This window comes from Nerophis ophidion, linkage group LG03, assembly GCF_033978795.1.
Source record: "Nerophis ophidion isolate RoL-2023_Sa linkage group LG03, RoL_Noph_v1.0, whole genome shotgun sequence".
NCBI classification, from domain to species: Eukaryota; Metazoa; Chordata; class Actinopteri; order Syngnathiformes; family Syngnathidae; genus Nerophis; species Nerophis ophidion.
Window position 1 is genome coordinate 16,451,320 of NC_084613.1, and position 72,089 is coordinate 16,523,408.

At 37.6% G+C, this 72,089-nt stretch overlaps 1 protein-coding gene and 1 non-coding gene across 2 annotated transcripts; both read right to left on the bottom strand.

Moving 5' to 3' along the window:
• Positions 1-4,152: 4,152 nt before the first annotated feature.
• Positions 4,153-34,077, bottom strand: eif4g2b (eukaryotic translation initiation factor 4, gamma 2b). Its single transcript, XM_061894428.1, has 19 exons — positions 33,964-34,077; positions 23,861-23,986; positions 22,195-22,297; positions 21,989-22,120; positions 17,072-17,138; positions 16,848-16,999; positions 16,642-16,752; positions 14,511-14,693; positions 14,280-14,421; positions 13,100-13,254; positions 12,915-13,031; positions 12,510-12,638; positions 12,334-12,438; positions 9,632-9,847; positions 9,301-9,559; positions 8,258-8,462; positions 7,980-8,188; positions 7,052-7,173; positions 4,153-4,993 (listed from the first exon to the last, which is right to left on the bottom strand). The coding sequence occupies exons 6-19, from the start codon at positions 16,929-16,931 to the stop codon at positions 4,928-4,930; spliced, it is 2,103 nt and encodes a 700-aa protein (XP_061750412.1). The 5' UTR covers positions 16,932-16,999; positions 17,072-17,138; positions 21,989-22,120; positions 22,195-22,297; positions 23,861-23,986; positions 33,964-34,077; the 3' UTR covers positions 4,153-4,927.
• Positions 12,705-12,872, bottom strand: LOC133550260 (small nucleolar RNA SNORD97). Its single transcript, XR_009806274.1, has one exon. It is a non-coding gene; the product is annotated as a small nucleolar RNA SNORD97 (small nucleolar RNA).
• Positions 34,078-72,089: the final 38,012 nt, after the last annotated feature.

Consider the following 72,089-nt stretch of genomic DNA (forward strand, 5'->3'; position numbering starts at 1 on the left):
GCCACACTCTAAGGCAGTGGTTCTCAAATGGGGGTACGCGTCCCCTTGGGTGTACTTGAAGGTATGCTAAGGGGTATGTGAGATTTTTTAGAAATATTCTAAAAATAACAATTCACAAATCCTTTATAAATATGTTTATTGAATAATATTTCAACAAATTAAGAATGTAAGTTCATAAACTGTGAAAAAAATACAACAATGCAATATTCAGTGTTGACAGCTAGATTTTTTGTGGACATGTTCCATCAATATTGATGTAAAAGATTTTTTTTTTTTTGAAGAAATATTTAGAATGAAGTTCATGAATCTAGATGGATCTCTATTACAATCCCCAAAGAGGGCACTTTAAGTTGATGATTACTTCTATGTGTAGAAATCTTTATTTATAATTGAACCACTTGTTTGTTTTTCAACACATTTTTAGTTATTTTTATATCTTTTTTTTCCAAATAGTTCAAGAAAGACCGCTACAAATGAGCAATATTTTGCACTGTTATACAATTTGATAAATCAGAAACTGATGACATAGAGCTGTATTTTACTTTATCTCTTTTTTTCAAACAAAAATGATTTACTCTGATTAGGGGGTACTTGAATTAAAAAGAATGTTCACAGGGGAACCGTCACCGAAAAAAGGTTGAGAACCACTGCTCTAAGGTACATGCCCCGCGCTCTATTTATTGAGGAGTTCCCTCGTTCACATCACTGAGGCTGCCTCTAAAGAGAGTGGTCACACATTATGCAAAGCAGCTCCAGTACGCACGAAATGTGACGGAATGTGCTGGGGGGGATTGTGATTGCCTCGTCTCTGCTTTGTCTGCGAGCTGTCTTATTTTTGTTGAGGTACTTGAAGTCCTTGGCTGTTAGCGGGTTAAAACAAAGAAAATCTCTGCGGCGAGCCCACTCCTAATATGCCGTGGAAGATAAGTAGTGTGCCTTTGCATGAAGCAGAAAGGAGCACAATAGATAGAATAGAATAGAAAGTCCTTCCGGGAGGAAATTCAGCACCACAGTTCGCTCACAATAAACAATAATAGTAAATAATATATAACACATGTATATATGAATAATATAAATATATTCTACATTTAAGTGCAGTCAAGAAGGAAAATAACTATAGCATTGGCCTTTAAGCATAGGACTTGTGTGATAACATATATAATTATTCTACAACTTTGTCCTTTTTGGATGATTTCCCAATTTTCATTTTTAAATATAAAATGAAAAACAAGTTTTTTTTCTCCATCTAGTCATTGCTTTCTACCACTGTAAAAAAGGAACACTTTATTTTTATTTTTCAAAATAAAATTCCTATTTAGCGATTTGTGTTTATTTTCAGTGATAAAATTGAAATTCAAAGACCAACACACAGACGGACCATTTCCCCCCCCACTTTGGATATCAATGTTTTAAAAATTCTAGAACATCCTGATGTTGCCGATCATGTTGTGGCGGTAGCTATGACAACGGTTTTCATGCTGCCTCCACATTTTGTGTTTTGCAATTTGTTTCTACTCAAAGAAATGTCTAGAAAACGCTACGGACTTCTACGTATTCATCTGATTGTAAACAGGAATGCTTTGCTAAAACATGGGAGACGGCAGTAATACAGCATCAATCACAAAAGGAAGCCCTTTGGAGAGTAGCAGTTACTATATAAATTCAGGCTGTCATCTTAAATCAACTCATTTGGTCAAAGTCTCTCGGACGAGTTCAGTGAAGTACGAACCCTGTTTTTGGCCTAAAAATGGCCGACAAAAACTAAGATGGCCGACTTCCTGTTTGTTTTCAAACATGTATTCGAGAGACTTTTCCGAGTGTCCAGTCATGATAAACTTCGTGATCATACATGAATCTGGTAGTGGAGAACACTTTTATTTTCAAGGGGGCGCTAGAGAGTCAATTTTGACCTCGGAAAAATTTCACATTTTTCACGCACTTGCAAAAACTGATTTTCCCTGCATGCTAAAAATGCCTAAAACGCAATTTGTGGGCCCTCGCAGTAGTTAGGGTGCAAGAAGAACCAAGGGCAAGGGGACATGAAAGAGTCGTATCCTGTAGACAGCGAGCAGGCCAATAATGTAGTGGAGAGAAGCAATACAACATCAATCACATGTGTACGGACTCAAATACCAATTCTGTCACAACAGTTCCAGGACCGTGATCCGAGTGAGCGCCCCCCCGCTCTCTGGGAGGGATTCTGGTCCGAGTCACTTTGACGAGCTGTCGCCTTTGGAAGGACCACGCCCAGACTCTGCCGGCCGTGGGAGGAGCAGGAAGGTGGTGGACTACTTCTGGATCCCGACTGATCAGGACTAAGGTTGCGTCTACACCAACATGGATAACTCTACTTATTACTTTTGTTGAGTACATGAAGCCTAAAGGAAGAGCATACTCGCATGGCAGAATTATTTGAATAACCTGTTGTCCCACAACAATTTTAGTAGAAGTAATGGTCATGTGATTGATGTTGTATTGCTTCTCTTTACAGCATTGGCTTGTTCTGTGTCTAAAGGGGAAGACACATTTATAATGTTCAAATGAGGGGATGTTCTGAGTTTGTGAGGCCCTTTGAGGCATTTGTAATGAAGTGCTTTAAAACAGTCATTGGTAATCACTTTAACTTTATAGACCTGTGATAAATTCCAGTTGTCTTCTAGCTATCTGTAGCATTTTTACCCGTAAAGATTCTTCATTCTTGACACAAAGCAACATTTGTAATTTTTACAATATAACTAAAATATTTCTTACGACACCGTCCCACGTGTGATGTCTGTAGGAGTGTTTTCATGCATATTTATGTATGCTACCGTAATGTAATCAAGCTAGCAATAGCTAATATGCCAACACATTTACGAGCGTCTGTGTTAGTATTATTAACTTACAAAAGGAAAAAATTTTGTAATTCAAATTCCTCAGTGAATTCACTAAAACGTCACCGTGGAGTTATTGAGTCTGTTTAGCTGATTGGAGAGCTATCTTAAAGCAGCTAGTGGATCAGTGACAATGACTTATGTTTTGTTTGATCAGCCATTTTACTGCCATGTTACAGACAGCATTTGGAAACAAAAGTATGTAAATCAACATTACCAAAATCTTTGTGTAAATAACTCATTTCACAACGTATAAATCTGATGGGGCTACTTTTGAAAAAAATGTTTTCTAAAATTTTAGTGGGTGCGGCTTTTACCAGTTCGGAAATTTGGTATCTCTGCATATCAGTAAAAAATAAATAAAATGTATGTATATATATACACATGGATATATTTTTTTCTTTATCAGAGGAAACAGGAAATTGCAAAGCAAGGTTGGTTGCATGAACAAAGGCACTCGCTAACTGAGCAAAGCAGGAATTGATCACTGATCAGTGGGAGTGACACGCTAACAACAGCCAATCAGGTAACAGTATCAACTATCTTTTTGGTTGATTTTTTTTGCATGGAGTGAGAAGCAAAAGTCAAAATGAAAAAATTGTGGATAAGAGTAAAAGTCACTTGGACAGTTAGGCACTTTTTTTTGGATGTTTTCAGAGGGACCACAGTCAGACCAACAAGTCTGTAAATGATGCAAGGCAAAACCGCACTACCTTAGCCAAGCTCACCCTTTAGAGCACACCTGTGACTTCCTGCCACTAAACTGCAAAAAATAGTTCTCAGGTTTCTCTATGGTTAAATTTTTACACTTTGCACCATTTTCTTACACTTAAAGCATTTCTTACATGTTTCTTAAAATGCAGGTGCAAAACTAAGAGCTTATCAAGTGTTCAATATGATTTTAGTATCGTGTTATGTGTTTTCCATGCTTGTGTTAAGATTTATTCTGATTATAATCAGAGGAAGTTAAATAAAAAATAAAAAAAATACGTATTTTACTCCTATTAATACAAAATGTTTAATAAAAAACATCACGACACAGTTTTCAGCCATATTTGAAAGTTTTTTACATTTTCCATAATATATTGTGAGAATTGGCTTAAATGAGTTGCAAAGTTGACCTGCTCAACTCGCCTGGCAGATCTTACTGCAAATACGTTTAAAAAACAAAACAAACTCACTATCAACACTAATTGAGTCTTGGTTCCTCGAATTTAGTTCTCGACTGTAAGTGACACACCCACAAGCAGCTGATGTCAAACATAAAAGGGACAGCCGGTGCTCATGTACTGGACTTTATTGACATTAAAGCAGGTGCACAATCATAACGAGGACTTTGAGGAGTACAATTCAGCAGTTAATCAGGGAGGATCCATTAATCATTTCATCAATTTCAGAAGCAAACATTAAAAAAATGGACTTTAATGATGAGCATCACTTGTCCGTTACATGATGGTATTATTCATGGATAGCACTCATTATCCGAGGTCGGGTCGCGGGGGCAGCAGCCTAAGCAGTATGGCTTGGTATGGTTACTAGTAAATCAAATCTTTTTGTGCACAGGCTCGGGTTTCAGGTTGCGACACGACATCATCATCCCGGCTCTGAACCGCACAGTCCAAACTAACTCAGGAGGTACTAACTCGCTCATGATCGGTTCAAGAGGAACGTCTGAAGAGCACTTTTATTCAAAGAAAAAAGCAAGCATAGGGCGACAAAACGCGGATTTCATGGGTGACTAATTGGTCAGCGTATGATTGGTGGCCACTCTCCTCCTCGCCTTTTTACAGGTTTATGATTGAATTAGTCGTTTGTTTTGGGGAAAGTTAATTGGTAAAACACTAAGGACACGGAGAATACAAAAAAAAAAAAAAAAGGGTCACTCCACATGTTAGACTTGATGTCGCTGAAACACTCACCAGGCGACAGGCTGGGAGGGGGCGGGCCCAGGTGAGCGGCGCCGCTCGTTAGTGGTTAACGCAATTGATGATGGAAGCGAACACAAAAGGGAAAAAGGCAAAGGTGGAAATCTTCAGATGACTGCGTGACGCTTCTCAATCGGCTTCGTCCTCAGACTCCTCCTCCTCAGCCGTCTCCAACCAGGTGAGCCACTGATTGACCTGCAGGGGGAGAAACTTGTACGACTCAATGGTCAACTCGCAACTTTTTCACTTCCGATACCAATACCGGGGCCTTGACTGCTGGCCGATATCGATCCGATATTAGCAGGAACCCTGTATACTTTTATTTTGTAGTGTGGAATGTTAGAAAAGGTTTGATCAAGTGAAAAGAATAAATTTATTATTAACCTTAAGACAGACTTATGCGGTCTTAAAATTGAAGTAGAGTGGTAATTCTTTTATGGTGACACTCAGCGGCCACAACCACTTATTGAATGATGCAAACACATTTGTTACTAGATAATTCTAAATCAGTTCTGCCTTGGAGACTTTTTGTTTGTGTCAATATGAAACTATAAATATTCGATACCCGTTTCTATTGACAAATGTGTTTTTTATTGTTCAATGACTATTACGAATGTCTGGTTTCCGTGCTAAGCTGTTGTGTAGCTGACAGTAGCATTTAACCTAGCATGTTTACCTTTTGTAAATGACTTGACTAAAAGAAAAACATATGTTTATAGAAGGACTTTTGGATGTTAACTGGCTGTCCAGCTTTGCACCAGGTATGCTGCAAGACTGCATGTATCGCACCTGATATCACGCACAAACACGCTGCATGACTGCTTGTATCGGACACATCACATGCATGCTGACTTGTTTGATATCAACTGATACATGTTTTTTTGATGATATCGAATCGAGACAAAATTGATTTACCCCCCTTAAACAGTGTTATATTCTGTCACAAGGTGTCAAACTAAAGGCCAGATTTGGACCACCACATTGTATGTGGGCCCAAAAACCTGGGAAAAAAAATGTGTAGATAAAATACTTGACCTTTTTTTACAACATGCATATGTTCTTTCAATTTTTACAGAAAATAATTGCATATCGTTTAAACTTTAATAATATCTCCATCATGCCAAATATTATTTTATATACTGTATTACAAACATGCAGCTGAGATAGGCTCCAGCACCCCCCCGCGACCCCTGAACGGGACAAGCAGTAGAAAATGGATGAATGGATGGATGTATTACAAACATTTTCGTAAAGATAAAAATAAATACCCTAATATCCGGACTATAACCTGCAACATTTATCCTTCACTTTGGATTGTGGTTTATAAAACGGTGCGGATATAATACAAATTTTTCTTCACACACGGCCATAATGCAAATAGTTTTCAGCAAAAAACATGCAAAACATTAAAAAGGTGTATTAGTTTGTGCTATGGCGCCATCTTTTGGACGAGTTCACTCACTGCAGGTGCTACTGGGTGAACGGGTACAGTTTTTTCTTGTGTTGAGTGCTTTCAACCGGAAGTGGAAGTGCCTTTCCGTCTTCCAGACATTTATAGCGTTTCTACTCATATGGATTCGTCATTCATCACTCCAAACATTTCTAAGTTTTACAATATAAATAAAGCAATTCTTGTGTATTAAACCGTCCCATGTGTGATGTCTGTAGGAGTGTTTTCATTCATATTTGTACTTGCTATCGTAATGTAATGAATGTAGCATTGTTAGCATTAGCTAATAGGCTAACACATATACGAGTGACTGTTAGTATTATTACCTTACAATAACATTATTTTTGTATTGTTTCCACTTCAAACTCCTCAGTAAATTCACTGTGGAGTGGTTGAATGTTTAGCTGATTGGAGATATAACTTGCGCCGCTAGTAGGTCCATGACGATGAATTCTGTTTTGTTTGATCGGCCGTTTTACTGCCTTGTCACTGACACCGTTTGGAAACAATAAAGGATCATTTACAGAATATTTGTTTAAATAACTTATTTCACAATGTATATACATAAATCTGTGACTTAGTCCGGTGCGGCTAAAATATGGAAAACTATTTTTTTCTACAATAGGTGCAGCTTATATGCCGGTGCGTTCTATAGTCTGGAAACTACTGTAGTTGAATACCTGCTTGTCACCTTTAATTATGATTTTAAAGCAAGTTAGTCATCAATTTGCAGATAAAAATTCTAAAAAATTAAATGCCAATGCATACTCCTATCATGAGGTGATCATATGTTTAGACCATACCTGAAACAGAGCTTTTCCTTTCCCAGGGAATTCTTGGGTGATGTCTTCTTTCCATGCAAGGAAGGCTTCTTCTTCAATGATCTCCATGTCGTAGAAGTTGACAAAGTAGCGCAACAGCATGCCTGTACGACACAAGGATGTCTATTAGGGGTGTGGGAAAAAATCGATTCGAATTTGAATCGCGATTCTCACGTTGTGCGATTCAGAATCTATTCTCATTTTTTTTTTTAAATTGATTTTTTATTTATTTTTTTAATCAATCCAACAAAACAATACACAGCAATACCATAACAGTGCAATTCAATTCCAAAACCAAACCTGACCCAGCTACACTCAGAACTGCAATAAACAGAGCAATTGAGAGAAGACACAAACACGAAAGAACAAACCAAAAGTAGTGAAACAAAAATGAATATTATCAACAACAGTATCAATATTAGTTATAATTTCAGCATAGCAGTGATTAAAAATCCATCATTGACATTATCAGACATTTATAAAAAAAAAAAAAAAAAAAAAAAAAAAAAAAAAAAAAAAAAAGAATACTGTCACAGTGGCTTACACTTGCATTGCATCTCATAAGCTTGACAACACATTGTGTCCAATATTTTCACAAAGATAAAATAAGTCATATTTTTGGTTCATTTAATAGTTAAAACCCATTACATTATTGCAATCAGTTGCTTGCATGTCAGCAGACTGGGGTAGTAGTTCCTGCTGAAATCCTACGTATTAAATGAACAGAGAATCCTATTAAATTGGGAAAGAAATCATTTTTGAATCGAGAATAGTGTTGAATTGAAAAAAATAAACCGGTTTTGAATCGAATCGTGACCCCAAGAATCGATATTGAATCGAATCGTGGGACACCCAAAGATTCCCATCCCTAATGTCTGTGATTGTGCACCTCATAACGCTGGTGCCATACCTTTAGGGAAGTCGCTGGCGTTGCAGTGCACCTGCAGAGCGTACAGGGCGCTGACCTGCAGCTGGGTGTGGTCGTGCAGGAACTTCTGCATGACTGGCTTGAAGGCCAGCAGCAGTTGTTTCTCCTGCTCCAGCTGCTCCTTGGAGGGGGCAGACAGCTGCTCGTCGCCCTCATCCATGCATAGTTCCTGGGCGATGTACTGCAGGAAGCTGCGGCATGACCCAAAAATGTTACTAGAAGTAAGCGGACACTTGCAAAGAGCATCCTGAGGCACCTACCTGGTCATGAGGATGTTGACAAAGCCTTTGTCTGTGTGGAGCTTGGGGGAGATGTTGTCTTTAATCCACTTGTAGATGGACTGTGGGGATGGGTCTGCCGTGATCTGCTTCAGCAGCTCCTTCTCCAGCTTCAGCAGAGGGAACAAGAAGCTCAGGCCTTTCCCCTCCAGGATCTCCAGCATGCGGTCCCTGTTCTGGTCAATTTCTGCACACACGTTTACAATTACAGCGGAAACTTGATTTACCAACTTAAATCGCTTCCTGGACATGGTTTGTAAACCAAAAAGTTTGTATGGTGAAGCAGAGTTCCCAATAAGAAACCATGTTAACATGAATAATTGGTTCTCGTCTCAACAAAAGTCCATATTTCGGTAAAAGAATGCACACTCTGAAGATGCTAAAATATATATATACACATACATAATACTAACACGCGTGTCTGTTATTATTGACTTACAATGGCATTCATTGTGTATTGTTTCAGTTTTACAAATTCCTCAAATTCACCAAAACGTCACCGTGGAGTTAGACTGTTTAGATTCTGCAGCTAGTGGGTCCAGATTCTGCAGCTAGTGGGTCCATGAAGATGACTTCTGTTTTGTTTGATCAGCCGTTTTACTGCTGTGTTAGACATTTGGAAACAATTAAGGTATGTAAACAAAAATTTGTCAAAATATTTCTGTGTAAATGACTTATTTCACAACGTATGTATCTGCCGTTTAAAATCGGGTGCGGCTAATATATATATTCGTGGTGACTGAGTAATAAACGTGTTTACAGATGTGACGTGGGGGGGCTCGCCTCTTCAAAATGGCTTCCCCCATGTGTGCAGGAAGTGATTTCATCAAAATGGCTGTGCCTAATGGCTTCCAACGGCACAATAAATGAAAGGTTTGTACGTTGAAACATGGTTCGCACACAGGGGCATATTTGGCGTGATGTAAGGGTTTGTAAACCGAAAAGGTCGTAAACAGAGACGTTTGTAAATCAAGGTTCCACAGTACAGTTCTTATTCGATGGGTTCCTAGGTCTGGCACAGATACCTGGCAACATCTTCTGCATGTTGACCCTGCTCTGCTGGAAGACATCAGTCAGCCACTCTTTGTCCTTCAGCTTGGCAGTCTGCTGCAGGCACAGCAGGAAGAGCGGGAAGTGGGTGCCGTTCTCCAAGGGGTGCGCCAGCTCGGTCACGCTTACGAGCTCGGCGATGACGGCCCGCGCGGCGAACTGGGCTAGGTAGGACTTCACTAGGGGCACGTCTACTTCAATCTTGGGGCACTGGTCCAGGACATTGAGGAAAGCCTGCGACGGGGGAAAAAAAAGGGAGTACATGTAACATGGAGAGAAGTCGGACGCCGAGTAAAGCAAAGAGACCTGCATGAAGTTCTCGGCCGTGATGAGGGCTTCAAGGCGAAGCGAGTGGATTAGAGTGCTGGCGTGCTCCTTGTCCTCATCCGGCCGGTCCAAAGAGCACACGATGATTTTACTCAGCATCTCAGGCAGGAAGTGCTTGGGAGCCTTCATGTCCCGCACGCAGTTTACCGCCTCACTCACGTCCTTACTGGTGAAGTACTCGCTGATGGCCGCCTCCTGAACCAGAGAGAAGACATCTGGTCTTTATGTGAATCAGCGCTCTCATCTTTGATACAACTCCTAATTCCGTCCCTCTCCAAGACTTTGACATGCCGACAATTCACACAAATTCAAACATGTTGGAACGGTCCAAATCGGTTGAGAAATGTGGGATATGGAGAGGTTTGTATATTTCCTATTCATTTTCAATGGAGGTAAATTCCTGGTAATTAGGGAATTTGAGACCGGGTAACATGTTGGCTCAAATGTTCAGAGTGAGTGGAGTGTGGATGTTGGAATGGTTCAAATCGGATGAGAAATGTGGGATATGGAGTCAATTGTATAATGCCCATTCATTGTCAGTCGGGAACATTCCGGGAAATTACAGGAAACATGTTTTTGTGTTTGATATATCGGAAGTAGTGTGATTGGGTGGTTGAGGAGGAAATAGAGTTCAAAAATTGCGCATAATTTAGGGCACTGTAGAACTTTGAATATGTCTATTTATTTGAGTGGGAATTTCAGGTCAAACTGGGAATTTGTAACAATATTGATACTAGCACAATTGTCCTAAATTATATGAATGGGATGGTGTTGAATTTGTTTGGAAACGGTTAAAAAATGTTGACATAGTAAGAGTTTGAATTGAGAATGGGCATTTTAAAATTGCTAGAATTACGGGAAAACCCAGAATTTGTACAAAAAAAAGAAGTGCTTGTTGTCCCAACTAAGAAGAATAATTTAAAGGTGGAATGGTCAAAAACGGTTAAAAAATGTGGACTATGAAAACTTTCCAGGAAGAAGTAAAAATAGGGCTTTGGACAAACGGGAATTCTGGAAATTCCTGGAATTTTTTTTAACTTGGAAAATGCTAGTTTGATTGTCAAAGTTAAGTGGTGTGTGTGGATGGTGGAATGGTTCCATCGGATGAGAAATGTTGGAAATTGTTGAAAATTGGCCCATTTATTTTTGGGCAAAAATGTCCTGCAAAACCTGAGATATATTTTTTTAAATCTCTAGGGAGTTCATGATCGAGCCGAACGTTTTGATACTTGAACGGTTCCTATCAGATGAAACTCATGGGCTGTGGAGCGTGCCTATTTTTTGTGGTGGATTAATAATGGATGATTTTTGGATGTAGAATATTGTGTGTCTGAATGCTTGGACATTCACACAATAATAAGTCAACTCTACTGATCAAACGGCACAATTGTTGTAGTCTACTTCCTGTTCCTGTCGACAGCGCTAAGCCTTTTTGGTAATTTAGTATATAGATATTTATTTCCTAGTTGACATATTTATTTAACATTTATTTATGAAGATTAAGACAATTAACATTTTCACTTGCAATGCCGACCAAGGAAATAGGCAGCATTTACATTTTAGAGAAGTGAAAGTGTGATGATAATCTTGCATCAGCTCTCATTTACCAACAAAAATTGGCGGTCAAATTTAACAAATGTTTTTAACATGGGAGGATAAATGTGTCGGAAAATGAACGAATGTTGAAGATGGACAAACACTTGAAGTGCTAAACATACAATGAGAATGTCTTCAATGTGTGGATGACCACAAACTTTTATTATGTAAATAATTACAATATTCATAATAATTTAAAACAGTACAGTAATTTGACAATCAGCTAGGACTGTGCTTTTTTTCTTACTAAATTGTTCCGTGTGCGATGTGTAGGAGTGTTTTCATGCATATTTGTACGTGCTATCGTAATGCAATGAAACTAGCTTTGTTAGCATTAGCTAATATTATTGTTTATGTTAAATGTGGAATGAGTGAGAGGGGTTGGGATATTATAAGCATCTGCTTGATCCAACTCCTTTTCAAGCCTTGCACAAATGTCTCTACCAAGATGTAAAAAAAAAAAAAAAAAAAAAAAAAGGTTGTACTGTGCAGGTTTGAAATAAATAGTTCAATTCAATAATATGCTAACACGTTTACAAGTGTCTGTTAGTATTAAGTTACAATGACATTCATGTTGGATTGTTTCAGGTTCACAAATTCCTCTGTAAATTCACCAAAATGTCACCGTGGAGATATTAAGTCTGTTTAGCTGACTGAGAGCTAGCTTCCGCAGCTAGTGGGTCCATGACGATGACTTCTGTTTTGTTTGATCAGCCGTTTTACTGCCGTGTTACAGACAACATTTGGAAACAATTAAGGAATGTATATTTACAAAATATTTGTTTCAATAACTCATTTCACAACATTCGGTAAAAAAAATATATTTTCTTTTTCTAAAATTTAGTGGCATGCTTTATTGTCTGGATAATATGGTATTTATAATTAATTTCTACTTGTTTTACAATAAATAATAAAATCTTGTTGAGGTTACAAAGAACACTTAAAAGATTGATAACATAGATAAAAATCACAATTTGATTACATTTTATAGAAAAATAGAAGCCTTAAAACACTTTCTAAAAAGCTCCCACAAAAAAGCTTGCACAATGTAATAAAATAGTGTGTACTTAATTTTAATTAAGTACCGTCATCTTCAGCAGCTCCTCCTTGGTAGGTGGAGGTTTCTTGTTGGTCTTTTGAGGTTTTTCTACGATGGGTGGAGGGTTGGTTTTCAAGCCGAGCTGAAGGGGCTGAGGCCAAATGTCATGTGAGTAACACACTGCTCGTACCGTTTATGAAACACCTGCATGCAAGGTGGTACCTGTCCCAGGGGAGGGGTCTGGGTGCGCGGGGGCTGGCTGCTCGGAAGCATCATGGAGGGGATCTGCGGCGTGAGTTTGGGAACCTGGCTCTTGTTGAGGAGGAATGACTGAGCCGGTCTCAGGCTGATCTGCGGGACGAGGAGAGACGGATGACCTTGCGTTTGGACAATACAGTGCAAGCAAGAGCTGTGGTCATGCCCTCAGGTCTCATAATCACAGTCAGTGGACCGCCGCCCAGCGTGAGGAAGACAAGGAGGAAGGAGAGGAAAAAGGAAGGAGAGAGGAGGACAAACAGAGGGAGAAAGAGGCTGGTGGCAGTTTGCCTCCTCAGAATAACGCGTCTTTTTCTAATCACTGAGCATGAAGAGTCCACACTCGCAGGTCCAGAGACGAGGGACCGTTACCTCGTCTGCGTTAAGCTGTCCTTTCTTGCTGAATCGAGGGGGTATGTCCTTGGACTGGGCCTGCTGCTGTGCCGCGTGGTTCTGGCTCTGGTTGAGGAAATGCTGGTTCTGAACCTGCTGCGGAGCACATGTACAGGCAGGATAAGGACCGGAGGGAGGAAGAGGATGAGAGCGCAGGGACTGACCTGGCTGGACTTCACAAAGGACTTGGGCCCGATGTCAAACTGCGACTGCGGCGGTGGAGCGATGTGACCGTTATAGAGCGGGTTGGCGCGATGGCGGCCCATGGTGGGCGAGTACCTGTCCTGAATAACTCCCGGTCCTGTTCCAATCCCACTGCCTGGAGGAGAGCGTCATGTAAAGGCAACATTGAAAATATTGTTAAGGCCATGGTGGCTGAGCGTCTGACACCACATGGCAGCGGCCAGCAGAGGGCACAGGTGGTCAGCAACAACCTCACTCAACTAGCAGGTGAAATAAATCAACCACCAACATAAGCTTCTAGTTTTGTCTTTAAATATATGTAATATCTCTTTTCAGCATTTTTTTTTTTTTTTACAAATATAGAACTATTAAAATGACTGCTGCATACTTTGACTTTTCATTATGTGGTCCTTGAAAGGTTTGGACACCCCTGGTGTAGTTATTCGTATCCACCCGAGAGAACCTAAGCCTACTGCTGAATTTCTAGTGTTTGTTGTCTTCATGGAATAAACATTTATTTTATATATTATTTTTTTACAGCTGATATGGGCCGTAAGGAATCGCCAGACCCTTTTGAATTCATAATTTCCTGAAAGGACAACCTTCTGAATGTTGGACACTAGAAATTGTGTAAAATCCAGTACACTTTGTTTTTAAATTATATTACTTTGTACTTTTATTGCTTTTTATTTACACTTTTGTAAAATGATGACCTAAGTGTCTGAATATTGAGGTGTCAACACAAACCACACTTCTACATGACTTTAAACGTTCCTGGAACTAAAAGCTTACATGACTTTAAACGTTCCGGGTACTAAATAGGTTACGTGAACTTAAACGTACCTGGAACTAAAAGGTTAAATGATCTGAAACGTTCCTGGAACTAAAAAGTTACATGATCTGAAAAGTTCCTTGAACTAAAAGGTTCCTGTAACTAAAATGTTCCATGAACTCAAGGTTCCTGTAACTAAAAAAGGTTACATGAACTCAAAAGTTCCTGGAGCTAAAATGTTACATGAACTTAAAAGTTCCAGGAACTAAAATGTTACATGAACTTAAAAGTTCCAGGAATTTACAGTTCCTGGACTTTTGGTGGAAAAAAGGTTGTTTGCTGTGACGGTCACTGGACTCCATTTACAAAGTCCTAAATAACGGTCTCACCTGGCATCTGTCCAAACATGTCGGCCAACCCCCCAAGCGTCTCTCTGTCCAGTTTCATTCTGTTGGGCAAGAAGGGGCTTTCCAGGAAGAAGTCCACCCTCATGCCATGTGACATGGGTGCGGGGATGAAAACGCCCAAATCCTGCACAGTCAAAAGCATCAGTCAGTGAACACCTGTGGGCCTGCCAGCTGCTATTTTTGCATGTTAAGCGCCCGTGGGAGACGACTGACCTTTACTGCGTCTTGTCGGATCTGGTTTATCGTCTTTGGTCCGTTGTCGAGGAAAGCCTTGCGGGGGATCCAGTTGTTCTCTCGCAGCTCCAGTGTATCTTGCAGTAGGAAGCGGATCCTCGCTGGCAAATCCTTGTTGTTCATTAAGGACAGCATACGGCCAAAGTACTGATCCATTAAAGACTGAGGGAGAGACCGAGGCAAGGATGAGTCAAAGGGAAGAACGATTGCTGGTGTAGCTTCTTAAGCACACCATTAATAAAATGCCCTCATGTGCACCACATCAAAGAGTTTGATCCCTAAAATAGATGTATTACATTTCCATCGTTTACATGGGAATTCGGAACAACTTGATCATTCGGAACAATTTGATCAGAAATGTTCTGATCAGGGGTTTGTGCTGCCGATTACGATCGTCCATTAAGCAGATCAGCCGATACCAATACCGAACACATGTATCAAATCATTTACAATAAGTGCTATTGACAGTTTCAAAATGTAAAACACAATATTTAAACTACTTCCTTATTTTCCTTTAATACAATTGTTTGATCAAAACAAAATCAATAGTACAAAGTACTATCAAAATAAAAATAAAAATAGATTTGAGAAGACAAAAGTATTGATTAAATCCCTCTAGTATCATTTATATACTGATACTACCTATCGTATCAAATATAGGGCTGGACAATTATGGCAAACGTAATCGCGATTATATTGATTGATATTGAATTTACAATGACACGATTATTCATTAATTTGAAAACAAGAGTATTATCGTAGGAAAACACAACTTTAAATATAATTTAAAAGAACAACCAGATATTCATTAGTAACAAAGTAAAACAACAATAGTAGCAACCATAAATTTAAATAATTTGACAAAACAAAACTTAGTTTTTCCCTTTGATATTTTTTATTCCTTTTTTTTTTACTTTTACAAATGATTTTACCACCATAAAGCATGCACTTTTTGTGCCATAAATATAACTGCGTAACATCCATCAAAATGTGTTTGTATAGCCCTTAATCACAATTGCCTCAAAGGGCTTTCCAAACAACACTCCCCTGATCTAAACCCACTAATGAAATTAACATTTTTACCTTTAGATCTTTGGACACTTTTGACCAGCATCTTAAGTCAAAGCATAATTGTGTAAATGTATCAATAAGCGCTTAAAGTACATTATGTTTGAGTAATAAAAATTTTTTAAACCATTTTTTTGTTAGCGCAGTCTAGACCGAAGGTTGCGTACAGCGCTATTATTGTGAAGGGATGGGGGAAAGGGGGCGGGGTGTTCTGGACGAGTAAGGAGATGACTTAAAGAAGCGGTTTGACAAAAAAAAAAGAAAAAAAAAAGGCAGAAAAGTTGCAACTGCTGTATTGTTTGTACTTTGATCTTACATCCGTGATGTTGTTCAGAACACCACAAGTGGATGAGTTGTGTTGGTGTATGGATTGTTCTTGCTAGCTTTAGCTTCGTACTTCAGTCACTGTTTCAAGGGTTTGCTGCTAGCAGGGTGTATAATATAGTCTGGAAAAGTCATGGATGCACAGGATTTTGGGTAATTGCTACGGTTCGTTTATGTGTTACTGTCTGGATGTTCTCCCGAAATGTGTTTGTCATTCTTGTTTGGTGTGGGTTCATAGTGTGGAAGAGTGTTAAAGTTGTTTACATCACAACCGTCAGTGTAACCTGTATCATCCAGTATGCCTTGCAATCTCATACGTGCATATGCGGAAGCCACATACAACATGATACTGGACTGGCAAGCTGTTTGTACATGTTGTAGAAGGTGTCAAAGGCAATGGCTTCATAGCATGCCCTTATAATTGTTATCTGGGTGACCACCAGCAGTTATTTGCGAGAATGGTTGCGGCTTCCATCGTCTTTATTTTGTGAAAGGGGTCAAAGTGGCTCTTTGAGTGGTAAAGGTTGCCAACCCCTGGCTTAGGGGATCGACTCCACGTTGTTTATGTTAGCTGCTAGCCGCACAAATAAATCAGCGTTTGTAATTGGTATTAAAAGGCAATAAACAGCAATAGCAAACAAATACTTTTTCATGATACTGAATGGTGGCTGATCGTTCGGCACATGCCTAAGTTCGATTATTGACTCTCAGACGGTACCTTTGCTTTCTCATGGTCGAGTCTCGGCCCAACAGTTCTCATTATCTGACAGAGGCACTCCAGATCCTCGCCCATATCCTTAAGTTGGACTCTCTTCTTCTTTTCCAGAAGCTTCAGGAGATACAAAAAGAGAAAGCAGGCGGGAAGAAGTCACACCAGGTCTCATAAGAACTGCCATGGCTTTCAATCAAAGAGGGGACACGTACCGTTTTGATGCACTTATGGAGGATAGATTCATGGATGAGGTCGAGTTTGCCAAGTTCCCCGATGAATTTAATGTTGCCAAGCATCTTGATCTTGGCAATGGCTCTCTGCTCCTCCTCCTCAGAAGTAAGAGGGTTGTCATGTTTGTCATAGACTAGAAGGGACAATAGGAGACGTTTAGCAGGGACAAATGAAGAAACAACATGCACACTGTCAGTATGCCTACTTTCAACATTTCTGGCACGGTTTTCAAATTCATCTTGAAGCTTGGAAATCAACAGTCTTCTGAAGGTCTGGAAGAGCAGCACAAACAGTGAAAGATTAAAAAAGTTCTACCAGTACAATAACATGTACTTTATCACAGTGGGGGAAATGTATCTACAAGGGATGGGCACTCAATCTGGTTCCTTTTTTTCCCCTTTCTTAAAAAAAAAAAAAAAAAAAAAAAAAAATACAATAAAAGATGCACGTTCGAATTAAACAGTTGGTGCGTAATAAGTACAATACTTGCAGGATTAACACTTTTAGGGTGCAACACAAGACTGGATTAAGCAAAGGCTGAACTGACTAGCAAACATTTTTGACTTTGTGCAATACTTGCAGATCAGACTGTGTGATAATAAAAACAAGATACAACAACTGGATAGCTTCTATAAATCAGTTTCTTTAAATGTTGCGATAAAAAAATGTATTTATTGATCAACAACAGTATTTATTAACGCACATTGAAGTACAGAAATCTGGTACCTTTGTGTACTAGTATGGATTCCCAGCTACTGGGAATTGGTACTATATTGGTTCAAGTGTGAAGGGTACCCATCCCGGTCTACTACTGTGGTAGCTTGGCTTACGAGTGCCTCACCATACACATTTTTAATGATTAAAAACTGTCTCTCGGCTAATTTTCTGCTTTAGGTTGCAGTAGATTCCGATACCTACTCATTACTAGCTGGCATAGCGAATGCCAACCATGGAAATAAAGAATAAGAGTGCGAAGGACAGTGCTGAAAAGTGCATTTTATTTACTGAATTAAATAAATAGATTCGCTGATTGTAAACATGAACAAAAAACAGACTTTTAGGAAAGACAAATATATCTATCATCACTCTAGTATCATACACTGATACGACTGTTGGTATTGACACCGCGGATTTAACAAAATAGCAATCACGGTTGTTGGGAGCTAATTGAGCACTGTTATCAAGGTATTGTTTAATGTGCTCAAAGTACTTACACACAAATTTTAAACAAGTTATTTACCGTATTTTTCGGACTTTAAGTTGCAGTTTTTTTTTTCATAGTTATGGGTGCGACTTATACTCAGGAGCGACTTATGTAGGAAATTATTAACATTACCGTGAAATATCAAATAATATTATTTGGCTCATTCATGTAAAAGACTTGACGTATAAGATTTCACCGGATTTAGCAATTAGGAGTGACAGATTGTTTGGTAAACGTATAGCATGTTCTATATGTTATAGTAATTTGAATGATTCTTACCATAATATGTTACGTTAACATACCAGGCACCTTCTCAGTTGGTTATTTATGCGTCATATAATGTACACTTATTCAGCCTGTTCACAATTTTTATTTTATTTTAAATTGACTTTCAAATGTCTATTCTTGGTGTTGGGTTTTATCAAATAAATGTCCCCAAAAAATGTGACTAAGTATTTAGTCAGCCACCGATTGTGCATGTTCTACTTATAATGACAGAGGTCAGTAATTTTCATCATAGGTACACTTTAACTGTGAGCGACATAATGTGAAAAAAAAAATAAATCCAGGAATTCACATTGTAGGAATTTTTAAGAATTCGTAAATTATGGTGGAAAATAAGTATTTGGTCAATAACAAAAATTCAACTAAATACTTTGTAATATAACATTTGTTGGCAATAACAGAGGTCAAATGATTACTACAGTCTTTACCAGGTTTGCACACAAAGTAGCTGGTATTTTGGCCCATTCCTCTATGCAGATCTTCTCGAGAGCGGTGATGTTTTGGCGCTGTCGGCGAGCAACTAGGACTTTCAACTCCCTCCACAGAATTTTCTATGGGGTTGAAGTGTGGAGACTGGCTAGGCCACTCCAGGACTTTCAAATGCTTCTTACGGAGCCACTCCTTCGTTGCCCGGGCGGTGTGTTTGGTATCATTGTCATGCTGAAAGACCTAACCACGTTTGATCTTCAAAGCTCTCACTGATGGAAGGAGGTTTTGGCTCAAAATCTCACGATACATGGCCCTATTCTTTCTTTCCTTAACACGGACCAGTCGTCCTGTCCCCTTAGCAGAAAAACAGCCCCAAAGCATGATGTTTCCACCCCCATGCTTCACAGTAGGTATGGTGTTCTTGGATGCAACTCAGTATTATTTTTCCTCCAAACACGACGACTTGAGTTTATACCAAAAAGTTCTATTTTGGTTTCATCTGACCACATGACATTCTCTAAATCCTCTGCTGTATCATCCATGTGCTCTCTGGCAAACTTCAGACGGGCCTGGACATGCACTGGGTTGAGCAGGGGGACACGTCAGGCACTGCAAGATTTATATCCCTGTCAGCGCAGTGTGTTACTGATGGTAACCATTGTTACTTTGGTCCCAGCTCTCTGCAGGTCATTCACCAGGTCCCCCCACACGGGGTTCTGGGATTTTTGCTCACCGTTCTCATGATCATTTTGACCCCACGGGATGAGAGTTTGGAGTCTGACTGTTTGAGGCTGTGGACAGGTGTCTTTTATACAGATAACGAGTTCAAACAGGGTCCATTAATGCAGGTAACAAGTGGAGGACAGAAGAGCTTCTTAAAGAAGAAGTTACAGGTCTGTGAGAGCCCTCAGAGATCTTCCTTGTTTGAAGTGACCAAATACTTATTTTCCACCATAATTTACAAATAAATTCTTAAAAATTCCTACAATGTGAATTCCTGGATCACATTCTGCCTCTCACAGTTGAAGTGTACCTATGAGGAAAATTACAGACCTCTATCATCATTTTAAGTGGGAGAACTTGCACAATCGGGGGCTGACTAAATACTTTTTTGCCCCACTGTATATATGTTTTTCCCTTCTTTATTGTGCATTTTCGGCAGGTGCAACTTATACTCCGGAGCGACTTATACTCTGAAAAATACAGTATGTATTTCCCAAATATAATAGAAGATATACATTCTTGCCAGAAGAAACAATAATTATACTGTCTCCATAAGTTATTTGTGTTTGAAAAAAAAAGGGAGAAGACAATATGAATATCCTAGTCATTTTGATATGTGTTTATCTAAGGTTATTTTGGGGTATTACGTGTAATAGGGAAAGACGTTAATGTCTAGAGTTTTCATGTTAGCATTGAAGCTAGCTAGCAAGCTAACGCTAGCCGGTCCATAAGTTTCTAAAAGTGTGTTTATTAAGCACGTTCTTTCATTTATTTTAATTTGATACGGTAATACCAGGTGTCGGAGTTTTACCAATTATTATCGTTACCGTTTATCGTTTTATCCCTCGACACTACGATCATATGGATCAATCTGCCCTCTCCTTACATGTATGCCTGATTGCAGCACAGCATAGGGTTGGGCGATATATCGATATATCGCGGGTTTTTCTCCGTGCGATATAGAAAATGACTATATCGTGATATTTGAGTATACGTTCTCATGCAGTTGCTTTTAGCTGCAGGCATTACACTGCATGCGTTTCCCACTCTCTTGTCTCTCCTTCTCACAGAGACTTAAAACAAGCGGACTTTCTTACATACGTCACGTGTGCAACGTCACACGCTCCCGCGGAGCAGAGGGGTAACGACATGGTAACATTAGCTGTGATGCTAATGGTGCGGTGTGGGTGGTAATGAGAGTTAAGATGTGAATCTGGTAAGAAATGAAGGAAACAATTCCCAAGAAAAACACCGTCTGGCGGTGGTTTGGCTTCAAGCGGGAAGATGTTGAACAATTATGCGGCAAAAGCGTTGCTATAAAAAAGTAGCACCACTGCTAATGTAGCATAATTTGAAAAGTCACCCGCTAGAGATTAAAGAGTGCTTGAAACTCCGCATATCATCTCTGTTCGGTGCCACACCAACAAAATGCAGAAGCAACTATATCCTGATCAACACCGTATGAAAAAATTAGTCAACAACAGAAGGAGATAACGTCCGCAGGAACCTACCACAGAGTGAAGCACATACACCATTTGATTTCCTATTACGGAGCTCATTTTTATTTGACAGTTATTGAAATGTATTGTGTGAGATCATGCACAGAAGTGCACTTTAATTGTTTTAAACTAATTGTAGTGGCGTTCTATACAAAAGTGCACTTTATTTTAGTGTTTTGATAAGTCATCTTAGTGACATCATGCGCAAAATTGCACTCAGCTTGTTTTAAAATGTCTCTGACAATCTTGTACTTTCTGTTTTGGAAATGACATGAATGTTTGTGCCACTGCTTAATAACTGTTTAATAAACACAGTTTTGGTAAATTGACTTATTTGTGATTTTCCTCTCTGCATAAAAGTTTAAAAAAAACATATATTAATGAAGTATGAACAATAATGTTTTAATATAGACAATCATCATACTGGTGTGGTTATATGCATCAAGTGTTTATTCAAGGCTATGGCAAAATATTCATCCATCCATTTTCTACCGCTTATTCCAAATATCGAGATATTAAAAAAAGGCCATATCGCCCAGCCCTAGCACAGAAAGTTATATACTATAATCCTCTCTTTAGCCGGTATTAATCTTAATTATTGCTTACGTTTTACTGTAAAGCACTTCAATCCACACTTCTTAACCTTTACTAAGCACTTCTTGTGTCGTTTCAAGCTTGCTTAGCAATTAGAATGCCGGTTCTTGGCTTGTTCTCACTGTGTGTAATAGGTTTAGCCTCATCCTTTACTTTTAAGAAACCAAGTTAATATTCCCGCAATGGTGGTCATGATTATAAAGTCAGGAAATCAGGAACATTCACAGTAAACAGCTAAAGCTGCCTGTCAGCCGAGGCACCAAAAATATATTTTTTCTCTCGTAAAACAAAAACTAATTGAATTTGACATGTATTTCAAAAACGGTAGAGATGTGAGTTTTCTGGGTTTGGTGGTATGTACATGTTCACAATCAGGAAGCTCACTCACTGTGCTCTGCTTTTGGGATGTTTGGATCTCGGTTGAAGGGCCGTCAAAGTTTGGTGCGTCCTCTGCCAAGCGCAGACATAGCTGAGCATAGAGCGAGCTATACTTGGGCTCTTCTAGGGCTTTGTCCACAATCTGGAACGCAGAGAGGAAGCGGTCAGCAGCCACAAACCGCAAACATTTGCGCTCTGGTGGTGCAGGGCGCCTACCAGCAAGATGATTCCTTTGAGGACGAGTTTTGAGTCTACGCCCACGTTCAGGAGCTCAAGGCATAGCTTGTCAAACTTATCAGGCGTGAGTTTGTTGAGTATGCTGGAGATTGGATGACAAACAGAAAAACACCATACGGCATTTCACAAAGTCCCAAGATGCGTTAGTTTTAGGTACACAGCAAGCACCATGTAAGAAGGAATTAAATAAAATATGGTTGAAACGGACAAAAATCTGGATTTAGTGACGCATGACTGGTGTATTTTAATGTGATGTTACCTAGGAGCCTCAGCTGCATTTTTCTCTTGCTTTTCTTTAACAAAAAGTGGTGGCAACATAATCTGTGGTTGGGAAAAATGTTGAGCTGTCTGGGCAAAATCCTTCAGATTGATGCAACCAATTAATTACGAGAAAGACGCTTTGTTCCCTCTTGGGCAAAAGGCTGACAAAAATAATGGAGTTTTCCTCAGAGATCAACAGCTATGTTTTTTTCAGTATTATTACTAGTCAAGGAGGCCAAAACTGATATTTGGAGCAGATATTCATTTGCAGTAAAAGTTATTTAATAATGAATAGTGTGTGTCAGTAAACAACTGAACCAGGCTTTAAGTTGTTTTTATTTTTTGGGAAACGAGGAACCAATAGCGACATAATGGTTAATGCGGCCCTAATGTGTAATTTAGCAGCAAAAAAACAAACACCTTCATTACGTTTGTCTAAGAGGAGCATCAACTTTGCATTATAAAATATAGAAAATCTCCTGGGTACATTGGTAAGGAATAATGGGATTTTTCTACATCACAATAACCCTCCATCGGTTTATAGATTTAATTAATTGCAAGGTTTCCTCATGAGGAACCATGAAATACATCCATCCATCCATTTCTACCGCTTATTCCCTTTCGGGGTTGTCCAGGGTGTACCCTGCCTTCCGCCCGATTGTAGCTGAGATAGGCGCCAGCGCCCCCCGCGACCATGAAATACAGTCAACATTTAAATAAAAACAATTATGGGCGCCTCCACATAGATTATAGTTGGGACTTTTTCCAATATGCCCGACATTTCTTCATGAATGACACAGAAAGTATGAGCTGCTACCTGCTCTCCTTTACTTATATAATTAACTCATATTGGTCAAGATATTTACACAAAGTTTGGATTTTTAGCAGAGATAAATTTTCTGTCTTCATGTCTGTCACGTTATTTGATTGAATCACAGAACCCCAAAGTCGCGGTGTGCATTTAATGAGCCCACGCTCCGGGTGTTGCAGATGAAGGCTTTTCGACCGACGACATTGTTGCAGTATTGAAAATAAACAAAAACAGGACTAGGAAGACTCTAGGAAAGAAAAAAAAACAAAATTGGATTTCCAGGTAAAAAAATTTGAAATTTTGACAAGCAGAAGAGCCGTACTGGAGACGATAATATTTTTGTTAATACTAAATAATGGTTTATTGCATTTGCTGATTTAGTCGTCCATCCATCGATTTTCAACCGCTTGTCCCTTTCAGGGTTACGGTGATTCTGGAGCCTATCCCAGCTGCACTCGCCAGTTTGTTGTTAAAAAAATAAAAATAAATAAAAAGGAGATAGCGACATACGTCAAAATGAAATATATTGGGCAATCTCTACTTGTAGTTGAAAATTGTTGAGTTGGTCCTCACCCTCTCACTTTCCTGAAGATCGCATCATGTCGCTCTTTCTCGTTGCTGGAGTTGACATCTCGTCTAGTGCTTCGTGAAGGAACCCATTTCTGAACGCTTTGCCCCGGGGTTTTCCCCAGGAACTCGCTGAGGAAGCACACATGTGACAAGTTACTTCACAGTCCCCGCACACCCACAGTCTACTTGTGACCGTTTACTCAGACATCTGGAAAACAACAACTCCACGTGTTGTTTGCCTGATTTTAAAATGGACCCAGCCGTGTTTTACTTGCCAATCTGCTCTAAGATTAAAAACCTGGTGACATGCTACCGGCGACTGAAGTTAAAGCGAGTGCGATAAGGAGATGCTGCGGTGACACACCTGTTGCCGACAGTCTTGGGATAGTGCTGAGGTGCACCCCTACCACCTCCTCCCCCCGAAGAAGCACTGCAGCAGGGAACACAAGAAACACGTCAAGCACAAGCTGGACTCACAAGTTTGACATTACCAGAATTTCTCCAGTGTGGCGGGCCGCCGTGGCAAAATAAATGCCGCCCCACCTCAATAACCGTTTTTTTTATGTCAATACAAATTAAATATAACGTATATATTACACATTTTGACATAAAGATACTTTCATTCAACCATTAAGTTTTGATTGAAATGACACAAGCTTCTCCAACAAGATACGATGTACAAGAGGCATCTTGGTGCAAAATACGGTTTCTCAGCTTTTATGTACATTTGAACAAAAAGTGGCATGGCCAAATTATTCAAAGCCTTCGCAAACTGTGGCATAGAGATGCGTGGTTTGCGGTCACAACCGCGGAGTTCGCGGATAAACCGCGGGTCGGGTGGGTGACATGACGAAAAAATAGATTTTAAATAGATTCGGGCGGGTGGCAGTTGAACCAATTCGGAAGTATATATATTGTAATAATCCCAGGAATGTAGGCTCATAAAACTTCTTCGTTTGTCTTGTCTTTATTGCACAAGATGTAATACAACCACACAACAGCTCTCATGTCTCTAACGCTTTTCCCGGGACAACTCAAACTCTCACTTCCCTATCTCTCCCGGAAGTCCCGCCCCCCAGCCAAAGTCATTGGCTAACACCCCGTAGCCAGCCGCTACATTATACATAGTTAAATGTTATGTTGAAGAGGTTCATGTAGCCTACTGACGTGTTTTTATAAATGGTTGATTTATAAAGGCTAGTAGGTAAAGTGTTGTACCTGACAACTCTTGATGGTACAATCCATATATCACGTCACAGACAACGTCACGCTAACATCACGTTACACCTCTGCAGAAGCAAGGTAGCCCAAACTTGTCAGGTACAACACTTTACCTTACTAGCCTATAGAAATCAACCATTTATAAATAGTTAAATGTTGTTACCCACATACGAAAAACGAGCAGCAGTTTTTGAAACAGTATGTGGGCATACTTTTATTTTGAAGTGTCTCGTTTGGTCTGTCGACGGATGTAAGGAAGCTACTTCCGGATATGGCCAACGAGGTATTTGTCATTTCTTGGTATTTTACTTGGTAAAATGTTTGATCCACATGCTGTGCATGTTATTATTTTTACGTTTGTAACGTGCTTTATTTATTACAGTTTTCACGGTGAATTTGAAGGGAAAGTAAGCCTTCAAATAAATCAGTTCAAGAAAGCCATTTTGTCTGTGCTATTTGGAGGGACTGACACATTCTAACCTCACTAATGCCTTGCATCGTCTATATTAGATATATAACAACGGGCGGGTGGGGCTTTGATGAAATGTTGGTTCGGGTGGATGACGACTTTAGTGATGCGGTTGCGGATGATATAATTGCCTATATGCGCTTCTCTACTGTGGCAGCCGGTGGGAAAATACAAAGTTATATAACATTCAAAATAGTCCAAGCTTTTTTAAAATGAAAAAACAAACAAGCGATTCAATGAGGTGAGATTACCCATACTTTGCTGTAGGTGGGTTAGGGTGAGCAAATCAAGCTCTTTTTATATGCTGTGCGTCGTAAAATTCCGCTGAACTCGTAAACAAACATGGTGTGGATCGAGTGGGACTTCTTCACTATTTCAGAGGAAGACATTATGCGTGCTACTTGTACCAAAGGTTGTGCAAATAAGGAAAACAATTGCGCTACAACACATCGGACTTAAGAACCTCCTGTAACGCCAGCATCACTTAGAAAGACACTGGTTGCTAAAGATCTCGGTCATCCCTAAGAGGTAAGAATAGAAACCATTCTAACTTTGAGCGACTGAGAGGCGAGTCTCTTTGCCCAAAGAAAAACCACAGCTCTGTTTCCGAAGCAAATTGCATTCTTTCACTATTATTATTTTACTGAGCAGCCAGTACATACACGTATACCACTTATTCCCTACATTTTGCCATCACTTAACATTTGGACCAGAAACTCAAGCAATGCCTCTCTCAATTAATGTTTTCATATGGCCAATTGACGCTCATAGCAAACTAATTCCAATTCCATCACTCCTGTACCATTCTGTGGAAACGAGCGCACCTCCTCCCGCCCCAAAATTAGAGTCCATGCATTAGTGACTCAGTAACTGCACTTTAAAAATGAACAAATAAGATTGCTAAAGAGCAAATGTTCATTTGTCCATTTCGATCATTGTTTACATGTATTTCACATTGTTTTCTGCGTGTAAATCCATAATTATTCTCCATATATTGTGTTTTTTGTGTTCATATTTTTGGTTGTCTGAAATAGGGTTATTATAACAATATACACTATATTGCCAAAAGTATTTGGCCACCTGCCTTGACTCATATGAGCTTGAGGTGCCATCCCATTCCTGACCCATAGGGTTCAATATGATGTCGGTCAACCTTTTGTAGCTATTACAGGTTCAACTCATCTGGGAAGGCTGTCCGCAAGGTTGCAGAGTGTGTTTATAGAAATTTTCCACCATTCTACCAAGAGCGCATTGGTGAGGTCACACACTGACGTTGGTCGAGAAGGCCTGGCTCTCAGTCTCAGTTGTAATTCATCCCAAATGTGTTCTATTGGGTTCAGGTCAGGACTCTGTGCAACACAGTCAAGTTCATCCACACCAGACCCTGTCATCCAGGTCTTTATGGACCTTGCTTTTATATATAGACGTTGCCCAGGTGACGGTAAAAGCGAATCTATATAGAACGGGATTACGCTAACACCCAATTAGGTAACACTATCAACTATCAAGTTTGGTTGTCTGGCGGTGGATTCTTTGCATGGAGTGAGAAGAGGAAGTCAAAATGAAGAAGTTCACCTGCACAATTTGGCATTTTTGAGATTCTTTAAAAAAGGGACCGTAGTCAGACCAATGTGCTCTGTAAAGTTAAAGTACCACTGATCTACATTTGACCCATCCCCTTGTTCCACCCCTTGGGAGGTGAGGGGAACAATAAGCAGCAGCGGTGGCGCGCTCGGGAATCATTTCACGATGCAAGGCAAGATTGCTAATACCATACCACCTTGGCTGCTCACCCTTTAGAGCAGAACTGTAACTTCCTGGCACCAAATCTGAAAAAAATACTTCTCAAGTTTCTCTCTTTACACTTTAAGCATTTTAGATTGTTGTAATTGTTAAATGTTCAAAGTGATTTTACTACTTTGTTTACATTAAGTATTTTTTAATGGTTGTTTTGACATTTCCTTTCTGCCTTAATAGCTGAGGGCATTATAAATCGGAGGAAGGTTACATTTAAAATAAAAATGTTTCCTCATTAAACATAGGTCATAAAAAAAAATCAATAACGTCTCTTGTCAACTGATATAAAAATCTTTCAAAACGTTTTCAGCTATATCACCCAGCACTAGTCTTGAACAAATTAATTCAAAATACAAAGTTTAAGCATGTAAAAAATAAATGTTTGTCTGACGTTTGTAACTAGCAAAACCAGAGGTATTGCTGCATCAAAACTGCACATGCAAAGTAATAACCATATTAAATCAGTACCTCTCTGACAGTTTCCTTTGTTTAGACCGAATATTTGTATCGTAATATTCGATCGTGGTTGGTAATGCGTCCCAGCTAGAGGCGAAGCTTATGATTGATGCCGTGTTTATGCTTCAGGGTTACATGAATCCATCCACTGTGGCGCCAGACGTGTGCGGCGTATCTAACACTGAAATCACGCACAATCTGTGCACAATGTGGTGGGTCTCTGCTGCCACCCGGCAACCCCAGGACTAAGGCCATGTCACCTTCTATGTCAGCTACTTCTTTGTGTTTTTAATGTCTATATTCTAATTTCTGCTGGATGTATTCTATTTGATGCTGCGGCTGCCACATATACTGTAATATTGTACATGGTAATTGGTATATATTGTACATATGTTATAGACATAATATATCTGTATTTATATAATATACTGTACACAGAAGTATATATTCGCAGATATGTTATATTTTATATTGCTATATCTAGTCTATTTATACCTGTATTGTCCTTTCCATCCTTACACTTTCCATCATTGTAACTGAGCTACTGTGTTGAACAATTTCCCTTGTGGATCATTAAAGTTTGTCTATGTCTAAACTAAGCCAGATAACCCCTTAAACGAATAATTATTTAGCCTAAGTCCCGTTTCAGCCCCAACAAACCATTGTTTAAGGTCCTCCTCCTCGGACAATTTTCTTACACGGGTAAGTGCGCCGTATATTTCTTGAATCTCCGGCTCTTAGCTTTGTATGGACTAATTGATCGTTTACAAACAGAGTTTGGAGAGGAAGTGACGTCAAAAAGAATGCACCAGAGCCAGCTTCATAATAAAGGTTTCATAACTGGGAGCTAACCACTGGAAATATGGAGGAGAGTCATCCAGTAATGCCCATGTTTCTCCTTCCGTCTGCACAGACGCTTTTGGAAATCACACATGTATATCTTAAGAGAAAGCGATTGCAGCTATTTCGGATACAACACATCTCAGACTGTAAAAGAACTTTCGAATGTCCGGGTCAGCTGTGATTCTACTTTAGCAAAAAACTTTGTCCATTTGTCGAAGGAGAGTCAACGAGAATGTGAGCTCCAATGGATGGGATTTAAAAAAAAAAAAAAAAAAGGTAGGGCGTGCTTTGTATTACCTGGCCGCATAACTTGCCAACGCTCATGATTTTTCCGGGGGACTCACAAATTTCAGTGCCCCCCCCCCGAAAATCTCCCGGAGCAACCATTCTCCCAATTTCCACCCGTACAACAATATTGGGGGCATGCCTTAAAAGGGACTGCCTTTAGCATCCTCTACAACCTGTCGTCACGTCCACTTTTCGTCCATACAAACAGCGTGTTGGCACAGTCACATAATATATGCAGCTTTTACACACACACACACACACACACACACACACACACACACACACACACACACACACACACACACACACACACACACACACACACACACACACACACACACACACACACACACACACACACACGTGAATGCAACGCATACTTGATCAACAGCCATGCAGGTCTCACTGAGGGTGGCCATATAAACAACTTTTAACACTGTTACAAATATGCACCACACTGTGAACCCACACCAAACAAGAATGACAAACACATATCGGGAGAACCGTAACACAACAGAACAAATACCCAGAATCCCTTACAACACTAACTCCTCCAGGACGCTACAATATACACCCCCTCTACCACCAAACCCCAACCCCGCCCCCTATATCCCGAATTCGGAGGTCTCAAGGTTGGCAAGTATGCCTGGCCGTCGAAGGACAACTACGGAAAACAGCAAATACTTTTGGCCTGGCAGAGCAGACTGAATCATTATGTGGTGGACTCAATGTCTAGGTCCAATGTATATAAAGTCACCAAGGACGAATGGCCAATGAAGGTGAAGGCAAAAGAGTGAGGAGTGTCCTGACCAGATATCTAGATCCCGACATTAATTGTTGTAAAATGTTCTTTGTCACATTGTGTACTTTTAGTGTGATTCACTACAATAGGGCCCCACAGCACACTGCATTCCAGTTAATTGAAATACCACAAAACTGGATATTGCCCAGATGAGTTAAATTTAAGAACCTGCACACAAAAGCAACGCTGGACGTGCGCATATTAGGTCGCGTATAAGGGTAGGTGGAATTTACCCCGGATAAACCTTAGTAAACGGGGCCTAAGTAAGGCACTAAACTCCTATCAACACATAAGCACCCACGTCCCAGACATTTTAGAGCCTTCCCACATCCTGCTTTATTCTCCGGGCTGGAAGTTCCTGCCTTGGACAGACCTCGCGAAAGAATTGCAATAAAAAAAACAAGTAGGGTCATAGCATCGCTATCTCTATCCTCCTTCAAAACCGCACTAAAAGAACACCTCCAGGAAACTTCAACCCTTGACTAACGCCCTCCCACCTCCACATCCCCGGAATATAAATAATCAAATGTATATACTTGTTCTTATGCTTTCTGAACTCACTATGCTCACTGTACATATCCTACCTCGTCAGACCTACACTATTTCAATGTCCATTTCCCTGATGAGGCAATTGTTGAAGTGCTGATATCAACCCTACCTAACCCCCCAGGATAGTAAATAATTCAAAGTATATAATCTGATGATTAACTTGTGACTTGTGTGATGACTAATGTAGAAGCCTAAATGTTGTTTAAGTTAATTTACATTTTATGGAAGGAGTTATGTTTACTCAGCCAAAAGGGGACTATTTACTTTATTTGCACGATTAGAACATTTATGTATTGAATGCTTAGAGAAATTTTAAAAAGCTCTCTATTTGTAATAATTACATTTGTCAAAATAATTTAAAGACGTAGCTGTTTTAATTGTATATATGGCGGAAGGATCTGTGTGGTCAGGGTTTTTTTGGACGCAAGGTGTTTTGGGTAATGTCAGTCAGGTGCGGTGGAATCGAGCCACACAGTTTTTTGACAAAATGTAGATTCCTAATGTAGCCTTAGAATGACGCTCACTCATACTTTTTCTTACTCGTACTGCAACAAACTCTATTAAGTCATTCATTTGTTTTCACATTGTGATTGTTTTACGTTTTTGAAGTATTAAGTTCACAAGTAAACCATACAAACGAAGAGGAACGTCTGGAGTTTTTGTTCTGTTGTTGCCGCAGCAAGCGGAGCAGGAGAAAGTAGAGGAGCGTCAGGCTAAAGCTACATTAGGAATCTACAACTGTATTATGCGGATTAGTATATATTTGTACTAGGGCTGGTCGATATATCGATATAAATCGTGGGTTTGTTTGTGCGATATAGAAAATTACTAACATAACATTCGGGTAGACATTCTCACGTAGTTGTTTTTAGCTGCGGGCATTACACTACAGGCTCTCCTCGCTCTTTCCTGTGTCTCCTTCTCACAGACAAGCAGGCGCACATTCTTACATACGTCACATCATATGTCACATACGTACACGCCCTCTCCTAGCAGAGAAGTAGCGGCGTGGCTAACGTTAGCTGTGATGCTAGCAGGTTGTTGCAAGAGAAAGAAGGTGCGAATTTCGTAACAAATTAAGGAAGAATTAATTTCCAAGAAAAACAGCACGGGGTCCATCGTCTGGCGGTGGTTCGGCTTCAAGTGGGAATATGTCGAACAGACAACCGTAATTGGTCAAGTGTGGGGAAAAAGCGTTGCTATAAAAAGTAGCATTACTGCTAATATGTTGCATCATTTGAAAAGTCACTCGCTAGAGAATGAAGACAATTTCATAACGTTCATCGTAACCTATCACATAGTGAAGGACGAATACTATTTGACACTTAAAATGTCTCTGACAATCTTTTGGAAAGGACTTGAATGTTTGTGCCATTGCTTAATAACTAATAAATACACTTTGGTCAATTGACTTAGTTGTGATTTCCCTCTCTGCATGAAAGATTAAAAGTAGCATATATTAATGCAGTATGAAGAAGAATGTTTTAATGTAGACACATGGAATCATCATACTGATGTGATTATATGCATCAAGTTTTCATTCAAGGCCAAGGCAAAATATAATAATATATATTGTATATCGCGATATGGCCTAAAAATATCACGATATTAAAAAAACGCAATAACGCCCAGCCCTAATTTGTACCATGAATTGATTAAAATAGAACCCTACTTAAACAAGTTGAAAAATATATTTGAGTTAGGGCGGGGCGATATATCGATATATACGGTATATCGCGGGTTTATCTCTGTGCGATATAGAAAATGACTATCGTAATATTAGAATATACGTTCTCACTCAGGACTTTTAGCTACGGCCGTACACTTCAGGCTCTCCTTGCTCTTTTCTGTCTCTCATTCTCACAGAAAAGCAGGCGCACATTCTTACATACGTCACATACACGCCCTCGCAGAGCAGATAGGTAGCGGCGTGGCTAACGCTAGCTGCTAACGTAGCCGTACGAGAGAAAGATGGTGCGGATCTGGTAACAAATGAATGAAGACTTAATTCCCAATAAAAACAGCAGGGTTTTCATCGTCTGACAGTGGTTCAACTTCAAGTGGGAGTATGTCGAACAGACAACCGTAATTTGTCAAGTGTGGGGGGAAAAAGCGTTGTTATAAAAAATAGCATTACTGCTAATATGTAGTATCATTTGTAAAGTCACTTGCTAGAGAATGAAGAGAATTTAATAACCGTAGTAACATACCACACAGTGAAGGACGAATACTATTTTATTTCCTATTATGCAGCTCATTTTTATTTGACACTTAAAATGTCTCTGAAAATCTTGCAATTAATGTTTTGGAAATGACTTGAATTTTTGTGCCTTTGCTTAATAACTTTAATAAATACACTTCTGGTCAATTGACTTAGCTGTGATTTCCCTCTCTGCATGAAAGTTTAAAAGTAGCACGTATTAATGCAGTATAATGAAGAATGTTTTAATGTAGACACTTATAATCATCATACTGCTGGGATTATATGCATCAGGAGGAGTTTCGGAACCTGGTGAGGGACTTTGTTGTCTGGTGCCACACGAACGTCTTGCAGCTCAATCCGTCAAAGACCAAGGAGCTGGTCATTGACTTTGGGAGGTCGAGTCCACGGTCACAACCTATTGTGATCGAGGGAGTTGAGGTACAGACCGTGGACTCATTCAAGTACCTCGGGGTTTGGGTGGACAATAAGCTGGACTGGACTGTTAACACGGACCACCAGTACAAGAAAAGGACAGAGCAGTCTGTACTCCTTCAACATTTGTAGAAAACTCCTGTGGATGTACTACCAGTCTGTGGTTGCCAGTGTTCTGTTCTACATGGTAGTGTGCTGGGGGGGCAGTACATCTAAGAAGGACAGCTCCAGACTTGAGAAACTGATCAGGCGGGCCGGTTCTACAATCGGAATGAAACTGGACTCACTGGTGACGGTGGCAGAGAAGAGGACTGTGGACAAACTAGTGAGCATCCTGGATGATGCCAGTCACCCTCTGCATAGCGTTATCAGTAGCCAGAGGAGCCTGTTCAGTGCTAGACTGCTTCATCCCAAGTGCAGGACTAATAGACTCAAGAACTCCTTTGTCCCACACGCCATTAGACTGTACAACTCCTCTCTGGGACGGGGGGTATTAGGATGACAGGGGATGCAAAACATTAACAGTGCAATACGTTTTCATAACATGGTCACTACTGCCTACTTTGTCTTGTTATATTCTTATTTTACTGTTATATTGTTATTCCCATTGTTTTTATTCTTTTTGTAATATTTCTCTATTTTGTTTCCTTTTAAACCCCCATTATTTACTTTTTACTTTTTTTTCAATTTGATCTCAACTCTGTACACTGCTGCTGGAATTTTTATTTTCCTGAAGGAACTCTCCTGAAGGAATCAATAAAGTACTATCTATCTATCTATCAAGTGTTCATTCAAGGCCAAGGTAAAATATCGTAATATATAATGCATATCGCGATATGGCCTAAAAACATTGCAATATTAAAAAAAGGCAATATCGCCCAGCCCTAATTTGTACCATGAATTGATTCATGTAAAACCCGACTTAAAACAAGTTGAAAAACTTATTCGGGTGTTACCATTTAGTGGTCAATTGTATGGAATATGTACTGTACTGTGAAATCTACTAAGAAAAGTTTCAATCAATCATTCAATTCATCAAAAGTTACCTGAAACGAGAAGCACCCCCTTCTGCAATCACACTCTCCACTTTGGCGGCTTGACAATGAAGAATAGTGGAAAGAATAAGGATAATAGGGAAGGATGGGGGTGGGGGGGAAACGGTGCTGAGGAGGAAGGAAAACAAAAACAAGTCAGAACAGATCCAACTTTAACTAATGCATATCGATCAGACATGCATTATATTTTTACATTAATCACAGTCTAGCTGGTAGTGTTTTTGACAGTCTGGGCTCGTCACTGACGAACATTCACAATATGAAAGCAAACGCATCAATGCATGCAGGTTGCACGTTTTGACGGGGGAATGGTTGCATTTATCCGCCACCCAGTGGCTTTCGGGCAGGTTAAAGACGTGCTAAAATAAATTCGTGACATTTCTTTGTTGAAACAAAGCAACCCCCTCCACTCGTTAATGCTGACTAGCGAGCAGGCGACGTCAGCAAAAAAGAACGGGACTAATTCCATATTTACAAGTTTTATTGCGGCGCAGAAGCAGATTAAAAAAGATAAGCCAGGCTATTTTTTCCCAGCCGTTGGGGTTATTTAGATGAGCTAGGCTAGCGGATGCTAACTAGCAAATTTCCACAGACGCCATCTTGGATCAACCGGCGCGGCGTTGAAGTAGGCGAGCAAAAAAAAAGAAAAAAAAAAGGCTTTTACCTTCACCTGGGCAACGTCAGCGTCGTAACGTGGCGCGACACCCAAGGAAGAAAGGCAAGAGTTGCGAAAGAGGAGCGGAGTGGAGTCTGCGGAGGGCAGAAAGATGGCGGTTAGGCTCCCACATCAATCGACGCTCGCCCGCCTTGTTTTTGTGGGCTAGCTTGCTGGAGGGGGGGGGTGTTAATGTGGAGCAGGCCAGCCGCCAATCAATGCTAATTGCATTGATGACGTAGATTGTTGCTGGGCCGGATTCGACGAATCAGAACGAAGAATACCACTTCAAGGCGGTACTTGCTGGTGATTAGCCAATTAAATGCTTTGCTTGGTGAAAAAACCCCGCCTTCTTTGGGTGACTGACATGCAATAAACATCTGCAGTGCAGGGAACCGGATTAAATGTTGCATTCATAAATACTAGCGCCGTCAAATGGTTAATAATTTTAGTCAGATTATTCACACTTGTGAATTTGGAATAATCGTAAATAATCTCACTAAAATGTCTAGCATTAAAAGATTACAGTTGGTACAAAATGCAGCTGCTAGACTTTTGACAAGAACAAGAAAGTTTGATCATATTACGCAGGGGTCGGGAACCTTTTTGGCTGAGAGAACCAAAAAGACAAATATTTTAAAATGTATTTCCGTAAGCGCCATATAATATTTTTTTTAACACTGAACACAAATAAACGCGTGCATTTTTAAGTAAGACCAACATTCGTAGAGTATAATAGGTCTCGTATTCTTTGTAATAACATTGTTATTCTGAAGCTAACTGTGGAGGGGGCGTGGCCCGCGGGCCTGCAGCGAACTGGCGTGTGCCAGGACCGGCCTTGAAGTCAGCGAGAGCTGCGTAGATGGCCCACCTGAGCCTTGTTATCTAATCACCTGTCGCTCTGTTATAAGCAGCAGCCAGGAGGAGAGACGGGGTTGGGGCTGGAGCCAGAGCGCGAGCGAGAACGAAAGAGAAAAAAACAATTGCTGGAAAGCAACTGAGAGACTTATTGAAAAATAAAACAATAGTGTAACCCTGAAACAGGCTCTCATGTCGGTGCTTGGTGAATTGAAGAACCCCCAGGAGGACAAGCCCCACACTAACCAATAATAAATAAATAACTTCTTAACGCAACTTCTTGAACAGGTGCGGTAGTAAACGGATGGATGTTTTATGTTTGGAACATTATTTTTAACACTTATTACAAGTGGAATTATTCATTACTTATCATGTTAAGCAATGTCAGCTCAGATTTATCCGAAAGCCAGATGCAGTCATCAAAAGAGCCACATCTGGCTCGCGAGCCATAGGTTCCCTACCCCTGATATTACGCCTGTACTGGCTCGCCTGCACTGGCTTCCTGTGCACTTAAGATGTGACTTTAAGGTTTTACTACTTACGTAAAAAATACTACACGGTCTAGTTCCAGCCTATCTGGTCGATTGTATTGTACCATATGTTCCGGCAAGAAATCTGCGTTCAAAGGACTCCGGCTTATTAGTGATTCGCAGAGCCCAAAAAAAGTCTGCGGGCTATAGAGCGTTTTCCGTACTCTGGAATGCCCTCCCGGTAACAGTTCGAGATGCTACCTCAGTAGAAGCATGTAAGTCGCACCTTAAAACTCATTTGTATACTCTAGCCCAGTGGTAACCAACCTTTTTGTAACCAAGAGCTACTTCTTGGGTACTGATTAATGCGAAGGGCTACCAGTTTGATACACACTTAAATAAATTGCCAGAAATAGCCAATTTGCTCAATTTACTTTTCATAAATAAATGTATATATATTTAAAAAAAAGGGTATTTCTGTCTGTCATTCCGTTGTACATTTTTTTTCTTTTAGGAAGGTTTTTTTGTAGGGAATAAATGATGAAAAAAACACTTAATTGAACGGTTTAAAATAGGAGAAAACACGAAAAAAATTAAAATCAAATTTTGAAACATAGTTTATCTTCAATTTCGACTCTTTAAAACACAAAATTCAACCGAAAAAAAGAAGAGAAAAACTAGCTCATTCGAATCTTTTTGAAAAAATAAAAAAAATAATTTATGGAACATCATTGGTCATTTTTCCTGATTAAGATTAATTTTAGAATTTTGATGACATGTTTTAAATAGGTTGAAATCCAATCTGCACTTTGTTAGAATATATAACAAATTGGACCAAGCTATATTTCTAACAAAGACAAATCATTATTTCTTCTAGATTTTCCAGAGCAAAAATTTTAAAAGAAATTCAAATGTCTGTAAAATAAGATTTAAATTTGATTCTACACATTTTCTAGATTTTGCCAGAATAATTTTTTTGAATTTTAATCATAAGTTTGAAGAAATTTTTCACAAATATCCTTCGTCGAAAAAACAGAAGCTAAAATGAATAATTAAATTAAAACGTATTTATTATTCTTTACAATAATAAAAAATATTTGAACATTGATTTAAATTGTCAGCAAAGAAGAGGAAGGAATTTAAAAGGTAAAAATGTATATGTGTTTAAAAATCCTATAATAATTTTTAAGGTTGTATTTTTTCTCTAAAATTGTCTTACTGAAAGTTTTAAAAAGCAAAGTAAAAAAATAAATGAATTTATTTAATCAAGTGAAGACCAAGTCTTTAAAATATTTTCTTGGATTTTCAAATTCTATTTGAGTTTTGTCTCTCTTAGAATTAAAAATGTCGAGCAAAGCGAGACCAGCTTGCTAGTAAATAAATACAATTTAAAAAATTGAGGCAGCTCACTGGTAAGTGCTGCTATTTGAGCTATTTTTAGAACAGGCCAGCGGGCAACTAATCTGGTCCTTACGGGCGACCTGGTGCCCGCGGGCACCGCGTTGGTGACCCCTGCTCTAGCCTTTAAATAGGCTCCCTTTTTAGACCAGTTGATAAATAAATAAATAAATGGGTTGTACTTGTATAGCGCTTTTCTACCTTCAAGGTACTCAAAGCGCTTTGACACTACTTCCACATTTACCCATTCACACACACATTCACACACTGATGGAGGGAGCTGCCATGCAAGGCGCCAACCAGCACCCATCAGGAGCAAGGGTGAAGTGTCTTGCTCAGGACACAACGGACGTGACGAGGTTGGTTCTAGGTGGGATTTGAACCAGTGACCCTCGGGTTGCGCACGGCCACTCTTCCACTGCGCCACGCCGTATCTGCCGTTACTTTTCTTTTTCTCCTCTGTCCCCCCCTCCATAAGGGAGGGGGGGACAGAGGAGAAGTACGCTTGCAAGTCATCAGAGAGGGTGTTGAGCATACTTAGAAAGATAGTGACAGAGAATAGAACGAGGATGGACAAAAAAACGATTTTCGTCAATGAAAAATTATTTTGCAAGTATAAAACCAATTTTCTTCATGTAAAAAAAACGTTTTGCAAGTATAAAAACAATTTTCTTTGAGTCTAAAGTTTTGTCAGTAATATTCTACCCTTTGCGATCCACACACTTCCCAGCACTCGACAACGACAGGTGGTGCCAGGAAATCAAATTAAGGCTATTGATGTTTGCGCATGGTTCCCTCTGCCAAAAATAACAAAGACGAAGAAAGTGAGTAGAGAGTAAAATGGTGGACAGAAGAGAGGGGAAACAGCTCAACCTGTAAGTTAACCTGTACGTTTTACTCAAAGAAATTATTTTTTTTTTTACTTGCGACTATTTTTTTAATTGAGGAAAATAGTTTTTACTCAGAAATCATTAAGCGTAAGCGGAAACATATTGTGTGTTTGTGGTGTTTTGGTAGTCATTTCACGCCATAAAAACAAATATTTTGACACAAGTGTTATGTCATATAGAAGCATTTTTAAAAATAAAATTTTACATTAGCTAGTGATGTCAAATGATCAATAACTTTAACCAGATTATCACACGTTTGAATTTGGAATAATTGTAATTAATCTCAGTAAATTGCTTGCTTACATTACTTAAATTAAATCTACAAAAATGAAGGGAAATTACTGTCAAAACTCCACAAACACACAATGTTTGTACTCACGTCCAACAATTTGCCAGTTAAAAAAAACATTTAATTTAATTAAAAAAACGATGCGTAACTGAAAAAAATATTGTTTGCAAGTGAATTTTTTTGCTAGTATAGAAACAATTGTCTTCAATTAAAAAAAAAACAATTCACAAGTACATATATTTTTTCAATTAGAGAAACGATTCAAAAGTAAAAAAAAAAAAAATCTTTTCGACACGAAAAAAAACAATTGGAACTAAAAAAACGATTGTTGTCGATTAAAAACATGTTTGCAAGTAAAACATTTTTTTTTCTTCATGTAAAAAAAAAGATTCGCAAATATAAAGACAATTTTCCTCGAGTTAAAAGTTTTGCCAGTAATATTCCACCATGTGCGATCCACACACTTCCAGGCACTCGACAACGAAAGGTGGTGCCAGGAAATCAATTTAAGGCTATTGATGTTTGCGCATGGTGCCATCCGCCAAAAATAACAAAGAAGTAGAAGGTGAGTAGGGAGTAAAATAGTGGACAGAAGAGAGGAGAAACAAGCTCAACCTGTAAGTTAACCTTTAAGTTTTACTTGCAGAAATTAGTTTTTTTACTTCAAGTAATTTTTTTTTTACTTCCAACAATTTTTTTTAATTGAAGAAAAATAGTTTTTACTTACAGTTCATTGAGCGTGAGTGGAAACAATTTGTGTGTTTGTGGCGTTTTGGTAGTAATTTCACGCCATAAAAACTAATATTTTGACACAAATGCAATTTTTTCGTCAGAATATCATACAAAAGCATTTTGAAAAATGTTTTACTTGTGTGTTCATCATTTATGTGCACAAAACCTGGCAGAAGTATGATGTAAAGTCCTTTCGGGTTTATTTTGAAGGAAAATGATGTATGCGTACGCAATAGGGAACCATTCGATGTTAAGGTAAAGGTGCTGAAATAAAATTATGTAAAATAAAAAAATAAAAAAAAATGCAATTTTTGTGATAAATCCCATGAGTTAACTTGTTATTTTCGACAGTCCTAATAAATACACATTGAATAATTAACCGTAAAGCTCAAAGTCAATTACAAAATCACCATCAGGATTTAAAAGAAAAACACTTATGTTTTTTCTCATTAGAATTTTTGTAGGTTTTTCTCACTGAGTAGTTTTGAAAAATAAATTTTAACAATGAATGGAGTAGTTTTTAACAATGCATTCTTTAAATAAAAATACAATTTTCTGTAGTCTGATCTGGTACATTAATTATATTTTTATATTCACAATCATGCGCAACTTTTATTATGACAAATTGTTATGTGAAACTGTCAAGCATAAGGGCGATACTGAGAGTTTTTGTAACGATCTGATACTGGGCGAATCACTGATACCGATCCTTTGGGACTTGAAATGTCATGGAAATTCATAATTTTTGTGAATTTGCTTGTGGTAAGATGTTTTTGTTTATGATAACACAGGGTAGTTATTTCATTCCAAAAAAATAAAAGTTTTTATAACTACATACAACAATGTAAAACATCCGGAGCCTATCTCAGCTGCAATCGGGCAGAAGGCGGGGTATAGCCTGGATAAGTCGCCACCTCATCTCAGGGCCAATCTACGACAATGTAATAATATATGAAAAAAATGTCATTACTGTTTGAGATGAATGTCCTTATAATATAAGAGAAATGCAGTACAGTAAAATTCTGCAACTGAGCTGCCATTTTTTAAATTGTAATATTGACGTTTTTTGCGGTGTGTTACCATAAATGGGAAAACAACAGTATCACCATTTTTTTAGGGTAAAATTCTTATGACCAACATTTTTTCCCCAGTACATCAATTTTATAGTGTACAACTGTACACGTTAAATGGGTATAAAATAAATGATAAATGGGTTGTACTTGTATAGCGCTTTTCTACCTTCAAGGTACTCAAAGCGCTTTGACACTACTTCCACATTTACCCATTTGCACACACATTCACACACTGATGGAGGGAGCTGCCATGCAAGGCACTAACCAGCACCCATCAGGAGCAAGGGTGAAGTGTCTTGCTCAGGTCACAACGGACGTGACGAGTATATATATATATATATATATATATTTTTTCTTTCTTTCTTTCTTTTTTACATATTAAAATATAGACACGTTTTTATAATTATTATTAATATATATGAAAATATAGAAATATGCATTCTTTACATATGTATTTACATATATGTAAACGTACAGTATATATATATATATATATATATACACATACATGCTAACATACATATATACATACATGCTAACACTAACATACATATATATATATATATATATATATGTATGTATGTTAGCATGTATGTATGTATATATGTATATGTATTATATATGTATACATATATATATAAATAAATATATATATAAATGTATATATATATATATATTTATATATATATATAGATATAGATACATAAATGCAAAAATGGGTGAAATGCAGAGGACAAATTTGAAATTGTGTGTGACAATCATTGGTCTTTTAATTTACACACACACACACACACACACACACACACACACACACACACACACACACACACACACACACACACACACACACACACACACACACACACACACACACACACACGCACGCACGCACACACACACACGCATATATATGTATACAGAAATATATATATATATATATATATATATATATATATATATATATCTATATATATATACACACACATATATATATATAGAAATGTATCGTCAGTAAAATGACCTTCTACATCATGGGTGCCAAACTCTGGCCTGCGGGCCAAATTTCATTTGGCCCTTGAGGCAATACCAAATTAACATTAGAGCTGGCCCGCCGGTATTATAACATCGCATTCACCGCTAATACTTGCCAACCCTCCCGATTTTCAGTACCCCTATCGAAAGTCTCCTGGGGCAACCATTCTCCCGATTTCCACCCGGACAACAATATTGGGGGCGTGCCTTAAAGGCACTGCCTCTAGCCTCCTCTACAACCAGTTGTCTCGTCCGTTTTTCCTCCATTCAAACAGCGTGCCGTTCCCTGTCACATGATAAACGCGGCTTCTACACACACATAACTGAATGCAACGCATACTTGGTCAACAGCCATTCCGGTCACACGGAGGGTGGCCGCATAAACAACTTTAACACTGTTACCAATATGCGCCACACTGTGAACCCACACCAAACAAGAATGACAAACACATTTCGGGAGAACATCCACACCGTAACAGAACATAAACACAACAGAACAAAAGACCCAGAACCCCTTGCAGCACTAACTCTTCCGGGATGCGACAATATACACCCCTTGCTACCACCAAACCACACTCACCTCTTTGTTATTTTATTTTCAAATTTATCAGCCTGTGGAAAAAGTTAATGTTGATATTTACCTCAGAAGGCGGCATATAGAAAAGAAGCATTCAATTTTTTATTTAGATTTTATTTAATATACCCTTGATTGTGTTGGCCCTGCGATGAGGTGGCGACTTGTCCAGGGTGTACCCCGCCTTCCGCCCGATTGTAGCTGAGATAGGCGCCAGCACCCCCCGCGACCCCAAAAGGGAATAAGCGGTAGGAAATGGATGGATGGATACCATTGATGGTTTTCGTTTGTTTTGTGAAAGTTGATTTTGCACTATTAAGTTATATAAGCGTTGCTTGTTCCATATTCAGTCTGAAAGCAAATCAGTGTAGCAAACTGAGCAATAATTAACATTTTATTCATGCACTTTCTCTTGCTACTTCAAGGCTTGAATGTTTGATTCATTCAATATTGTTATTTTATTTTCAAATGTATTATTAGCCTGTGGAAAAAGTTTATTTGGATATTTACCTCAGAAGGCTGCAAATAAAAAAGAGGCATTACATTTTCATCTAAATTTTATTTGATATGCCATTGATATTTTTCAATTGTTATTATTTGTAACTCGATTTTGCATGTCACTATAAAGTTATATAAGCCCTGTTTGTTCAATATTCAATGCAAAACTTGTTTGGGTCCCTCTTAAAAGCTTAATTTGTTCAACCTTGGCCCGCAGCTTTGTGCAGTTTTAAATTTTGGCCCACTTTGTGTTTGAGTTTGACTCCCCTGTTCTACATTGTTGTGCTCCTCAAGAGTGAAGATTACAAGATGTTGCCAGTCAACGTGAGAAGAGTAAACAACTTGTTGTCCACTAGATGGCAGAACAACCTATCCTACTGAGCAGAAAGCAAATGCAAAGTGAAAGTGGAACCTTTCAGAAGCACAGCCTCGCCAGGATGCTCTGGCCCTCCGAGGATGAGAACCAAACATGTTTTTCTTCTTCTCCTTTTCATCGCAATGTGATCATCTCACAGGTGTGTTGTTTTATCAGCCAATAGTCGTTAGTGCTTTAATTAGCCCGTCACCTTGTTGCCACCGCTCAGATGCAGAAAGCAAGTCCAATTGTTCCAATCAGGCACAAAGCTGTTTGTTGGTGTACTCAACTGCAGAGAGTGTCAGGAGAGTGTTGGGGGTACGGTGTCTACTTTGTTTGACTTTGTCTCTCTGCCTTTGGAACACATTCCTCTATAACAGGGGTGTCCAAACTTCTTCCACAAAAATAAAAGCATGATTTTGATATTTTTCATTTTTAAAACCAAAACAACATTTATTGTAACATTTAGGATTCCCCTCGATTTTGGTGAATGTTAAAAGTCTGCCATACCCAAAAGTGTCTCAGTCATTAAAGTGTCAAAAACAAGTCATATATATTTATCCATCCATCCATCCATTTTCTACCGCTTATTCCCTTTTGGGGTCGCGGGGGGCGCTGGCGCCTATCTCAGCTACAATCGGGCGGAAGGCGGGAATTTCAACTCTCAAATAATTATAGATCAACTTTGGATCTAACTTTGGTTTTAAATTTTTAATTGGTATGTTAGTGTTAGTTTTAATTTCTAATTCCATTTTAATTGTGGTTTTAATATCAATTTAAATTTGAAATTCAATTTCATTTTGAATTATTTTGATTTGAGTTTTAAATTTAAATTTAAATTGTAACTTAATTTTAATTTTAATTTTGGTTTTAATTTTTATTTTAATTTAAATTTAATTTTCATTTTAAATTTAATTTTAGTTTTAATTTTAATTTTAATTTTAATTTCAATTTCAATTTTAGTTTCAATCTTATTTTAATTTTCATTTTGGTTGAGGTTTTAGTTTCGATTTTTGGTTTTAGTTGTAGTTTTAGTTTAATTTGAATTTGGATTTGAATTTCAGTTTAAATTTAATTGTAATCCATCCATCCATCCATTTCTACCGCTTGTCCCACAAATTACTGTAGTACCATAAAAATATTACCCACATATATCTTTAATATCATATTTTACTCACATACTACTACAATATCATATTACTCACATATTACTACAATATCATATATATATTACTCATGTATTACTGTAATATCATGAACATGTTACTCACATATTACTCTAATATCATTATTATATTACTAAAATATTACTCTAATATCATATATTACTCACATATTACTACAATATTGTATATATATTACTTACATGTTAGTACAATATCATATATTACTCACATATTACTGTTTATATATATATATGTATATATATATATAGATTACTCACATATTACTACAATATCATACATATGTTACTCACGTATTACTCTAATATCATGAATATGTTACTCACATATTACTCTAATATCATATATTACTCACATATTACTACAATATTACATATATATATTACTGACAAATTAGTACGATATCATATTACTCACATATTACTGCTATATATATATACTACTCACATATTACTACAATATCATACATATAGTACTCACGTATTACTCTAATATCATGAATATGTTACTCACATATTATTCTAATATCATATACTACTCACATATTACTACAATATTATATATATATATATATATATTACTGACATATTAGTACAATATTATTTATTACTCACATATTACTGCTATATATACTGTATATTACTCACATATTACTACAATATCATATTACTCACGTATTACTCTTATTTCATGAATATATACAATATTATATATATATTACTGACACATTAGTACAATATCATATATTACTCACATATTACTGTTATATATATATATATATATATACATGTGTATATATATATATATATATATATATATATACATATATATATATATATATATATATATATATATATATATATATATATATATATATATATATATGCATTACATATTACTCACATATTACTCCAATATCATACATATTACTCTAATATCATGAATATGTTACTCACATATTACTCTAATATCATTGATATATTACCTACTTCGTGGCCTAGTGGTTAGAGTGTTCGCCCTGAGATCGGTAGGTTGGGAGTTCAAACCCTGGCCGAGTCATACCAAAGACTATAAAAATGGGACCCATTACTTCCTTGCTTGGCACTCAGCTTCAAGGGTTTGAATTGGGGGTTAAATCGCCACAAATGATTCCCGGGCGCGGCACTGCTGCTGCTCACTGCTCCCCTCACCTCCCAGGGGGTGGATAAGGGGATGGGTCAAAAGCAGAGGTCAAATTTCGCCACACCTAGTATGTGTGTGACAATCATTGGCACTTTAACTTTAACTTTACTAAAATATTACTCTAATATCATATATTACTCACATATTACTACAATATTATATATATATATGTATGATATTGTACTAATATGTCAGTAATATATATATATATATATATATACTGTACATATATATATATATATATGTATATATATATATATATATATATATATATATATATATATATATATATATTACTGACATATTATATATATATATACATATATATATATATATATATATATATATATATATATATATATATATATATATATATTACTGACATATTAGCACAATATCATACATATATATATAAATATATATATATATATACTACTCTGTTAATATGCTAAAATGCTAACAGTAGCATGCATCCAGAACCAAAATATGATGGAGGTGTAGACCTAGAAAATTAGCTTAAAAAAATCTAGCCTAGCACCAACGTTAGCACGGTAACAGGCATCATTTGTTAAGAAACTAAAGATTTGACGCCGACACTATTAGCAAAAGAGCTAGCATGCTATTATTGGTACGCTAACTGTTGTTTCTGGGGCCTGTTAACCAATGAGCTAAAGACCACAAATGAACCGCACTTTGGACACCTCTGCTCCGGCCTTTTACGCACTTTTGTAGTCGGACAAAGCAGATGAAAGAGAAGGTGATCGTGTCGCACGGAGATAACCTTTTGTCAAAGAGCATCCTTTCCACGACTCTGTCAGCTGCCGTGCGACTGAGAGCGGGAGATGAGAAAGAAGATATCGCCCGCTGATTATTGATTCCCGTGTGAAGAGCCGGTTTATCAGCACCTTTTGTGGCAGACGGAGACGTTTTGTTGACGCCTCCACAGACGAGGACGTCGGTTCGAAGATAAACACTTGCTCGTTCGTCAGGTGGAAGTGTCGGCTGCATACTGCTCACAGCCACCAGGGGGCACACTTGAAGGTCGATCGTTGCTGTACGTTTGTACTTGTACCCCCGTTCTTCCATGCGGAATATAGTATTTCAGTCAGGTCATGTAAAAAAAGGTGAACATGCTAGGCTATAGGCTACCAGGAGGTAGCAGCTACACCGCAGCTAAGCACACTATAGCACACGAGCTAGACATACGTAATAACTGTTAAAAGTACAGCACATTCGTCAACATAAACAAGTATCAAATATTTACACAAACAAAACATACAAAACAAACAGACAAAATCCAAAGCGAAGTTGGCACGTTGTAAATAAAAACAGAATACAATGATTTGCTAATCCTTTCCAACATATATTCCATTGACTAGACTGTAAAGACAAGACAATTTTATTTATTTATTTGTTATCATTTTCTGTTTGTGTTGTGTTGTTTACCCCTGTGGTAAATTTTAAATGTGCTTTATGAATAAAGTTGATTTGATTCAAACTGGAATTTTTTGTTATTTTTTGCAAATCCATCCATCCATCCATTTTCTACCGCTTATTCCCTTTTGGGGTTGCGGGGGGCGCTGGCGCCTATCTCAGCTACAATTGGGCGGAAGGCGGGGTACACCCTGGACAAGTAGCCACCTCATCGCAGGGCCAACACAGATAGACAGACAACATTCACACTCACATTCACACACTAGGGCCAATTTAGTGTTGCCAATCAACCTATCCCCAGGTGCATGTCTTTGGAAGTGGGAGGAAGCCGGAGTACCCGGAGGGAACCCACGCATTCACGGGGAGAACATGCAAACTCCACACAGAAAGATCCCGAGCCTGGATTTGAATCCAGGACTGCAGGACCTTCGTATTGTGAGGCAGACGCACTAACCCCTCTAAATATTCAATCCAATTTAATCCACTTTATTTGTATAGAACATTTACACAACATAAATGTTTCCAAAGTGCTGCACAACAATATGAAAAACAACATTCAAATATTATCCTTAGCTCCACCAATGACTGAATAAAAAAAGAATAAAACCAATATAAAAAGAATATAAAAATAAATATGATTAAAAACGATTTTAAAGGGAAAAAACAATTAAAACAAATAGAAATCACATAAAAAAAAAACAGAGGACCACACAACTCGCAAAGTTTTGTGAAATATTAGCTCATTTGGAATTTGAGGCCTGCAACATGTTTCAAAAAAGCATGCAAAAGTGGCAAAAAAGACTGAGAAAGCTGAGGAATGCTCATCAAACACTTATTTGGAACATCCCACAGGTGAACAGGCTAATTGGGACCAGGTGGGTGCCATGATTGGGGTATAAAAGCAGCTTCCATGAAATTCTCAGTCTTTCACAAACAAGGACGGGGTGAGTGTCACCGCTTTGTGAACAAATGCGTGAGAAAATTGTCCAATAGTTTAAGAACAACATTTCTCAACCAGCTATTGCAAGGAATTTTGGGATTTCACCTTTTACTATCTGTAACATCATCAAAAGGTTCAGAGAATCTGGAGAAATCACTGCACGTAACATTGAATGCCCATGACTTTCGATCCCTCAGGCGGTACTGCATCAAAAAGTGACATCAGTGTGTAAAGGACATCACCATATGGCCTCAGGAACACTTCAGAAAACCACTGTCAGTAACCACAGTTGGTCGCTACATCTGTAAGTGCATGTTACAACTCTACTATGCAAAGCCAAAGCTATTTATCAACAACACCCAGAAACGCCGCCGGCTTCGCTGGGCCCGAGCTCATCTAAGATGGACTAATGCAAAGTGGAAAAGTGTTCTGCGGTCTGACGAGTCCAAATTTCACAAATTGTTTTTGGAAACTGTTGACGTCGTGAACGTATTCAATTGTATATAAGTTGAAAAGGATTCGCACATCCACGCCAACTTTCACAATAAAGTAAAATCTGAAGTGTTTTTTTTGGTTTACATTCAATTACCGTAAATTGAAAAATGCGGTATAGCTCGGTTGGTAGAGTGGCCGTGCCAGCAAATTGAGGATTCCAGGTTCGATCCCCGCTTCCGCATTCCTAGTCACTGCCGTTGTGTCCTTGGGCAAGACACTTTACCCACCTGCTCCAAGTGCCACCCACACTGCTTTAAATGTAACATAGATAGTGGGTTTCACTATGTAAAGCACTTTGAGTCACTAGAGAAAAGCGCTGTATAAATATAATTCACTTCACTTTTATCCATACAGTAAAATTTTAGCAATTCACTTTGAGACTTTTTTCATCCCTTTTTTTTTTCTTATTTTTGTCTTTACAGTGCAGATGATTAATAATAAATATGTTAATGTTTTTTTTATACCTACCATTTTTCTTTGACTATTTTGGCATGATCATAACACCACAGTACAAAATGATACAGGGTATGATTCCTGCTGATATCATCTCCAATTAAAAGCGGCATGAAAGTGGCCTTTTCTTCTTTTTCTTTTCATCGACGCGGCGTCCGTTCAGTTTGTGATGAAGCTCTAACCGCCGCTGGCCGTTATCGCCGCCATATTGCTCAACTTTACAAGATGTGTTTGGGTTGAAAGTAAACAAGACTAATCAGTGCCATTAATCGTCCGCAACGAGGGGAATCAAACGTGCGGACGTGGCAATAAAGCAGGTGGGATGACCTTTAACGGCGCCGTTCGGCTTTTTTTTTTTTTTTTTTAACTGGGCTCTGATAAGCAGGAGCGGCTTTATTTGTGCTTTTATGACACAAAGTAAGCCGTTCTTTATGGACAAAAGTATTGGGACACTTCAAGTAAGTCAAACAGGAAGACAACAGAGAAGTTCTCTTATTGAGATGTTTCAACCTTTTTATGCTAAATATACAACATTTTTTATATGAAGTTTTTGATCATTTTATTTGTTTAAACCTAAAAATGATTGCTTTTGATACTTGATACTATCTTATTTAAATTGTTTTTATTATTTATTATATTTTTTTAATGAATTCTTATTCATTTGTTTATTTTTCTTTAATTTAATTTGATTATTTCTGACACAATCTTAGAAGTCTGCTACTCTATCCCGATATTATATTACATTATATTATCCATCCATCCATCTTCCGCTTATCCGAGTTCGGGTCGCGGGGGCAGCAGCCTAAGCAGGGAAGCCCAGACTTCCCTCTCCTCAGCCACTTCGTCTAGCTCTTCCCGGGGGATAATTATATTATATTATATTATATTATAACATTTTATGCTAGCATTGTGGCAAATGTTGTTGTTAAACCTATGTTGGCGCTATCTTATTTGTATGCTTACTGCTCCTATGTTATCATGCTAACGTTTTATGCTAGCATTTTTTTAAATATTTTATTTATTTTATTTTACAACTCTTGCATGTTTGAACCTAAAAATCCTCCATTTTGGTGCGATCTAGAGAGTATGCAAACTTCTCCTAGGTTAGCATGCTCACGTTTTATGCCAGCATTTTTGCACAATGTATTCGTATAAACCGAAAAATCATGGCTATCATGTCTATATTTGGACACTAGTTAGTATTGATGGACACTAACTAGTATTGAAGTGGATTCTAATTAGTATTGAAGACACTAATTAGTATGGATGGAAACTAGTTAGTATTGATTGACACTAATTAGTATTTAAGTGGAAACTAATTAGTATTGAAGGACACAAATTAGTATGGATGGACACTAGTTAGTATTGATGGACATTAATGTCCAGTTGAAACACTGATGACATCTATTAAACAAGACAAGAACAAGGAATCAAACAGAGACAGAATTCAAATTGGCTCAATGAGGAGAAACGCATAGACATTGTACCCTTGTACAGTGTCGTCCCCTGCTCTCACGAAAGATTGTACGCCTCCTCTTTTATTTGGACTTTCCCTGATTACATGGCAACAGCTTATTCTAAGGGAGGGGGAGGGGGGGGGGGTCGTAAACAGCAATCACCTTTGATTAAAAACAGTTCAAAGAAAAGGTTGTAAAACAGTTCAAAGAAAATGTGCCTGGAGGGAGGTCAGGCCCTGCCTACTCTCCGCTTCGTAGATCTCGGGTAAAGACAAAATTGTCCTGTGGATTACATTAGAAGAAAGAAAGTGACGCTTTCATGTCACTTCCCATCGTACACAGTGGAGTTTTACAAGTCTTCTGCTTGGTCGGACCAAAGCCAGCTTTTGTCCTCTCACAGGGCGAGCTGAACTCAATGTAACACAAAGTTTTGTGATAACTTAGACACAAATATTCTGACAATTAGTATTGAAGGAAACTAGTTAGTATTGATGGACACAAGTTAGTATTGGAGTGGAAACTACTTAGTATTGATGGACACAAATTAGTATTGGAGTGGAAACTAGTTAGTAATGATGGACACTAGTTAGTATTGAAGTGGACATTTGTTAGTATTGATGGACAGTAATTAGAATTGAAGTGGACATTAGTTAGTATTGATAGACATGCGTTAGTAATAATGGAAACTAGTTAGTATTGATGGACACTAGTTATTAATGTCATGAACTTTTGGACTCTTGTTAATAACTAAGTGGAGTTAATGGATATTTCGACATTAGTTAGTATTGATGGACACTATTTAGTATTGATGGACATTAATATTGAAGTGGACATTAGTTAGTATTATGTGGTCATTAATTAGTATTGATGGACACAAGCTAGTATTGATAGACATTACTTAGTATCAATGTGGACATTAGTTAGTATTGAAGTAAACACTAGTTAGTATTGACGTGAACATCAGTTAGTATTGATGGACAATAATTAGTATTAAAGTGGACACTAGTTACGATTGAAATGGGCGTTAGTTAGTATTGATCGACACTAATTAGTATTAAAGTGGACACTAGTTAGTAATGATGGACACTAGTTAGAATTGAAGTGGACATTTGTTAGTATTGATGGTCACTAGTAATTATTGATGTGGACATTAGTAAGTATTGATGGGCATTAGTTAGCAGAGGTGGGACCCAGTCATTGTTTTGCAAGTCACAAATAAGTCTCAAGTCTTTGCCCTCAAGTCTCGAGTCAAGTCCCGAGTCAAGACAGGCAAGTTCCGAGTCAAGTCCAAAGTCAAGACTAGAAAGTCTCAAGTCAAGTCCCAAGTCCTGCATTTTGAGTTTCGAGTCTTTTCAAGTCATTTTAATCACAGACTAATAAATTTACACAGATTGTGTATGTTTTTAAAATGCTGTATTTATTTATTAAAACCAAGTGCATTTGAAATTGCAGGAAAAAAAATAGTGCTGACATTGCGATTCATAATAGCATTATTAACCAGTCATTTTAAACATTTAACTCATTGCTTTACAGAATAAACACATTTGGAAAAAGAAGTTCAACTGTACTTATTTGCACAAAAGTGTTAACATTGTATTTACATGTCATTTTGCATTGTAGCTAGTTCCACAGCAGTTTCTATCCTGTTCTTACCTTATCTCATTGATCTCATCTCATACTGTTTGTGTGCTTATGTTTGCGTACACATGAATAAAATAACAAATACATGAAAATAACAATGAACAGAGTCGTACTTTTTAGATGTCAGGGTCCTATGCAATATGTACACATATTCTTAATATAGTATACATTATAACTGACCTTTATTTGACTATGTCTGTCTTTTGGTAGGTGGCTAAAATACGCGGTGCTGCTGACCGCCGTCTAACGTTATGTTACTGTGTGTGATACATTCACTAACGTAACGTTATGTGTCGGTACCTCATGCAACCCTGCTTAAAAAAAATAACTTGACAAAAAAATAATGAATAAGGTAGCAAACTGCAGTGGATGCAACAGATTGCCGTGTTTGCAATGAAGTTATAACCATAGACATCTTATAAGTAGACGCCGCATTGGCTGCTGTGACGCGAGCAATTTGGCCGCCATCTTGAAGTGGTGATGAGGAGCCGGCGAGCAGCCTAAACTGACAGTTGACAGGTAGAAAAAAAAGATGCCGGGCGGTGTTCAGCGTTTTCCTGTTAAAATGAGCGGACTGTTGAAAATAGGAATTGGGGGATTACTTTTCACAAGTAAAATTTAACATTAACATACTATTGCCTTCCACCTGATTGTAGCTGAGACTCCAAAGGGAATAAGCGGTAGAAAATGGATGGATGGATGGTTGTATTTTGTGAAAAGAATATTACCACAGAGTTGTGAAGGAGCAAAGATCTTCAATATTTGTACGTGAAAATTACAAAGAAATCTTCTGGGTATTTGCTTTACATACTTTCAGCCCCACCTAAAACAAAATTCACCAGTCGCCACTGATTATGATGCATTCTCATTTTAGGCAGAATATAAGACAATACTTTCTTTACAGTATGTATGTAACCAGGAATAAGTCTTCAAGTAACAATATTCAAATACTAACATTGTTGGGTAAAACAGAATTTAGCTTTATTCTGAATCCAGTCAAACAGATTGGTGGTTTTAGCTGATATAAAAACTTACAGGTTAAAGTTAAAGTACCAATGATTGTCACACACACACTAGGTATGGTGAAATCTGTCTTCTGCATTTGACCCATCCCCTTGATCACACCCTGGGAGGTGAGGGTAGCAGTGGGCGCCCGGGAATCACTTTGGGTGACTTAACCCCGAATTCCAACCCTTGATGCTGAGTGCCAAGCAGGGAGGTATTGAGTCCCATTTTTATAGTCTGTGGTATGACTCGGCGTGTTAATATATGTTTATGTTTAAGTATTTGGCAGACGCATTTATCCAAAGTGACATACATAAAAAATACATATAAAACAATCACTGAAAACATGATCATTTGAGGGAAGAATGTAATACAACATATCAATACAAAGTGTCAAGACAGAATAAACTCCCTGCTGCTGCAGCAACAGAGATAGTCTACAGGTCCCTAAAATACATAGATATCTAATATATTCATACATTGTTTATGTAGAATATATGCATGTATATATAACCTAATCATATCGTTTCTTGAATTAAAAAATAGGTGACCGTTTTTTCCCCCTTCTCTGGGATTATATTCCCAGTATTTATCTGGGACGTCTGGTCACTTATAGCATATGGAAATATTCTATTACTGTTAAGCAAACTATGAATAATAAAACACACCAAAACATGTGTCCTTTTATCGTAGTTACACGTATGACAAAAAAGCGGGTGAAAATCAGTGTTTTTTAGTGAGGTAAGATGAATGAAATAACCCGACTGTTCATTTCTCCTGCCAAATTAATTGCACTGAGTGGAGCGGATCACCACTCCAAGATGGCGGCCGCGCGTCTCGTCTCTTCAGCCCCAGTAGCAGAAGCGCTCTATGCTGCGTCTACTTATAAGATGTTTATGGTTCTAACGTTAGCAGTGAGTTTACAGCCTCACTCATTTAACTACACAGCAAATAAAAGTCACATTACTAAGCCAATAAACTTTAGCTTACAATCAAAACTTACCTTTCTTTGTGCATCTTCAAATGTCGAACGAAATTGGAAGTTGTTGCGTCTACATATTCGAACTGCATGTTTTGCATACGGCAATTCGTTTTCTTGTTGACCAAGTCACAGTTTTTATACCCGAACGAAACCGACTTTGGCATATTTTTTTTCAATGGCGCGTTGTTTGAGAATTATTCTTCCTTGGTTTTCCTGCAATTTGATTGGATGAGTGCTGTGGGACCAAAACAACAGTACTAATTTGATTGGCTGTTGTACTGAGAGCATACAAGTTGACGGGAACAACACGCAGACAGACACAAATAACTTTTTAATCTTTGGGTTTCGGGGAAAGTAGCAAGTCATGCCAAGTCAAAAGTCTCAAGTCCAAGTTAAGTCACAAGTCATTGATGTTAAAGTCTAAGTTGAGTTGTAAGTCTCTTTACATTTGGTCAAGTCGAGTCTAAAGTCATGAAATTCATGACTCGAGTCTGACTCGAGTCCAAGTCATGTGGCTCGAGTCCACACCTCTGTTAGTTAGAATTAAAGTGGACAGTAGTTTGAGTTTGAGTTTGAGTTTGAGTTTATTTCGAACATGCAAGCATACAACATGATACATCACAATTTCCAGTTTCTCTTTCCAACATGTTCGAAAAGGAGGAGGAAGAAGCAGAGCTTATTTAATCCTACCCCTTTTCTTTACATAACAGTTGCTAAAACTTTTGTTCACTTCCTGTTTTCAATGTATTCACAATGTATACTCCATAAGTAATAAGTAATCACAATACAAATAAATAAATAAATAAATAATTGCTTAAATTTTAATCCATACGATGAGATAAGTCAGATTATTTTGAGAATGAATGAGTGAGTAAAATCAGAATGTTTATCATGGTTCTTCATTTTTGTACTTTGTTAACACTTCCAGTTTGAAGAGTTTCTTGAAATGGATCATATTAGTACATTGTTTGATTGCTTTGCTTAATCCATTCCATAATTTAATTCCACATACTGATATACTGAAGGTTTTAAGTGTTGTACGTGCATACAAATGTTTTAAATTACATTTTTCTCTAAGATTATATTTCTCTTCTTTCGTTGAGAAGAATTGTTGTATATTCTTGGGAAGCAGGTTATAGTTTGCTTTGTGTATAATCTTAGCTGTTTGCAATTCCACTATGTCGTGGAATTTCAGTATCTTTGATTCAATAAATAAAGGGTTTGTATGTTCTCTATATCCAACATTATGTATTATTCTAACTGATCTTTTTTGTAACACTGTTAGTGAATGAAGTGTACTTTTGTAATTATTTCCCCATATTTCTACACAGTAACTCAGATATGGTAACACTAGTGAGCAGTAGAGAATATAAAGTGATTTTTGGTCTAGAAAATATTTGGCTTTATTCATTATTGATGTATTTCTTGCAACTTTATGTTGTATATTTTTTACATGAGATTTCCAGTTCAATTTATCATCAATCATTATACCTAGAAATTTGGTTTCATTTACTCTTTCAATTTCTATTCGTCTATTTGTATTTGTGTTTGACTTTCTTTTCTACTGTTACCAAATAGCATTATTTTAGTTTTACCGAGATTCAATGATAGTCTGTTTTTGTCAAACCATTTTTTTAATTTGTTCATTTCTTCTGTTATTATTTGTATTATCCACTGTGTGTTCTCTCCTGAACAAAAGGCTGTTGTATCATCCGCAAATAATACTAACTTTAAATCTCTTGTAACTTTACAAATGTCATTTATATAGAGATTGAATAATTTAGGTCCCAGTATTGATCCCTGAGGTACACCACAGGAAATATTTAGCATTGTAGAAGTGTGTTCGCCTAGCTTCACGTATTGTTTCCTGTTCGTTAGATAACTTGTTATCCAATTTAAGACAAACCCTCTGATGCCATATCGTTCCAGTTTTTTTATTAAAATATTGTGATTAATTGTGTCAAATGCTTTAGTTAGATCCATAAACACTGCTGCCGCACATTTTTTATTATCTATTGCATTGGTAATTTCTTCTGTGATTTCAATTAAAGCCATTGAAGTTGAAACATTAGCTCTGTATCCATATTGGTTCTCTTCGAGTATTCTATATTTATTTATGAAACTCTCTAATCTGTTATTGAACAGTTTTTCAATGATTTTAGAAAATTGTGGAAGTAAAGAAACAGGTCTATAATTTGTAAATAGATGTTTATCACCAGTCTTATAAATTGGTGCAACTTTAGCTATTTTCATTTTGTTTGGAAATGTACCTGTTTGAAATGATAGGTTACTAATATACATTAATGGTCCTGAGAGCTCATCAATCACCTTTTTTATCGTATCCATATCAATTCCATTACAATCAGTTGAAGTCTTTGATTTACATTTTTTCACAATTTTAACTATTTCCTCCTGTGTCACATTACTGAGGAACATGGAGTTGGGATTTCGCTCTATGGTATCATAATAGTCCTCAATTGAAACTGGGTCTGGAATCCTTTCTTCCAATTTTGGTCCAATATTTACAAAGTAGTTATTAAAGCTTTCAACTACTTCCTTTATGTTGTCATTATGTTTATTTCTGTCTAAGAAGTAATGGGGGTAATCCCTCTTAGTGCCATTTTTAATAATGCTATTGAGAATGCCCCATGTTGCTCTCATATTATTTTTGTTCCTGTCCAATAATTCACTGTAATATTCTTTTCTACATGATCGTAGTATGTTTGTTAACTTGTTTTTATACTTTTTGTACTTAACTTCTGCCTCTGTAGTTCTTTGTACTATAAATTTTGTATATAGCGTATTCTTCTTCTTACAAGCATTTTTTAATCCTTTTGTCATCCATGGTTGATTATTCTTTCTCTGTTTACTACTGAGTTGTCTCCATGGACAATGTTTGTCATAAAGTATTATGAACTTGTTTAAGAAATATTCATATGCTTCATCAACCTCTTCTTCATTGTACACATTGTCCCAATCTTGCTTTTGTAGCTCCATTTTGAAAGCAATCATCCTCTTCTCTGTGCACAGTCTTTGAAATGTCCTTTTGTCTTCCGTGTTCTTTTTACAGTTTCCATCATATGTTGTAAAAACTGGCAGATGATCACTAACGTCGGTTATAAGTAAACCACTTGTAGTGTTATTATCAAAATCATTAGTAAAAATATTATCAATAAGCGTGGCACAGTGTCCTGTGATTCTGCTTGGCTTTGTGATTTTAGGATATAAACTGATGCTGTACATCGTATCAATGAAGTCATCAATAAACTTTTGCTTGTTAGGGTTCAATAAGTCAATATTAAAGTCATCGCATAAGAAAATTATTTTTTTACCATTGTCCATGTAAGTTGCCTTGATCCATTCTTCAAATGTTTCTATACTTGACTTAGGTGATCTGTATATACAACTAATTACTATGTTTTTGCTATTTTCCTGACATATTTCAATGGTAATACATTCTAAGATGTTATCTATAGCAAATGACATGTTTTTTACCACTTTGTAGTTCAGGTTCTTCATCACATACACAGCTACTCCTCCTCCATTTTTGTTGGTTCTGTTAATATAGTTTAGTTCATATCCTTCCAGATCAAAATCTATTCCTTTTTTATCATCAATCCATGTTTCTGTGATGGCGATCACTTTGAAGGGTTCGTTGATGTGTTCCAAAAAGTTCTTAATGTTGTTGTAGTTTGTATACAAGCTTCTGCTATTAAAATGAATAATTGACAATTTGTTGTCACTTTTAATGTTGCTATTATATTGCTCATCTGTGTAATAAAAACAATTATTACTAATGTGGGAAAAAAAAATTGTATCTGGATCTATATCGTTTTCCAAATCCTGGTTTTTGTGCTCTTTGTTGCAGAAGTTTTGTAGTTCCATATTTCCTTGCTCAACAATCTTTGATGTCGTTTCAATAATTTCTATAGTGTAGATGGATGCAGTCCTGAATCTAAATCTTCTTTTTTAGTCGTCCCTTGCAGTGTAGTAGTGTTGATGTTGAATTTAGGTGCTTGTTTTCTGTCAGAGTCCATTATCATCGTTATTGTGGAAGCTGTGTAAACTTAAAATTCGTCCAGGTCTTTGATGTCATTGACAACAATTACTCTTGCTTCTGGACCTCCATTCAGCTTGATGTAGATTTTACAGTTGGCGCTCCAAGTTCCCTGGATTTTTCCCTGCTTTCTCAAGTCGCGTGCTTTCTTGGCGATTCCAGCATTACGTTTAGCATTGAAATGTACATTAGTTAATATCGCTGGACAGTAGTTAGTATTTATTGACACTAATTAGTGTTGATAGACACTAGTTAGTATTGACATGGACACTAGTTATTATTGATGGCCACTAATTAGTTTTGATGGATACTAGTTAGTATTTATGGACACTAGTTGGTATTGATGGACATTAGTAAGTATTATAGTGGACACTAGTTAGTATTGACTGGACACTAGTTAGTATTGATGGACACTAGTTAGTATTAAAGCGGACATTTGGACACTAATTAGTATTAGAGTCGACATTTGGACACTAGTTAGTATTGATGGACACTAGTTATTATTAAAGTTGACATTTGGCCACTAGTTAGTACTGATTAGTTCGTATTGAATGATGCACTAGTGAATATTGACGGCTTCTAGCTAGTACTGATGGACATTATTGCAATGGACATGAGTTAGTATTGATGGCCATTAGTTATTATTGAAGTGAATATGAGTTAGTATTGATAGCCAGTAGTTAGTATTGTAGTGGACACTAGTTAGTATTGAAGTGGCCGCTCGGTAGTATTGAAGTGGATGTGATTTAGTATTAATGGACATTAGTTGGTATTTATGGAACCTAGTTAATATTTATGGACCCTAGTTAGTATTGAAGTGGACATTTGTTTGTTTTGATGGACTCTAGTTAGTTTTTGACTGATAATAGTTGGTTTTAAAGTGGACTCTCATTTGTATCGATATACATGAATTAGTATTGAAGTGGACAATAGTTAGTATTAAAATGGACACAAGTTAGCATTGATGGACATTAGTTAGTATTGATGGCCACTGGTAAGTATTGATGGACATTAGTAAGTATTATAGTGGACACTAGATAGTATCGAAGTGGACACTAGTTAGTATTGATGGACACTAGTTAGTATTTAAGTGGACATTTGGACACTAGTTAGTATTAGAGTCGACATTTGGACACTAGTTAGTATTGATGGACACTAGTTATTATTAAAGTTGACATTTGGCCACTAGTTAGTATTGATTGGACACTAGTTAGTATTAAAGTGAACATTTGGACACTACTTAGTATTGATGGACACTAGTTATTATTAAAGTTGACATTTGGATCCTAGTTAGCATTGATGGACACTAGTATGTATTAAAGTTTACATTTGGACACTAGTTAGTATTGATGGCCACTAGGTAGTATTGGTGGACATTAGTAAGTATTATAGTGGACACTAGTTAGTATTGACTGGACACTAGTTAGTATTGATGGACACTAGTTAGTATTAAAGCGGACATTTGGACACTAATTAGTATTGATCGGACACTAGTTAGTATTAAAGTGGACATTTGGACCCTAGTTAGTATTGATTGACACTAGCTAGTATTAAAGTTGACATTTGGACACTAGTGAGTATTGATGGCCACTGGTTAGTATTGATGGACATTATTAAGTATTATAGTGGACACTAGTTAGTATTGCAGTGGACACAAGTTAGTATCGGTGAACACTAGCTGGTATTGATGGACACTAGTTAGTACTAAAGTGGATACTAGTTAGTATTGATGGACACTAGTCAGTATTAAAGTGGATATTTGGACACTAGTTAGCATTTATGGCCACTGGTTAGTATTGATGCACATTAGTAAGTATTATAGTGGACACTAGTTAGTATTGATTGGACTCTTGTTAGTATTAATGGACTCTAGTTAGTATTAAAGCAGACATTTGGACACTAATTAGTATTGATCGGACACTAGTTAGTATTAAAGTGGACATTTGGACACTAGTTAGTATTAAGGTTGACATTTGGACACTAGTTAGTATTGATTGACACTAGCTAGTATTAAAGTTGACATTTGGATTCTAGTTAGTATTGATGGCCACTGGTTAGTATTGATGGACATTAGTAAGTATTATAGTGGACACTAGTTAGTATTGCAGTGGACACAAGTTAGTATGGGTGAACACCAGCTAGTATTGATGGACACTAGTTAGTGTTAAAGTGAATACTAGTTAGTATTGATGGACACCAAAGGTGTCCAAAGGTGAATCTTGCTGTAGTCCAGGAGAGACCCAAGCACGAAGACCACTCTGTCCTGCAGTCCTGGAGTGAGATCTTTGTGTCCCAACACTTTTGTCCCTCCACTGTCTGCCTTTGTGTGAAGAAAAAACCTGTGGCTGACAGCACACCGCATTATTTCCTTTCAGGAACGTCGGCGCAGCGGACGAAAACAAAAGATTTTTCTCGCGTGAGTTCTTTTATCTGAAAAAAAAAGAAGAAGCCATTCAACTTTCCCATTGAGCTGACGGAGCAATGAAAGGCGGCGGAATCGACCCCGGAAAGCGCCGGCAATGTGTCTCACGCCAGACGCCGATAAAGTTGGAGTTGGTGAGCTCCACTTTACTCCCCAAACAAATGGTGTGCAGGCTTCCAGTAAACATTGTTCATCACGCGCGCTGTTAGCACCTCGGTGTCGTCCGTTCCAGGGTCAAATTCTGCACATGTATTTTATGGTCTGATACTGTAGGTAGTATCGCCTCCAAGCACCACCTTAATGACCAACATTGAAATACAGTAGCATAGTAGGACTAAGTATTCATTGTCTCGCTAGCCCCCCCCTCTGGAAGGAGTGAACATTTGTCTTCAATAGTTTGCATTAAAATCAAGCTGTGGACGGACAAGGTGAGTCATTGTTATTGCTACGGCGCCATCTTGACCGTATGCTAACTTCTTCTAGGTTAGCATGCTAACGTTTTTATGCTAGCATTTTTGCAATTTGTATTTGTACAAACCGATAAATCATGGCTATCATGGCCATATTTGTATATTAGTTAGTATTGATGGACACTAACTAGTATTGAAGTGGAAACTCGTTAGTATTGAAGGACACTAATTAGCATGGATGGACACTAATTAGTATTGAAGTGGAACCAATTAGTGTTGAAGGACACTAATTAGTATGGATGGACACCAGTTAGTATTGATGGACACTAACTAGTATTGAAGTGGAAACTCGTTGGTATTGAAGGACACTAATTAGTATGGATGGACACTAATTAGTATTGATGGACATTAGTATTGAAGGAAACTAGTTAGTATTGATGGACACAAGTTAGTATTGGAGTAGACACTAATTAGTATGTATGGACACTAACTAGTATTGAAGTGGAATCTAATTATTACTGGAGTGGACACAAGTTAGTATTGATGGAATCTAACTAGTATTGAAGTGGAAACTAATTAGTATTGCAGGACACTAATTAGTATAGATGGACACTGGTTAGTATTGATGGACACTAATTAGTATTGAAGTGGAAACCAATTAGTGTTGAAGGACACTAATGAGTATGGATGGACACCAGTTAGTATTGATGGACACTAACTAGTATTGAAGTGGAATCTAATTAGCATTGAAGGACACTAGTTAGTATGGATGGACGCTAGTTAGTATTGATGGACATTAGTATTGAAGGGAACTAGTTAGTATTGATGGACACAAGTTAGTATTGGAGTAGACACTAATTAGTATAGATGGACACTAACTAGTATTGAAGTGGAATCTAATTATTACTGGAGTGGACACAAGTTAGTATTGATGGAATCTAACTAGTATTAAAGTGGAAACTAATTAGTATTGCAGGACACTAATTAGTATAGATGGACACTAGTTAGTATTGATGGACACTAATTAGTATTGAAGTGGAAAACCAATTAGTGTTGAAGGACACTAATTAGTATGGATGGACACCAGTTAGTATTGATGGACACTAACTAGTATTGAAGTGGAATCTAATTAGCAGTGAAGGACACTAGTTAGTATGGATGGACACTAGTTCGTATTGATGGACATTAGTATTGAAGGGAACTTGTTAGTATTGATGGACACAAGTTAGTATTGGAGTAGACACTAATTAGTATAGATGGACACTAACTAGTATTGAAGTGGAATCTAATTAGCATTGAAGGACACTAGTTAGTATGGATGGACACTAGTTCGTATTGATGGACATTAGTATTGAAGGGAACTTGTTAGTATTGATGGACACAAGTTAGTATTGGAGTAGACACTAATTAGTATAGATGGACACTAACTAGTATTGAAGTGGAATCTAATTATTACTGGAGTGGACACAAGTTAGTATTGATGGAATCTAACTAGTATTGAAGTGGAAACTAATTAGTATTGCAGGACACTAATTAGTTTAGATGGACACTAGTTAGTATTGATGGACACTAGTTAGTATTGAAATGGAAACAAATTGGTGTTGAAGGATACTAATTGGTATGGATGGACACTAGTTAGTATTGATGGACACAAATTAGTATTAGAGTGGAAACAAATTGGTATTGAAGGATACTAATTAGTATGGATGGACACTGGTTAGTATCGATAGACATTAGTATTGAAGGGAACTAGTTAGTATTGATGGGCACAAGTTAGTATTGGAGTGGACACTGGTTAGTATTGATGGACTCTAACTATTATTGAAGTGGAATCTAATTGGTATTGAAGGACACTAGTTAGTGTGGATGGACACTAGTTAGTATTGATGGACACTAATTAGTACTGAAGTAGAAACTAAATAGTATTGACGGACACTAATTAGTATGGATACTAGTTAGTATTGATGGACATTAGTATTGAAGGAAACTCGTTAGTATTGATGGACACAAGTTGGTTTTGGAATGTAAACTAGTTAGTATTGATGGACACTAGTTATTATTGTGAAAAACGTTTGTGCTTTTGTTAAAGAAGTGGAGTTAGTGGATATTTCAACATTAGTTAGTATTGATGAACATTGTTTTTGAAGTGGACACTAGTTAGTATTGATGGAAAAGAGTTAGTATTGATGGACAATAGTTAACATTAAAGGGGACACTAGTGAGTACTGAAGTTGTCACTATTCAGTATTGATAAACACTAGTTAGTATTGATGTGAACAATAGTTAGCATTGATGAACAATAGTTAGTATTAATATGGACACTAGTTAGTATTGCATTGGGTATTAGTTAGTATTGATGGACATTAGTTAGTATTGATGGACGCTAGTTAGTATTGAAGTCGAAACTAATTAGTATTGATGGGCAATAATTAGTATGCATGTAAACTACTTAGTATCAATGAAAACTAGTTAGTATTGATAGAAACTAGTTAGTAGTGATCAACACACTTTATTATTGGAGTGGAAAATAGTTAGTATTGATGGACGCTAGTTAGTATTGAAGTGGACATTAGTTAGTATTGATGGGCATGAGTTAGTATTGATGGAAACTAGTTAGTATTGATGGACACAAGTTATTTTTGTCATGAACTTTTGGACTCTTGTGAATAACAAAGTGGAGTTAGTGGATATTTCGACATTAGTTAGTATTGATGGACATTAGTATTGAAGTGGACACTAGTTAGTATTGAGGTGCCCAATAGTTAGTATTGCTGGACAGGAGTTAGTATTTAGGTGAACACTTGTTAGTACCGAAGTGGACACTAGTTAGTATTGATGGACACTAGTTAGTATTGATGTGAACATTAGTTAGTATTTTTGGACACTAGTTAGTTTTATTGTGGATAATAGTTACTGTTACATTGGGTATTAGCTAGTATTGATGGACACTCGTTAGTATTGGAGTGGAAACTAGTTAGTATTGATGGACACTAGTTAGTATTGGAGTGGAAACTAGTTAGTATTGATGGACACTAGTTAGTATTGACATGGCCATTAGTTAGTATTGATGGACAGGAGTTAGCATTGATGGGCACGCGTTAGTATTAAAGTGGACACTAGTTAGTACTGAAGTAGACAATAGTTAGTATTAATGTGGACACTAGTTAGTGTTGCATTGGGTATTAGTTAGTATTGATTGACACAAGTTAGTATTGAAGTGGAAACTAGTTAGTATTTATGGGCACTAATTAGTATGTATGGAAACTAGTTAGTATTGATGGACATTAGTATTGATGAAAACTAGTTAGTATTGATGGCAACTAGTAAGTATTGATTGACACACATTAGTATTGGAGTGGAAACTAGTTAGTATTGATGGACACTAGTTAATATTGAAGTGGACATTAGTTAGTCTTGATAGACACAAGTTAGTTTTGACGAAAACTAGTTAGTATTGATGGACACTAGTTATTATTCTCATTTTTTGGACGAGTTTGCTCACTGCAGGTATTGAAAATGCACTTCCAGTTTTGATGCCGTAAACCGGGGAAAAAAAAGGGTCCGTAGCTTTTCTACTCGTATGGCTTCTTCTTTCATCACTCTGAGCAACGTTTGTAGGTCTTACAATATAACTAAAACAATTCGTACTTACTATATCCTCCCTTGTGCGATGTCTGTAGGAGTGTTTTCGTGCATATTTGTACTTGCTACTGTAATGTAATGAAGCTAGAGTTGGTAACATTAGCTAGTATGCTAACACGTTAACAAATGTCTGTGTTAGTATTATTAACATACAAAAACATTTTTTTGTATTGTTTCAGTTTCACAAATTCCTCAGTGAATTCACCAAAACGTCACCATGGGTCCATGACGATGACTTCTGTTTTGTTTTATCTGCCGTTTTATTGCCGTGTTGGAGACAATTAAGGTATGTAAATAAACATTTACAGAATATTTCTGTGTAAATAACTCATTTCACAATGTATATATCTGCGGCTGATATATTCAAAATATACATTTTTTTCCTTAAAAAAATTCAGTGGGTGCAGCTTATATACCAGAGTTTTCCGATTTTCACGTATACTTTGGCTTTTGAGGTAACACAAACAAACAAAAAAAATGACAGCTGAGTAGCTGGGATCTTATCGTACAATTATCGTATAGTACTACCGTTTTTTGACTTTAGCCAATTTTGCAGTCGTACACCTCAGAGTCATATAGCTTTGTACTTTACACATGTTAGCTGTTATAGCATGTTTTCGTTCCTATATTAGCATGTAAACATTAGCATTCCAACTTTTTTGGCTAATTATGTTGCCCTATACCAGGGGTAGGAAAACCTATGGCTTTAGAGCCATATGTGGCTCTTTTGATGACTGCACCTGGCTCTCAGATAAATCTTAGCTGTCATTGCTTAACACGATAAGTAATACATAATTCCGCTGGTAATCACAGTGTCAAAAATAACGTTCAAAATATAAAGCATTCTCATGCATTTTCATCCATCCATCCGGTTTCTACTGCACCTGTTCAAGAACTCGCATTAATGGTAAGAAGTATTTTACTTATTTTTGGTTAGCCTCAAAATAACAATGTTATTAAAAATATAAGAGACTTTTTAATACTCTAAAAGTGTTGGTCTTTCTTAAAAATGCACGCATATAGTTGTGTTCAGTGTTAAAAAAAACAAATTATATCGCTCTCACGGAAATACTTTTAAAACTATTTGGCTTGTATGGCTCTCTCAGCCAAAAAGGTTCCCGACTCCTGCCCTATACTTTTGAGTCTAATACAATTGGTACTTGATACTTGCTAGCTGTTAGCGTGTTAGAGTGAGCACGATAACATGCTAACATTAGCACGCTAGCTTCCAAAGCTAATTTTGCAGCCATACACTTCAAAGTCATTTTACGTCATACGTTACTGAAATATTAACATTCCCATATTAGAATGTAAACATTAGCATTTCAACGTTTTTATCTAATTATGTTGCCCTATACCTTAGAGTCAAATTCAATTGCTACATGCTAGCTGTTAGCGTACTAGAGTTAGCACGATAGCACATCGTTTCTTTTCTTCTAAAATTGAGTGGGTGCGCTCTATAGTGTGGAAATTACAGTGTATAAAAAAGAGAAACCACAGCGAAAATGTGTCTCAATCCCATTACTTTTCTTTGTTTTTTGCGACAACACCATTAAAGGCGGTCAGGTGAAACCAAAGAGAGGTCACATGGATGCCCCCCCCCATCCTTGTAATAAATCTCATTTTACAAGAAGTGGACAAGTGTTTTGCAGGAGGAAACACTTTAGTCTCCGCCGAAGTTTGGAGGCGTGCTCGCCATGCAGATGGCGCGTGACGTCCACGCAAGACTTAACAAATGGAAAGAGTAAATGAAGTGGACACTTCCTCCCAAATGGAACACCCAGCAGGTTCTGCAATCTCCCAGCAAAATAGCTTCCCATTTCCTCCCAAAAAAACAAAACAAAAACCCATCAGGCATAAAGAAAGAAGTCCCTGCCGGGTGGTGGGGGGTCTCACTTTGAGTGCCGGGCCCCCTGCGGGCTCAGGTGTGCTCGGGTAAACTTCTCCCCGCCTCGTGCTCACAAGCACCCGGGGAACAAGTCACGTTGGAGCAGGGCCCCGCTAATGGCGTCTGAGGCACACGCAGGGTTCAATTAGGACACGGGCAAATGTTTGCGTTATCTGCGGGAGGAGGTGGGGAGCAAATGATCACTGCGGGCCTCAAGTGGGAGCCGGAGGAGGGACACACTCACGTTGCCTCTCAGAACGCGTTGATGGGAAGAAAAGCTGATTAGTGATCAGGCTCTGGTTAATTCCAGGCCTCTCTCGCCAATTGAGGAGTGTGTGCTAATGTTGAAGTGCTGGATGGTACTTTGGTACTTTTGCAGTGGTGTGATGCGATCGTGTCGGGAGCGGCGATTCATGTAAAACAAACCACCGTATATGGATACCTTTTGTTACATGTGATGGTATGTCCCTTGCCGCCGTACCACTTGACATCACAGCACAGTGCAGAACACCACACCACAATATACCACACCACACCACACCACAATATACCACACCACACCACACCAAAATATACCACACCACACCGCACCACGATATACCATACCACACCACAATATTCCATACCACACCACAGCGGAATATACCACACCATGATATTCCACACCACAATATACCACACCAAAGCACAACATTTCACACTACACCACAATATTCTATACCACACCACAGCACAAAATACCACACCACAATATACCACAACACAGCAGAATATACCACAGCAGAATATACAACACCTCAATATACCACACCACAGTAGCATATACCACAATATGCCACACCACAGCAGAATATACTACATCTCGATATACCACACCACAGCAGAATATACTACATCTCGATATACCACACCACAGCAGAATATACCACAATATACCACACCACAGCAAAATATACCACACCACAATATACCACACCACAACACAATATACAACACAATATTCTATACCGCACCACAATATATCACACAACAGCACAAAATACCACACCACACCACAATATAATACACCAAAGCAGAATATACCACACCACACCACAATATACCACACCACAATATACAACACCATAATATACCACACCACACCACAATAAACAACACAATATTCTATACCACACCACAATATACCACACCACAGCACAAAATACCACACCACACCACAATAGACCACACCACAGCAGAATATACCACACCACAAAATACCACATCACAACACAATATACCACACAACACTACAATATACAACACCATAATATACCACACCACACCACAATATACAACACCATAATATACCAAACCACAATATACAACACAATATTCCATACCACACCACAATATACCACATCACAGCACAAAATACCACACCACACCACAACATACCACACCACAGCAGAATATACCACACCACAGCACAAGATACCACACCACAAAATACTACATCACAACACAATATACCACACAACACTACAATATACAACACCATAATATACCACACCACAGCAAAATATACCACCCCACAATATACCACAGCACAATATACCACACCACAACACAATATACAACACAATATTCTATACCGCACCACAATATATCACACAACAGCACAAAATACCACACCACACCACAATATAATACACCAAAGCAGAATATACGACACCACAAAATACCACACCACACCACAATATACAACACCATAATATACCACACCACACCACAATATACAACACAATATTCCATACCACACCACAATATACCACACCACAGCACAAAATACCACACCACACCACAATAGACCCCACCACAGCAGAATATACCACACCACAAAATACCACATCACAACACAATATACCACACAACACTACAATATACAACACCATAATATACCACACCACACCACAATATACCACACCACAAAATACCACACAACACCACAATATACAACACCATAATATACCACACCAGAGCACAATATACCACACCACAGCAGAATATACCACACCACAATATACCACAACACAATATACCACACCACAACACAATATACAACACAAAATTGCATACCACACCACAATATGCCACACTAAAGCACAATATACCACACTACACCACACTACACCACACTACACCACAATATACCACATCACACCACACCATGAATTGATTAACGTGGACCCCGACTTAAACAAGTTGAAAAACTTATTCGGGTGTTACCATTTAGTGGTCAATTGTACGGAATATGTACTGTACTGTGCAATCTACTAATAAAAAAGTATCAAACCACAGTATACCACACTACACCACAATCTACCACACTACACCACAATGTACCACACCACAACGTACCACACTACACCACAATGTACCACACCACAACGTACCACACCACACCATACAAAAGCAACACCAATACCAAAAGCACAGGGAAGAAAAAAAAAGAATCGGGCTGTGTCTAAATAACCAAGTTGTTGTCAACAAGAGATGAAAACTACAGAAGGAGGCGGAGCAACAAGGTATAGAAAAGAAAGATGTCAACAAAAAGCGACTCATAAATAATTGCCACAAAAAGATGATGTAATAAACTAAGAAGGAAAAGTCCACATGAAAAGTGTTTGCTCAACAAAGAAAACATTCAGTGTGACAATTTTAATTGGTGGTCCACCTGTCTTGCTGCTCCGCCCCACTTAGAAGTCATACAGGAAATACAACAAAAAAAGCTCAAATGATATAAATATAATGAGATATAATCACATCAATACATCTTCCCTGTGACCGCTAACACGAAAACATTACACGTAATACGATGTTCAATACCATGATATCGCTTTTGTGGTCGTTTTATTCAAAGTGTTGCCGTCAGAGCGCCAGCCGCTAAAAGTCAAGAAGCTCGGGGTGAAAGGTTAAGCGGCGTTGTGCGTGTTGTTGTTTTTTTGTGCAGCCGCTGCCGCCGAGCGAGGGCGGATCGATGGCGGCGGATGCAGGCCCTGAGGGGCCGGCCTCCTCCTGGGGAGCCAATCACATGGTCACATGATCAATACGTGCTGTATTTCACCTTTATTAGCACTGCAGCAACCGTCACGTGTGTGTGTGTGTGTGTGTGTGTGTGTGTGTTCTTGGATCCTACCCTTCTTGAGACATCAACAAGGAAAAGTACCTTCCATATGAGGAGCTGTGAACAAGTGAGGACATAAATCATGGTCCCAAAAAGGAAAACCATTGCATCTAATAGAGAATGTCTCATTTGCACCCCTTGGTGGTGAAATCTCTCAAAATGAGGGTGGTACCACAAAGGAGGGACTTTAATAAAAATGACTGTGCGTCGGTTTTGGAAGTGCTCCCTATCTGGTCAACATATATAATAACAAGAATGTGTAAAAATTCGAAGTGCTCCCTCTCTGGTCAACATATGAAATAGCAAGTGTGTGTGAAAAAAATTTAAGTGCTCCCTCTTTGGTCAACATACGAAATAACATGTGTGTAAAAAATCCAAGTGCTCCCCCTCTGGTCAACATATGAAATAACAGGTGTGTGTGAAAAAAATCAAAGCGCTCCCTCTCTGGTCAACATATGAAATAACAAGTGTGTGTAAAAAAATCCAAGATCTCCCCCTCTGGTCAACATATGAAATAACAAGTGTGTGTGAAAAGTTGAAGTTCTCCCTCTCTGGTCAACATACGTAATAACAAGTGTGTGTAAAAATTTTAAGTGCTCCCCTTCTGGTCAACATACGTAATAATAAGTGTGTGTAAAAATTTGAAGTGATCCCTTTCTGGTCAACATATGAAATAACAAGTGTGTGTAAAAATTCGAAGTCCGACCCCTCTGGCCAACATATGTAATAACAAGTGCGTGTAAAAAATTTCCAGTGCTCCCCCTCTGGCCAACATATGTAATAACAAGTGCACGTAAAAAATTACAAGTACTCCCCCTCTGGCCAACATATGTAATAACAAGTGCGTGTAAAAATTTGAAGTGCTCCCCCTCTGGCCAACATATGTAATAACATGTGCGTGTAAAAATTTGAAGTGCTCCCCCTCTGGCCAACATATGTAATAACAAGTGCGTGTAAAAATTTGAAGTGCTCCCCCTCTGGCCAACATATGTAATGACAAGTGCGTGTAAAAATTTTAAGTGCTCCCCGTCTGGTCAACATATGTAATAACAAGTGTGTGTAAACAATTACAAGAGCTCCCCCTCTAGCCAACATATTTAATAACAAGTGCGTGTAAATATTGGAAGTGCACCCCCTTTGGTCAATATATGTAATAGCAAGTGTGTGTAAGAAATCAAAATGCGCCCCCTTTGGCCAAAATTAATAAATAAAAAATAAAAATAAAAATGTATATAGAGGCATACTGTAATAACTTGGAGTAAATAATGAAGATTAAAAACCAATTACAAAACATACATTCAAATAAAAGAAACATGAACTAAAAGCAGTCTTTTTCTCACAATGTGTCGAATTTTTTTAAATAATAAAAGTGAAAACAATTTCTCATATTCTTTATGTTTCTTTAATATTGCAATATTTTTTTTGTAAAATTACTACTTTTTTATGTAAAGTTTTTACTTTTTAATGCAAAATGTCAACATTTGTCATATACAATTCTGACTTATCACAATATGACCAATTTTTTAGTTGTTCTTGTTAAACTGACATTTTTTGAGTAAAATGGCAATTATTATTATGATATTGGCAAAATGTTAAGGTGTTCTTATAAAATGGTGACTTTTGTCGAGTAAAATTACGACTCTTTTCATAAAATGGCCAAAATGTTCAGCTTTTTCTTGCAAAATTGCAACTTTTATCATAATATTGCACAAATGTTGAGTTTTTCTTGTAAAATGTTGACTTTCTGTTAAGTACAATCACGACTTTTATAATAATAATAATATAATATATATGTGTAAAAATTCGAAGTGCTCACATTCTGGTCAACATATGAAATAACAAGTGTGTGTTAAAAATACAAGAGCTCCCCCTCTGGCCAACATATTTAATAACAAGTGTGTGTAAAAATTCAAAGTGCTTCCTCTCTGGTCAACATATGAAATAACAAGTGTGTGTAAGAAATTGAAATGTGCCCCCTTTGGCCAACATTAATAATTAAAAAATGAAAATGATCATGTGTATAGAGACATTCTATAATAACTTGAAGTAAATAACGAAGATTAAAAACCAAGTACAAACCAAAAATTCAAACAAAAAACCCCAAAACAAAACTAAAAGCAGTCTTTTTCTCACAGTGTGTCGACTTTTTATTTTTTATAATAAAAGTGGGAACAATTTCTCATCTTTTTTCTTTTTTTTAATATTGCAATATGTTTTTAGTAATATTACTACTTTTTTAATGTAAAGTTATTACTTTTTAATGCAAAATGGGGACATTTGTCATATACAATTCTGACTTTTATCACAATATTACCAATTTTTTTGTTGTGTTTGTAAAACTGTGACATGTTTTGAGTAAAATGATGACTTCTGTCATCATTTTGCCACGCAAAATGGCAATTATTATTATAATATTGGCAAAATGTTAAAGTTTTCTTATAAATTGGTGACTTTTGTCGAGCAAAATTACGACTCTTTTCATAAAATGGCCAAACTGTTCAGCTTTTTCTTGTAAATTTGCGACTTTTATCATAATATTGCACAAATGTTGAGTTTTTCTTGTAAAATGTTGACTTCTGTTAAGTACAACTACGACTTTTATTAAAGTACTGCCAAAATTTTACGTTTTTCTTGTAAAATTGTGACCTTTTTCTTGAAAAATTCCAACTCAATTTTTGAGAACAAGCTTATTTATATTTGCATAGTATGTATACAATATTAATGTTGTAAATACACATCTTTATAAATCTAGAAAGGGTGGTCCTAAAGAGGTAGGCATTTTTCAGAGATCTCAAGAAGGTCACAAATACAAGAATGTGCGTGTGTGTGTGTGTGTGTGCTTTTGAAACAAAACAGTTTTGCTTTCGCTTCCCCAAATGAAAAATGAACACGAGCAAATGTGCGCAAGATATCTCCTTTTGGCGGCCGATCGATT

Bases quoted from the DNA above. Each gene is read 5' to 3' on its own strand.
- eif4g2b (XM_061894428.1), bottom strand. From the start codon at position 16,931: ATGCTTGGCAACATTAAATTCATCGGGGAACTTGGCAAACTCGACCTC. The intron at 16,753-16,847 runs GTACGTGTCCCC...TATCTCCTGAAG, and splicing joins TCCATAAGTGCATCAAAACG to CTTCTGGAAAAGAAGAAGAG. The intron at 8,463-9,300 runs GTATCTGTGCCA...ACGTGTGTGCAG, and splicing joins CATGCAGAAGATGTTGCCAG to AAATTGACCAGAACAGGGAC.